Genomic DNA, 72,089 nt, shown 5'->3' with positions numbered 1-72,089 from the left:
TCCAACTCCTTCGCCTACCCGCTCGCCGTAGCTAATGTCGCGTGTGAGTAGGTTTTTTCAGTGGAAATGCGTGCGCATGTGTTGTACGTAGTCGACTGGCCTATTAGCTACGTACTGTCTTCGATGTTTCAGACATTCAGTTGATCGAGCTTATTTATCTATGGGTGACATGCTTCGACTTTATCTGCGCAAGTGCCTGGTGTGCATTATGTGGAGGACTATATAATAGGTTGCTATCTTTAATTATCAGGTTTTCATTATTCCATTGTTTGGGCAAGCATGATACCGTGTTTGCCAGAACATGCTTGTCACACGGCCTCATCTGTAAAGGGCCTTGGCCCACGACCTCATGCGTAGCAGTCCCAGTTCAACTCATCAGACCATCCGCAACGAGACACACTTTAGCCTGTAATCACACGTGGCATGCAGTGATCCATTGGATCGCTATGTTCTTCTACATTAAAGTAGACAAGTACAAATAAAAAAAATATAGTACTAAAGTCTTCATTTCTCGCTGGTACATTCTCTTGTATTTACATGCCATCCATAAAATATCAAAAATTTAAAAACTTGTAATAAGATAAATTAATATGTAATGTATTATTATAAAATTTAACTTATATAAGTAAAAATAAAAACAGTAGATTTGACTCTGAATAGATCGTGTCATTGACAGTCAAATTTACATTTTTCCAGTCGATTTTAAATTTTATATATTTGTAGTGTCAGTTTTTAATTAACTAGCACCTACAATAAATTAATTAAAGGTGTCGATTGTTTTAAAAACCGGACAAGTATTGGTGCTGGTTTTTTTTTTAAATCAACACCTATTCTTTATAAAAGTGCCGATTCTAGCTGATGGTGCTCTGCTGGTGCATGTTTTTGTGGAAAGAACACTGTGTGTTGATTTTAGGCCATGTTTAGATCCTACCCAAATATTTTTCACCCTGTCACATCAAACATTTGAACACATGTATGAAGTATTAAATATAGTAAAAAAAATAACTAATTGCACAGATTGTGACTAATTTGCGAGACGAATCTTTTAAGCCTAATTGCTCTATGATTGACAATGTAGTGCTACAGTAAGCATTTGCTAATGATGGATTAATTAGATTTAATAAATTCGTCTCGCGCGATTTACTGACGGATTCTATAATTAATTCTTTTATTAATGCCCGAACACTCCATACGATACATTATATAATATCCAATGTGACACACTAAAACTTTACACCTCTCAGTTTAAACGCTCCGTTAGTATTTCTGACATCTGGAGCATTTGTGTAGTAGTGGACGTCGCGCCGTCCAAGGTCTTGCCGACCAACCAGCAGTGGGACGGCGCGCCATCCGAGGGTTCGAAACTTGGAATGCATGGCAACGGCGCGTGTGTGCAGTGATGAACCAAATAGTAACTGCATGTGGGAATTTCCAACGCAAGGTCGTCTATCATCAATTCATCATCAAGTCAGTCTGTCATGCTACCCCTCGTCGTTTCCCGAGTGTGCTGGTAAGAAATGATTTTACTCCCGAGAGTACTTGTTAAACCAGCTCTAAAACCGTTAGCAGGAATATTTCGTTTTGTGTAGCCGAATTGAACACTAGAAATACTCCATCCATCCCATTTCAAGTGCAGCCATAATTTTCTGTGCACAATTTTGACCGTCCGTTTTATTTATTTTCTTAAAAAAAACTTGAAAAACATAAGTCATATATAAAGTACTATTTATATTTTATCATCTCAACAATAAAAATACTACATTCTCTATCCCATAATATAAGGTGTGTATATATTTCAGGATTCAACTTTAAAAATATTTGACCAACAATTATTATAATATAAATTAAATTTTATTTGCTATAATTAATATCATTGGATTGACATTTAAATTTACTTTAAGATAGTTATAATTTTGTTGCAACAAACCTTATAGAAGTATGAGAAGATATAAGTCAAAAGATTAGTTTTAAAAATTGTACCAAGTTTGACATGCCTTATATTATAGGATGGAGAGAGTAATTATAAAAAAACTTCAAATAAGACGGATGCTTAAAGTTGGACACGAAAAGTTATTATTGCACTTAAAATGGGATGGAGGGAGTACAAAAGCTTAACCATAATTTGCACTTTAAAACAAGACAACAAACAAAATACTAATACTTATGTATTTTTATTCAACCATATGAATATGATCAAACGGCATATAAAGAGTCAACATAATACACTAAATAAGAAACGGATGTACTCCCTCCATTACATAATATAAGGCATAACCAATTTTCTTCGATGTTTCATAATATAAGGCATGCATGCAAGCATGCAATCAACTATGACATATTCTTCATTAAATTATTATTATTTTAAATCCTCCACTCACATGTTATCGATGAGCAGGTACAATAGCAGGCTATAAGCCAGCTGCAAACATATTTTAAGCAGATAAATAAGGAGAGAGAAGCAGCGGACTACAGATTTGTAGCCAGCTGTAGCACGGACTCCAAGATGCAGTGTGCGTATGACAGGTGGGACCAGGTATTAATAGTGTAGTATGCAACTATTGTATGAATGGGCTATTAGATTGGCTATAGATGAATTGGAGCTGGTAGTTAGCTATACTATTAAACTTGCTCTAATCCTATTAGATGTATGCACACTGGTGGAGAAACCATCTTTGGTCGGTCAGCTAAAATCTATACTAGTCCCGGTTGCAATAAAAACCGGGACTAAAGATTATCTTTAGTCCCGGTTCAAAAGGTTAGAGCTACTTTTTTATCTTTAGTCCCGGTTGGTGTTGTCAACCGGGACTAAAGATCTATTTTTAGTCCCGGTTGGTGACACCAACCGGGACTAAAGATCTATTTCTAGTCCCGGTTGGTAGCCTAAACCGGAACAAAAGATCGGCATGCACGCATGTGGCGGAGAGGATGAGGCGTGCACGAGATCGAGGAGTTAATAAATTCTATTCTTATCTCTTCCCTAACCTTATCTCTTACTCCTCCCGTCTCTTCTCCGTTCTATTCCTCCCCTCTCTTCCTCCTCCCATCTCTTCCTCCTCCTCCTCTCCCCGTTCTATTCCTCCCCTCTCTTCCGTCAGCGGCCGGGCGGAGGCGGAGGCGGCCTCGCGCCGCGGCGGCGGCGGGCCCCTTGCGCGGTGGGGTGGAGGCGGCCTCACGCCGCGGCAGCCGGGCGGCGGCGGATCCGGAGGGGAAGCGGCCGGCTGCCGCCGGATCTGAAGGGGGAGGCAGCCGGGCGGTGGCCTCGTCCGGAGGGCTGCGCCCGGCGCGGAGGCCGGTGCGGCGGCAGGTGGTGGAGGCGGCGCTACCGTGGAATTTCTTTTTCTTTTTTTTCTTTTTTTCCTTAATGTGCGATTCGCTCTGTGTTGATTGATACGATCTATGTTGAATGTGTGATTTGATCTATGTTGTTGTTGTTGTGAATGTTTTGGGATGAACTATTGTGTGAATGATTTGAGATGAACTATTGCTGTGAATGATTTGGATGAACTATATTGTTGTTGTGAATGTTTGATCTGAGATAATGTTGTGAATGATTTGCTGTGAATGTTTGATGTGAGATTGTTTGGGCAAAAGAACAGTGAAAAGAAAGAGAGAAAAGAAAAAAAAAGAAAAAAACCATCCAACCAGGACCACATCTTTAGTCCCGGTTGGTAACATCAACCGGGACTAAAGATCGATCTTTAGTCCCGGGTATTTGAACCGGGACTAAAGATAGCGATCTTTAGTCCCGGATTGTTACTCCCGGTTGGAAAACCGGGACTATAGGGGGGTTTCCAACCGGGAGTACAAATCGTTTCTCCACCAGTGGCATTATATTTTTTAGGATGATCCAAACTACAAGATATAATAATAATTATTTCTTGGTCTTTGGGTTAAGGGTGGTTGTGTCTTATATTTTGGGGTCTGGATCCCCTGGAGTTGGGTATAACTCTACAAGTAGAGTTGGCCAAATCTATACCATCCATTGTTTCCTACGGCTGAGATCATGCCTCATCAAATTTACCTAATAAATTAACTCCTCAACATTAATGGTTATAGCTTGAGAGGAAAATTAGTTTTTTCAACGCTTCCTCTATTTTGATTATGTTCTCAACAAAAAATTAAGTGAAAAACTTTTTGTTCTTAATAAACACATACAGTCGATCAACTCTAAGCAGCAGTATATATCAACATAGTGTTTTCATATATATGCAACAGCGAACCATATCAATATTAATATGTATAATTTTTTAATAAAATAGATGAAGTATGAAATTCTTATAATATGTATAATTTTTAAATAAAATAGATGAAGTATGAAATTCTTGTATTAATTCTATAATTCTACAGTAAAAATATCTTGTGATATGTTGTTGATGTAAGTTTATCTGTTGCACGGTTAATTACTTGTTTTAAGTATATATTAACATTAACGTGGCTTAATCCTAGCCGTTGGGGTATACGGAATGACACATATCATGGCAACTCCACCTGATAGAGTTGTAGCCAACTCTAGGAGATCTGGACCCATATCCCGTCCTTGTCGCCACCGGAGTAGACGTTGGAAACTTCGAATTTGGCGATCCACGAGGAAGGCGGTGACAAGCTGGCAGTACCTTTCCTCAGCGGTTAGAGAGCCTCGTCATCTGTTGGATCGTATGTGTGTGTATAATAAATATGAGTATTTTTAATCCTATGTTGAATATGTTGGTCATTTTCCAAATTCAAGTACAACTTGCTAATTATAAATTTTAATTTGGGAAATAAATTAATACAATATTAAAGTGAGAATCTAAAATAGACATAATTCTGTATTTTATAATTATTACTATTTTAAAAATTAAAATAAAGCATGTGATATTCCAATTGCAGGTTTTATTTAACACGATACATGTAATTCACAGTCCGTATTTTCTATAGCGTGGAAGCACTCTTGAAGTGCCGAGTCAATAAGAAAAAAAAAGGCAAAATAGATAAATAGATTACTTTTGTAAACTATAAAATAGCATTACTTGAATATTATATATATATATATAGTGAATCTATTCTACACCCCTCCCCTAGAATAACTATTCTACACCCCCCCTCCCATGGGCCAATCCCACCTCCCCCACCCTTCCTAGGGCCCAAATCCCCCCTCCCACCTCAGTCAAAGTCTGGTCAAAGCCCCATCCCGCCGGTCAGATCTCGGTCAAAACCGTCCATTGACTCTCTCCCCCGCCCACCACTTTGATGTTCACGTCTCGCAGGAATTCCGTAGTAACATAACGGTCATCGTGCAGTAACAGGACAACTTTCTCGTAGTAACAACATCGAAAAATAGTCATGATGGATCTAGTTTTGTTAAGCATTTTTTTACGAACATCATGGTGCGGATAGATTAGAAAAATACTATATAACGTGAGAGATATTGCTCTCTAAAGATTGGGATTTACTTTTTTTAGTTCTCGTGTCGCTGGAACGGCGTAGTAACGCAACGATCAATGTGCAGTAACATGACTAATTTCTGCAAAATAACGTTATAAAAGCATTTTTGTGTCGATCATCGTGTAGTAACATGACTATTGTCTCGTTGTAACGTCGTTTTACAATGTTATGGTGAAAACGGTTCTAAAAAATAATATGCGATGTGAGAGATATTATTGTTTAAAGATTAGAATTCTAAAAGTTTACTTGTACTAAGCTTGCTACTACGTATCTTTGTATGGACAAAGAAAAGTACTTTTAGCACTTGTGTTAACTTGTGACCATGCACATGCACTTTTTTAGCACTTGTATTTTGCACAAGATGGATATTTTAAATTTTAGCTATGCACAACCAGTGGTACTGCAGTAGTACCGTTACTACCATATGTTCTCTGTTACTATAATTTCATCATGATGTTACTGCTAAAAGTGCAGTAACGACCTATACATTGCGCAGTAACGGCCTATAAATTTTGCAGTAACATATTGTGTCAATGCAGTTCTGCGATAATGTTACTACCGAATCATAGTAACAAGATATGACTTCCTATAGTAACATAACGGGTTTGTGTTCATAAATTTTGAACAGATATATATAGAAAGAAAATAATGATCTCAAATCAAATCGTGTCATAAGGCGGATTGGTTAGGGGAGTTTGTTATGAACCATAAGATCATGGGTTCTAAAAACGAAAATAGAAATGAAAATAAGAGATTGGAGAGAAAAAACGAAGAAAAGAAAAAAAGAAAGAGAGAGAGAGAGATCGGGATGGGGAGGAGGAGGAGAAAAGGCGAAGGAAAAAAAGGAGAGAGAGAAATCGGGATGGGGAGGAGGAGAAAAAGCGAAGAAAAAAAGAGAGAGATCTGCTGGGGAGGAGGAGGCGGGGCCGGGCGCACGGGCGCGCGATCGCTCGCGCTGGTAGGAGGAGGAGGGGAGCGGGCGCTGGGGAGGCGGGGCAGGGCGTGGATCAGGAGGGAGGTGGAGCCGCGCGTGATGGGGGGAGGGAGGGATGGGCTTGGTAGTTGGGCTGATGGGGGGAGGGGGGTGTAGAATAGTTATTCTAAGGGAGGGGTGTATAATATAGCTACTATATATGTGTGTGTGTGTCAGGGTTATAGATACCATATACCTAATAGTAGTTGATTAAATCTCAGCAGGACCCACCACATATCATGTTTTATACGGAAACAACCTTCGGATATAGGAGGAGTTCCGCATAAGGAAAGATGAATAGAGTTCTACATGGAAACGATAAGGACTACTCGGATTGTATCCATATTGGTTTTCCAAGTACTACTTGGACAAGGGAACACCTATGGATATAAATACAAGACCCCCTAGGAGGAGAGGGGACACGGAACAATAGATCAAGACACAAGATCAACATACAAGCTAACATACGCCAAGACAAGACGCCGGATATCGACTTCAGAGATAAGCATGGCTAGTCCCCTATGGTGTTTACGGATACTGATAGGAGAGACATAGCACTGTCTTTGATCTTGCCGGATGCGGATTCGAGGAGTAAGGCTACCCTGTTGTCGACTACGAGTCAGCACTTCAGACCACCAAGTTGACAACAGTTAGATAGGCTTCCCCAAATATTATACTGGTGTGATTATGGTGAATAAGAGCAACGACCGGCTTCGGCCAATAGGAGTAGGGTTATTACTTGACAATTTAAGGGCCCGAACCTGTATAAAAATCCTCGTCCCCATCTGTTTTACCTCAATCTCGCATATATCCAAGTACCAACGATCCCCATACTATGCAAAAACCGTAGTCGTGACATCAAACGTCGACAATATATATATATATATATATATATATATATATATATATATATATATATATATATATATATATATTGATTTTTCCGGTCGTCACAATCCGATTTCGTCCATCGTAGTACGTGCCATGGCGCTCGTGCATGTGAAACGGATATCCCACATCATCCCAATCCAATCCAAAAACAAAATCTAATCTCAATCCAAACCCAAATCGAAATCATCACAAAATCATCAAAGATATGATGAGAGGAAATGGAGGGGCGAGCGGGAGCAACAACACCATCATCACATAAAAACCCCAAAATCAATCGTAACAACGACATCATCATCACATATACAAACAACAAATACACAACCAACAACAACGGCGGATCGGGCCGAGGGGACGTCGGCGGCGTCAGGCAGATTCCCTTGGCCGGATCGCCGGTGGGTGCCACCAACGTCGTCGCCGCCACCGGATCCAAGGGAGAAGCCGCCGCCGCCGCCGGCGGATCCGCGGGAGAAGCTTGGGGCAGAGGGGGAGTGTGTGGAGGACCGCTTGATCTACCCATCAGAAACGCCGCCGCCACCACTTCTGCCAGATCTGCCCGTGGGAGCGCTGATGCCACCGCCGCAGGACAAGCTTGGGCGCGGAGGGTGAGGACGAGGGGGTAGAGAACCGCTGGATCCACCCGCCGGAAAAGCCTCCACCGAATCCGCCTGCCAGAAACAACACCGCCGCCGCCTCCGCCGGATTCGCCAGCGGGAGCCGCCGATGCCACAGCCACCGTCGGATCCAGCCCACGGGAGCAGTTAACGCCATCGCTGCCGCCTCCTCTGCTACCGACAAGGGAGAGACGAGAAGGGTGGGGGCGGGGATGAGAGGGAGTGATCGAGAGGGAGAGAGAGGGACGGGTGAGAGGAGGAGGCGAGTGGATAAGGATGCGTTTATCCACTCGCGGTGCTCTCTCTCGGCTGATGCGTGGTGGGTGGGAGAAGAAATGGGAAGGGCGGCGCTCACTCTCGTTGTTGAGAAGAGACATGATGGGGGAGAGGGAGGTGGAGTGCCGGAGAGGGAGAGTGTCGTTGGTTGAGAGTAGCGCGAGGAGAAGGATAGAAGGAAACCGAGAAGGCGAGCGAGGGGAGGAGAGAAACCGGGAGGAAAGTGGGAAAGGATAAGGTCGAGGTGCGGAATTAAGGCGCGTGTGCGCGCCGTTGTCTCGGCTTCGACGCATGTAGCAGAAAGGGTCGACGCGTGCAGCAGAAAAGCAAAGTAGGAGTAGTATACTCTCAGTTCAATGTATGCCCATGGGACCCATATAAAAGTTTTCAAAAATGAGCATTATCTGCCGTTCTCAATGCAAAGGAATAGGCAATCAAACGAAATCTTCTGTTGTTTGGTCCCTGTTCTCTTTTTTTTTCCTACCTTCTTTCCGTTAAATTCATTTTTTTTCTCTAATAGGACATGACTAAATACAACGCTGCTGTAAATTAGAATTAAAAAAAATGTGTTCTGTTTTTCTATTTTTTAGTAAATATAAAGATTTTGCCTTTTACCTTACGTGAGAAATCTATACAGTTTTATGTGCATGGATACTGGAAATGACTAGAAATATATAGCGAAAGGTTTCAATGAAAGAAAAAAAAAAAAGGAGAGTAGGAAAAGGTGTGGAAGGACGTGGACTCCTGGTTGTAGAATGGGTCTTTGTAGAATGGGTCTTTGTGAATAAACTTGGACTCCTGGCCTGCTCCGGACTGACCTAGACTTTGTAGAATGCGTTCTCGCACGCACTTTGTCCCTACCATCGGTGATCGCTTTCCCCGCGGAAAAGAAAAACACATCTGCACGGTGCGGGATTGGATTCTTGATTGACTCGGATCGGGATTGAATGGATCGTGTTAGCTCCCTGCCGCCACTGGCATGCCTCCTGTCGTTCTGCGCAGCGGCGACCGCACCTTATAGGCGTCCTCCCTGGTGGCCAGCTTGTTTACCGGGAGCACCTCCACGACACCGCCCACCACGTCCTTGAGTGTTGTGGCCTTATTAATCTTCTCCCGTCATTATTGGATGGTGCCTCATATTCGCCTCAACGGCCTGAGCACCGCAGCAACCACACAGCGGGGGCTGACCCTGGACAGGAAGAATAGCCCCGTGGCGCTCATCTCGGCACCCTGCATCGCCGCCACATTGGCGGGGTCAACAGGCTTGAATCCCGGGGAAGGTCGCCGATGGTTGTAGTAGTGACATATCAACACTAACATATATAGCAAATGCAAATTCATTGGGCTACACCCTCCAAATTTATCACCATAGATGGCTCATCAGTAATGCTCTAGATCAATACGACAATACGGAATTCACACGATTTGCACAACTCGTATGTATAAAATTTGGAGATATTTGCAAGATATGTACAAATTCAATATTTTTGTGCACATGTGTTATAAGTACACAAACAATCTTACCCATCAATATTTGTTTGATATTTACCCGGTGCAACGCACGGGCATATTTGCTAGTGTGTGTCTATATATATATATATTATACGCTACTACCGGGAGTAGCTACTCTCTTCCTATCCACCGTCAATATAATCGCTGGCATGGGGTATGTTAACAACTGTTAACGGGTTTAATGTACTCGTATAATCCCACCCGATTCATTTAACCAGATATATTTTTCTTGGTAATCAATAAAAATCGTTCCTCCTCTGCAGCATATTTGAAAATCAAACAAATCTTTCCGAGTCTAGTGCAGATATGAAATTCGAACGGCAATGAGCTAACAAGAGAGATATTCGGATGGTTTATTCGCAATTCATATTGTTTATCCAGAGCGAGAAGGCAGGATAATTGACCCATTGTTGACGACGAGCAGAACATCATCATTCCGAAATCGTTCTCTGCATGAGGAGAGTTCAGAACCCTCCTGAACTAAGATTTGTACCCTCGCCGGTGACTGTGTTGCAGATCATATGGTGAAAGAACTGGCATGGAGAATTCCAGCAGCAAGGCGCATGGCTTCCGTATTCATTTGATATTTTCCATCTATTGGATCTACAAGAACCCAGAAGGTCACCTCTGGTATTCATCTGATCAATATGGCAGCCACATACACTCACATGCATCAGTTCCGATGTCTCCATTCCATTTTTACTAGACTATATTCTGCAAGAACTATATCGAGTTCTTCTGCACTTTCAATTAAGATGACAATAGGGAGTTTGCTTAACACAATCAGCTAAAAGTACTCATTTTTATTGCACTGACCAACATGCAGATGTTACATATAACTCAACTCAAATATTACTTGCATCTCGATAAGAAGAAAAAGGAACTTCATACATATATTGGGACACTTCCTACTACTAATCTATAGTCATGAAGAAAGCAAGCCATTACTCCCTCCATCTACTTTTGATAGTCATATTTCTAAACCTGAAAAATTTATTTTTGATAGGCATATTTCAATCCAACAACCTATCCTCTTAATGACTTTCTCGGATTTAACGCATGACTCTCCATTCTTCCACACATGATTGGTTACATGGGTATTGAGAAATGTAAATATTAATGAATTGATTGTTTACGAGGAATGACTAGTAGCATGTTTAAATGGATGATAAGTAGAATTACTTATCCTTGGTCCGTGTGCTAAGATAAAATATGACTATCAAAAGTAGATGGAGCGAGTATTTCAATACTTTCCATTCATTAGCCTACGGGCTACATGTTCTCCAAGGACACATGTTCCGAAGCATTCCTGTTGTGCCCGGGTTACTACATCATAGCTTCTAAAATACATGGTGAATGTTGTGCGACTATCATGAAGTGAACACCATGCGCATCTCTTCATAGCATTTGTTAATTATGGGAAGAGGATGACTTCCATCAGAATGGATGTTATATTTCCGAACAGAGCGATCATCGCTTCACTCTGATCACCAGCAGCCATGGAATGTGCAAAACCATTCCTGACATATGAACGCAAAACACCGTCACAACTAATCACACAAACAGGAGAAAAGAACTAGACAGAACATATACAAATTGGACTCTTCCACACGTACCCTGCCATAGCCAAATCAATCCAATAAGTAGATGAGTATTGTGTTCTGCAAAACCTTGCATTCCTTCGGTAAACTTATATATGCCCTCCTGCACCACCGGCTTCTGTTGCATGGCAGAACTTGCCGATGAGGTTCCGCCATCTGCGACCACACCAGCTTCTGCTACGTGATAGAACTACCTAATGAGATTCTGCCCCCTGCCACCATCGGCTTCTGCTGCACGACAGAACTCGCCGTCAACGTCCCGCCTCCTGCCACTACCAGCTTCTGCTCCGCGACAGAACTCGTCACCGTTGTTCGGCCTCCTGCCACCGGCCACCGCTGGCTTCTGCTGTGCGACAGAACTCGACGGCTAGTTTTTGCCTTCTGCCACCACCGGATTCTGCTCCATTAGATTTCTGCCGCTGAACCATTGATGCATCTGCTCACTCCTACCGCATCTTCTACCCTCGTCGGCGTCTTAAATAGAGCTCCCGGCGGCAAGATCAACACTAACGACTCCCCTGGTTAAACGGCCTTGCATGCGTGCAGAATATCCAGGCTTGCATGCAGAACATTCAAAAGGCCTTGCATGCAGAACATTCAGGCCATAATGATGGTGCGGTTGGTTGACCGATTTTTCGAAATACAATTTTATTATTTATTTTCTGCATCGGTGGGTTAGTGGATACTTTTCCTGAAGCAAGACCCGAAACCCAATTGGAGGTGGACAGGTGTCGGTTAGCTACTGTAGGAGTAGCTACTCCAGGATTCGGATTCAATCATCTCGGAATTTTCTTTTTTTTTTTTTGGCAAAATGCATAACACAACATTTATTCATCAATTTTCCCCACATGGACTACGCATCGTGAAGTTTTGTACAGCTTCATATTTTGGATTATTGTTTTGTTCTCCAGTTTTTGCTGATCCATTATTTTTAAGAAATCCTATAAAAAACTAAATATGTAGAAGGGATAACTTGCAATTATTCATCAAACATCATTTTGTTCTTTATATATATCATTCGTAAATTATTTATATATGTCATTCAACAATGTTAGGGCGATCTTCTGTTTCTAACATGTGTTGTATGGAAACATGGAAATAAACAACCAATATATTGCAGTTAATAATCTTGAATGACAAAAATAATACCTGAGCTGGAGAGATCCGTAAAATCGATGTCGATTGGGATGAAAGGGCAACTGGGGCCCCGCTTGATGGAAGTCCAAATTGTCGCCGATTGGAGGAGCTTTCTGTCGAAACTAGATTTCGGCAATAATAAAAGGGGGTGGCTATCAAGCTAGAAAAGTGTATGGGTTTGGAGACAAAGGATTTATACAGGTTCAGGCCTTCTTATAAAAGAAGTAATACCCTACTCCTGTCCGGGGATGAATCCGCCGAGTGTATTATTGATTGTATGATTCGGGAAAAATCAGCATATGCCCCTAGAGGCGCCCGGACCCCCCCTTATATATGGGAAGGAGTCCGGATTACAAAAGACAATCTATATCCCTAACGGAATATGAAGATACAGGTAAAATACAGTCGTAACCGACTAAGTCTCAGGGTGTTTCCTTGATACACAAGTTAAGAAACAAACCCAAGATACAGATAAGATATTCTATCTACATTAGGTATCCTGTACCCAGTTCGAATACCATCGCCGTGTAGATATGGGATACCCATAATCTCCACAGTAGCCCCCGAGTCCTTTGCAGTCGACCATCGTAGCCCTCTCAAAGATGATAATCCGAGTACTTCAAACTCTTCAAGCCAAAACCTGCCGAGTGGACTGTAAAGGGCGAAAAGATAAAGAATATGGTGCATCGAATAGATGCACCTAATTAGGTGTAGCCCCCAACTATGTGATTAGTTAACAAACTAAACATATAGTTGAAAGACAATATAGTAACACAATTGTGCATTATATGACAAAAGCGTACGCGGCGCCTAAATAGGCATGCTAGCCGACTGCTTTTTAGCCATAATAAAAGAAATCCGAGTGGTTTACACTCTAAAAGGTTCACGAATGAACACACTTGACAGGCATCCGAATAAAAACTCTAAAGATTACCCATCAAGTATTATGAAGATTATGGTAATAAATAAGTCGAATAGCCTAGGCCATGACTATGTACCATAATGAAAATAGGTATATAACATACCAAGGAAATGACTATAATAAAAACAAGCCATTCCTAGTTAACCCAAACAGCTTTTGTAGCCTAAAAAAGCTTGCAAAAACAGCATAACGCCTTTCTGTCGGGCACCTTTTTAATTTGCATTGCAATAATTCCAAAGAATTATATTACCGCATAAAAAGGATTTGATCAGCATTGGGCAACACTGTCGTGCGCATAATATTGCCAAAGCAAAATATGCCTAAGTCCCTAAGGAACACAATGGGCCACGCTGTTAAAAGTATTGGGCTGAAGTACTGTTCAGGCCTAGGCCCATTAGCACCTCCGATACCCTTAACTGAAAAATCCTATATCCAAGCGACGCTTCGTCTTCCCCGCCGGAACTCTCGCCATTTTCCCCACTCCTTGCTACAGTGAAAAGCTGCGCCGGTGAACTAGGGTTCACAACTCCGGCCAAATCCACCTCCGAAAAGTGCATCAAAATCCTTCCCGTGATCCACCGCCTCAATTCCTCACCTCTCCCAAGCCATCCCTCGAATCAAATCAGCACATTTGAGAAAAATCGATGGCGGAAGAGAGAGAAAGCTTCGAAAGCCAATGGGCGCCGTCCGACGTGACGGAGGAGAACCTGAAGGAGATGGTGGCGCACGGCGTTCTCCCAGCCAAGGAGATCATCGGGTGGCGGCCAGCGTGCGGTGAGGCTTTCCCGACCCCTGATACACATGAGATCGTAGTCTTCTCGCATTTCTTCTACGGCGGCTTTGCTCTTCCGACCTCAAAATTTTTCCGGGGGATCTTGAATTTCTATGGAATCAGCTTGCATCACCTAAACCCGAATTCCATAGTGCATATCGCCAATTTCGTCCATGTTTGCGAAGCCTTTTTGGGGATCAAACCTCACTTTGCCCTATTCCGCCGGATCTTCTTCCTCAAGCCCCAACCAAACAAGAACAAACCGTGCGTAGTCGGGGGGGCAGGATTCCAACTGAGGGGAACTCTGAGCCAAAAATATTTCTCGATGCCCTTCAAGACCTCGAACAAAGGATGGCATGCAAACTGGTTCTATGTTCAGAATCCCGAGCCTGCTCTTCCCGGGTACACTTGTCTTCCTCCAGTGTACCAAGATATTTGGAACTCTCTTCCAATCGGAGATGAAGCAGCACAAGCCTTGGAGTTGCTGGATCGCATGTTAAATCTTAAAGAACAAGGCTTACAGGGAGAGCAAATCACTCGGCACTTCATCAAATGCCGACTGGCGCCACTCAAGGAAAGATCCCGCACAGCATTCGAATTCGACGGCAAGCATGATCCAAACCGTGAAGACCCAGACTCTCTAGACTTTAAAATCATGAAGGAGAGGATGTACAAGATATTCTCGAATGCTATCGTCGTTAGCTACTCACACCAGCTGCCAGTCGTGCCATACAACGCATTCAATCCGCCTCCGCAGGTATGTATCTGAATCCTTCAACTTATGACCGAAATAATATCTTGTCTTCATGTTGAATTAATTAACCGTGGTAGCATCTTGTGCAGGAATATGCATTGATGAAGTCAGATCCACCAGTCTCTCAGCGCCGGTCTCCTCGCCAACACACCGCTCAGGGAGGTGGAGGGCCAACGATCAGACCAGACCCGCAACCTCAGACCTCTAAATTGGCTGGTCAAACAGGTCCTCGCAAGAGAAAACTGGTACTTGATGATGATGAAGGCGACGATGATAAATCTGGGGATAAGGGCTCGCCTAGTAAACCCCCAAAGCGTACCATGCCCAGGAAAAAACTGGCTGGCCGTGCAATGCCAAAGATCAGAACATCTTCCAGGTATTAGACCTCTCGGTATGATTCCGCTTCGGCATGTTTTGCTCATGAAAATGATGCTGAATACTGAAAGAACACTCTGCAGGAAACCATCTGATATAGATCCATCTGGAAAAGACCCTGATCCGGCTATGACAGAGCAGAACATATCCAAGGACCCCGAGCCGACCACTGAAAACCAGCCGACGGCTGAAAGCCAGCCGACTGGCGCCCATGCTTCGGGAGATAGGGCGAATCCGAGTGACCTGCCGCCGACTGGAAACCAGTCGGCAACAACTGAAACGGCAACAACTCAAGAGCCCCCGACTGGAAACCAGTCGGACGCAGGCCCTAATCAAGAGATCCCCGAAGTAGAAGCGCAGACGACGACTTCGCAAGGACCAGAGGCTGGTAACGACTCGATAGCTGGGTCTTCGGGTAAAGAACAAAGATCACCTCACGCCCAGCTAGGTACATCTTCAGGTTAGTTGTCTTCTCAAACAATGGCGATTTAAATAACCTCAGTTTATCCGTCTAATGTCTTGGAAACACATCAGGACTATCAGGTGATGACGGAGAAGAAATCCCTCGTATAAAGGCGACCGACAGCTCTCGTCCTCCTATCTTGATCAAATGGTGGGACGAGAATTCACAAGCCGCCGGCATAGTCATAAACCGTCAAAAAGAAGATGAAGAAGTGTGCCAGCTGAAGAAAGCGCTCGGAGAAGCCACTCGTATTGTAAATGTAAGTCTTCCGAGTGACGGCCTTCGGTAACTTTGTTTTCTTTTTAGCAGAACTGAACCATGATCCATCATGCAGAGAATCCATCTTCGCAATGAGGCCAAGACTACAACTTTGGAAAAGCTGGTTCCTCATTTGGGAACTCTAGAAGCAGTCAGGGACCAGCTGCATGAGGCCAAGGAGTGCGCCAAAAAGACAGAGAAAGAGCTAAGGGACCGAATCGCCCAGCTCCAGGATGCAAACTTCGAACTAAGTGGTTCATCAAAAGGTAATCATCCAGATCTGTTCCATTGATTTATGCTGTCATAATTGTATCCTCAAACACTTGGATTTCAAACAGCGCAAGCCACTAGAATGGCTCAGATGGAAAAACAGATTGAAGCCTTGAAAAAAGACAAGGTAGAACTTGCTGCAGAAAGGGACTCAGCCTTGAAGGAGGTTGAAGGTACTGCCAGCTGACAATTTGAACTGTCCTCTCTTTAATGCAGCAGATTCTTATTATAAATGTGTTTTGTAGATCGCAAGATCAAATCTCAAGCTCAGTTTGACGTCCTGGTTGGTAAGATCAAGAGGCTTGAAGGAGCAAGAGATAACGTCGCCAATGCCGCTGCACCACTTATCCAAGCCATGTTCCTCAATAATGGTGGTCCGAGTGCACTCGACGCAACCGAAATATTTGACAAGCTGAGTGTTGCTCCGGAAGTATATTTCAAGAATATCAAGAAAGCTGGAAGTATGGGAGCTGGCATGGCCTTGGCGATGACAAAATCCTTGTACCCGAGAATTGAAATCGACACCATTGATGGATTTGCAGACGGGACAAGCGAAGAAGCTGCCCTTGATCTTATCAGTAGTGCGCAAACTGCGGCTGACAAAATTGCGAGTGATGTTGTGGAGCAATTTCGCAACAACGACCTCCAGCCGAGTAATGATGAATCTGATGATGAAAGAACTGATTCCGACTGAGTTTGAATGTAATACATGGAGGCTCAATTTGTACAATACTGGTGTATTTATGCTGTGCTTGATGATTCTTGCAAAGTTTGTGATTTCTTAAAAGTTTTTGCTAAGCTTTGTTGAGCCTAAAACCCAAAGAAGCCATTAAAAACTTTCAGTCCTCGCAAACTAAGTAGAAAAACCAAACAAGGCAATGATAAACCAAGTAAGCAAACTGAATTGATAAAAAATCACACTCCATTATTATGATGATAGCCCCCGACTGACAACGGCAAGAAGAAAACTTGATGTTGACAGTCAAAATAGGGAAATACAATGATAAAGTTAAGCGTAGAAACGACGAAGATGTTCAATGTGCCAAGAGTTGTCAACGAGAGTGCCGTCTTCGCGCTTGAGTCGATATGAACCTGGCCGGGTAACTTCAGAGATAATAAATGGCCCTTCCCATAGAGGAGATAACTTGTGCCGATCTCGTGTGGTTTGAATTCTCCGTAAAACCAGGTCGCCGACTAGAAAGGCACGAGATCGAACATTGCGATTATGATAACGTCGCAACCCTTGTAAGTACCGAGCTGACTGAATCAAAGCTGCTTCGCGGACCTCTTCCAGTCGGTGCAAGTCGTCCACTCGGTCTTCTCCATAGCGTTCTTCACGGAAATTACGGAAGCGCAAAGATTCGAACTCGACTTCACTCGGCAACATTGCTTCTGCCCCGTAGACAAGGAAAAAAGGTGACTGGCCTGTGGCCCGACTGGGTGTAGTTCGCAAAGACCAAAGTACTGATGGCAACTGTTGCACCCATTTGCCGGCATAGGATTTTAGCCGGTCAAAAACACGTGCTTTAATCCCTTGAAGTATCATGCCATTGGCTCGCTCCACCTGTCCATTGCTCATGGGGTGTGCCACGGAGGCATAGCAAATCTTGATTCCAAAGTCCTCACAAAAGTCTTTAAAAACTCCGCCGGTGAATTGTGTGCCATTATCGGTGATGATCCGATTGGGTACTCCGAATCTGTGCACAATGTTGATGAAGAAATCGCGAGCATTATCTGCTGTAATCGTGACAACAGGCTTAGCTTCGATCCACTTGGAAAATTTGTCAATGGCCACGAAGAGGTGCGTGTAACCGCCGACTGCCTTTTTAAACGGGCCAACCATGTCGAGCCCCCAAACCGCAAACGGCCAAGACAGTGGGATAGTCTGCAGCTCTTGAGCTGGCAGATGAATTTGTCTGGCAAAAAATTGGCAACCTTCACATGTGCGCACAATTTTGTCGGCGTCGGACACTGCAGTAGGCCAGAAAAAACCCTGCCGGTAAGCTTTGCCGACAATGGTGCGCGCAGCAGCATGGTTTCCGCATATCCCAGAATGTATGTCCTTCAGCAATTGTCTCCCTTCCTCTAAAGATACGCAGCGTTGCAGAATTCCTGAAGGGCTTTTCTTGTATAACTCAGATTCGTGCAAAACATAAAGTTTGCTCCGCCTTGAAATCCGCTCGGCTTCATCTTTGTCTTGAGGGAGCTCTTGAGAAGTTAAAAATCGTATAAAGGGCTCTCGCCAGTCGGCTTCAACCATAGCTATGTCACGGGTGTCTGCATCTTGAGTGGTATCTTTATGAGGTACGGTCGGTGTATAAAGGTGTTCGACGAAAACATCTGAGGGCGCCGTCTCGCGCTTGGATCCAAAATTGGCAAGTCTGTCGGCAGCTTCATTGTTGTGTCGAAGAACGTGACTGAGCTCGAGTCCATCGAACTTGTCTTCCAATTTGCGCACCTCTTGTCGATATGCCATCATATTGTCGTCAATGCAGGACCACTCTTTCATAACTTGGTTGACAACCAGCTGTGAATCACCACGAACAATTAGACGCTTTATCCCTAGGGAAATTGCAATCCGTAGCCCATGAAGGAGCGCCTCATACTCGGCGACGTTGTGAGATGCCGAAAAATGTATCCAAAGCACATAACTTAGTCTTTCTCCAGTCGGGGAAATTAAAACCACTCCAGCTCCAGTGCCCGAAAGTCTTTTTGACCCGTCAAAATGCATGGTCCAGTGCTCTATTTTCTCCACAGGGGTATCCTCTTGGCACTCGGTCCACTCGGCGACAAAATCAGCTAACGCTTGAGACTTGATTGAAGTGCGGGGCTTGAATGATATGTCCAAAGACATCAACTCCAAAGCCCACTTAGCAATCCGCCCATTTGCTTCGCGGTTGTGGAGTACATCGCCGAGTGGGAATGATGTGACCACCGTTACCGAGTGACCTTGAAAGTAATGAGACAGCTTCCTGGTAGTAATTAAAATACCATATAACAGCTTCTGAACCTGAGGGTACCTCGTTTTGGAGTCGGCCAGGACCTCGCTGACGAAGTAAATTGGTCGCTGAACTTTCTGGACATGGCCTTCTTCCTCACGTTCAACAACCAAGACTGTGCTCACGACCTGGGAGGTGGCTGATACATACAGCAACAACGGCTCCTGCGGGTGTGGTGAAGCTAAGACCGGCGGCTTGGTGAGGAGTTGTTTGAGATCTTCGAAGGCCTTCTGTGCTTCGGGTCCCCATTGGAAATTATCTGTTTTCTTCAGTAGCTTGAAGAAGGGCATCCCCCGCTCGCCAAGTCTTGAAACGAATCGGCTGAGCGCCGCCATGCATCCAGTCAGCTTCTGAACATCTTTCTGGGTGCTTGGCGGTTTCATGTTGAGGATAGCAGTAACTTTCTCCGGGTTGGCTTGGATGCCCCTATGAGACACCATAAAACCAAGCAGCTTCCCTGACGGTACTCCGAAGGTGCACTTTTCAGGGTTTAATTTCATCCTGAAGGCGCGGATGCTCGCGAAGGTTTCTTCTAGATCCAAGATCAGATCATCCTTTTGCTTGGTCTTGACGACTACGTCATCCACATAGGCTTCAACGTTGCGGCCGATCTGTGTTGAAAAGCATCTCTGGATCATGCGCTGATAAGTTGCTCCTGCGTTTTTTAATCCAAACGGCATGGTGACGTAGCAGTATGCCCCAAAAGGCGTAATGAATGAAGTCTTCAAGCAGTCGGATTCCTTCAGTCGGATCTGATGATACCCCGAGTAGCAATCCAGAAAACTGAGAAGCTCGCAGCCGGCGGTTGAGTCAACTACCTGGTCAATGCGAGGCAACCCAAAAGGATCTTTAGGGCAGGACTTGTTGAGGTCAGTGTAGTCAACACACATACGCCATTGCCCTGTTTTCTTCCGAACTAGAACCGGGTTTGCCAGCCAGTCGGGATGAAGGACTTCTTTGATGAAGCCTGCTGCTAACAGCTTGGTCAATTCCTCCTTGATCGCGTCCTTCCTGTCTTGTGCAAATCGGCGGAGTCGTTGTTTAATAGGCTTGGCGTCTTCTTTGACATGTAAGGAGTGCTCAATCACCTCTCTGGGAATACCGGGCATATCCGAAGGTTTCCACGCAAAAATATCTTTATTATTTTGAAGAAAGGTGATGAGCGCGCTTTCCTATTTACAATCTAACTCGGCGCCTATTACAGCAGTTTTGGTAGGATCAGAAGGATCTAAGGGAATCTTTTTAGTCTCGGCTTCGGTTTCCCCACTTTTTGAAATCTTGGCAGCGGGCACTTCTCCTTCGCTCACCGTGGTTGCAGCCAGTCGGATTTCCTCTCGGGCAGACGCTATCTCGCGGGTTTGGGCCATGTCGCAACTCTCTTTGTCGCATGTGACAGCTTGCTTGATGTCGCTCCGTAGGGTTAGGACTCCTCGGGGACCAGGCATCTTCATCATCATGTACGTGTAGTGCGGGACGGCCATGAACTTGGCTAACGCCGGGCGTCCGAGTATGGCATGGTATGCTGTCTCGAAATCGGCAACTTCAAAGCTGATATTCTCTGTGCGGAAGTTTTCCCGAGTGCCAAAGGTGACCGGAAGAGTGATCTGACCGAGTGGAGTTGCGGATAATCCTGGAATTACTCCATGAAAAGGCGCATTGCTTGATTTTAACTCGGAGCGAGGAATCTGCATATCGTCCAAAGTCTTGGCGAAGAGGATATTGAGTGCACTGCCGCCATCAATGAGGGTTCTGCGAAGCTTGACGTTACGGACCACTGGGTCTAGTACCAGGGGGTACCGCCCCGGGTGGACCACTCGGTCAGGATGATCCGAGCGGTCAAACCTGATTGCGATCTCTGACCATCGAAGATATTGGGGCGTGTCGGGCTGAACAGCATTGATCTCCCGTTCGGTCAGCTTTTGCTTCCTTTTAGACTCATAAGCCATGGGGCCGCCGAAAATATGGTTGAGCTCCTTGCGGTGGTCTTGAAATCCAGCCGGGGTGTCGCCGTCGTCCTTTTTCCTTGACGTGCTTTGTTCCTCGTCGGAGTTCTTCCGAGTAGACTTGGTGTACTGCTCCGCGAACTGCTTGTAGATGAAGCACTCTTTGGCCACGTGGTTGGAGTTTGGATGATGCGGGCATTGGGAGTTCATGATCTTGTCGAAGGTGTTGACGCGCGAACGCTGTCGAGAAGAGTGAGCGGCGGTTGCAACAAGTTCCTCAGGCTTACGCTTGCGGTCCTTATGGTTGTTACTTCCACCTCCTCCCGTAGCCGGCGTATTTTTAGGCTTCCAACTGGGACCCGACTGCTTCGATGCGGTGACGGCGTCTTCGGCTTTGGCGTACTCGTTGGCTTTTTCAAACATGAGCTTGACTGTTCTGGGAGGTTTGCGCCCAAATTTGCCGACCAATTCTTCGTGGCGAATCCCTTTGGTGAATGCGGCGATGATGACGTCGTCGGTGATGTCGGAGATCTTGTTACGTTGTTCAGAAAATCGTCGGATATACTCTCGAAGGGATTCTCCGGATTTCTGGATAACGTTGTAAAGATCATATTGTGTGCCAGGACGCTCGAAGGTGCCTTGGAAGTTGGCGATGAAGTGGTCGCGTAATTCGGCCCAAGATCCGATCGTACCACGGGGCAGTCCATGGAGCCAAGATCGGGCGGAATCCGCTAAAGCCACTGGTAAATAGTTCGCCATGGCCTTGTTGTCACCTCCTGCTGCGCGGATTGCGAGACCGTAGACGGTAAGCCACGATTCAGGGTTAGTGGTGCCGTCATACTTCTCTATTCCAGTCGGTTTGAAGCCGGCTGGCCAATCCACTCGACGCAGGTCGTCGGTGAAGGCTGCTACTCCGTCAAGGTCGTCGTCGTGGCGGTCTGGCGAGTGATGGTAGCCTCGAGCTGCTCGGCGCTGTATGATTGTGTCGCGAAGATCGATGGGGCGGCGACGAGGTGGTGAGCGAGGCCGTTCCACTCGGCGCTCCCTATGAAGGTCGGGAGGTGAGTGAACAGACCGCTCGTCGTGGCCCCTGCTCCTGCGGTTGGATCCTGCGCCGGTGATGCTGAGGCTTGGATGACGGTAGTCATGAGATCGGAAGTGGGGGACTCGGCTGCCAGTCGGCGTGTGGACGCTTTCGGAGTTAACTGGGACCGAAGCCGCGATCATGGTCTTCGTCTGGTTCAAGATGTTGACGACGTGGTCGGATCGATTGAGCTCGTTTTGGTTGAGGAGGGTGTCGAGGAGGGTGATCGCGGCAACCGCATTCTGTTGAGGGGTGCGGAAAACCGGTGTCCCTTCGACATCTTGCTGGCCGATGAGATCACGCGCTCGGCGCCCCGCTTCCAAAGCTCGCTGACGTCGATCCTCAGCCTCCTTCGCGATCCGCTCACGGTCCTGCTGCTCACGCCGTAGCCGTTCTTGTTCTTGTGCTTGGTGCTCCTCCTCCAGTCGGCGACGCTCTTCGGTCTCCCGGGCTTGGCGTTGCTCCTCCGTCTCGTTATTGGCCATGAAAACGCCAAAGTAGAGAGGGGTGTAGTCGTCATCTAGGCTTCCGTCGAAGTCGTCGAAGTCGTGGAAGTCGTTGTAGCGAGAACTAAATTCGTCGTACTCCACGATGTCGGTGGGGCGCGAGTCGACGGTGGGAGAGCTGTAGTGGTCATCTAGCTGATCCGTCGAGACCGTGCCGAGTGGTTGGAGGATGACGCCGACTTCCCTGAAGCTAGGCGAAATCGGTGTTGAAGCCGACTTCCGCCTAGGCCTACGGGATGAGGACGCTGTCGTGGTGGAGACGGCCGCTAAATCGTCGGGGAGCTTCATCAGGACCGGTGGGTAAGCCCCATCACCTTGATCTGGTGTCATTGGAGAAAATGCGATCTCAGCCGAGTGGTTTGAAGCCGACTCGATTGAGATGGTCTTGAAGTAGGTTTCAGCCGCGTTTGGGAATCCAAACGGGACTGAGATCCGGTTCTCTCCCGACTGGTCCGATTCCGAGTCAAAGAGAGAAATCTTGCCGAAGTTGTCGGTGATGAAGTCGAGGCTGCCGAACCGAAACGTCTGCCCGGGTGGGAAGACGAGGTCGTCGATGCCGGAGAAAGGACCCATTGCACTGGTCGGCGAAAAGCTTGACGCTCCCCCTACCTGGCGCGCCAACTGTCGAAACTAGATTTCGGCAATAATAAAAGGGGGTGGCTATCAAGCTAGAAAAGTGTATGGGTTTGGAGACAAAGGATTTATACAGGTTCAGGCCTTCTTATAAAAGAAGTAATACCCTACTCCTGTCCGGGGATGAATCCGCCGAGTGTATTATTGATTGTATGATTCGGGAAAAATCAGCATATGCCCCTAGAGGCGCCCGGACCCCCCCTTATATATGGGAAGGAGTCCGGATTACAAAAGACAATCTATATCCCTAACGGAATATGAAGATACAGGTAAAATACAGTCGTAACCGACTAAGTCTCAGGGTGTTTCCTTGATACACAAGTTAAGAAACAAACCCAAGATACAGATAAGATATTCTATCTACATTAGGTATCCTGTACCCAGTTCGAATACCATCGCCGTGTAGATATGGGATACCCATAATCTCCACACTTTCGTCGCTGCCGAAGTCTCACATGCCATACGTTCCTCGATTTGCTCACAATGCTGGTTGGATGGCGGCATGGCGCCCAAATCGCTGCTGATCATTCGATCAGGGTGTGATCCTAATCTGTTAGAGCAATTTGAGTGGTTGTCACCTCTAATTTCATCTCTATCACCTTTCTATAAATTAAGAGGTAATCTATACAATAAGTTACCTCTAGCACACAAACCTCAATAAATTTAATGCTCTCACATTTTTATTGAAGTGTGTATAAAGGTCACCCCTTGCACGAGAGGTGGCTCGTTCACTCTCTCCTTCCCTCTCTCTTCCACATCAGCAAATGAGTCTACATGGCATCTAGGGGCAAGTGCTTAAGGGTTTAGGCCAGTCCCAACCCAAGACACTAGATATAGTTTCATAAACTCCACATTATCAAGAAACTAATACTAGACACTAATCTTTCAATGCAAAAACCACTATTCTATACTTAAATTTAATGCTACTTATCTCACATGATGTCTTAAATATGGTGTATGCAAGACCTGGTTTTTTCTTTTTTTCTTATTTATTCACTTGTCACATCATATTTCATTCTAGGTGGCAGCTTATTTAATGCTATGGATATCATTTTAGTCGTTAGGTTAGGAATGGTCTTTCTGCATATTCCCTGTCCTGTCCATTAGGTTCAATGTGTAGAGCATGAGATGAGCTATTAACGTACTGGACTACTGGGCCTTGAATAGCTTTTGAAGACCTTTAGAGTAGAAGGGCTTTAAATGGCCTTAGATCAGCAATTATCAACTGCAATGATTAAATAATTTATGTGATAAACGGTCAGATGTTTCTACTTAACGTTAGAGCTTCTAGAAAATACAAAATATCCAATTAGTATAGATCTAATCGCCAACCCTATATTATACTGTCTAATATAATATGTTAAATAATAAAATTTTCATCTTAAGTTTAATATACTCATTAGTCTGTTAATATTGTGGTTTTGGTTAAAAGATGTACACATGCTAATTAATACTTTTGAATTTCAGAATTAAGTTAATATTGATATTGTAAAGATCTGCAAAGACAAAAAGAAAAATATGAAAGATCCACAGTGAAGCCTATTGGTTGCTTACGAAGGACGTGGGAGAAATTAACTTAAAAGCAAATGAATATACCTTATAAACTCCCTCAAAATTATGGCTATGAAGATCATGATACCTGAGATTAATTTATACGTAATTTCAGATGAGAAACATGTAAAAAAGAACTAAACAAAACCCAAAAAAGTTGAATCGAATATATCTTGCTTGCTTGAGAAATTAAAACGAAGATATAGTAGCTGCAGATATTAACTTGAATCAAATCTTGCTTAACAAAGGTGGTGTTTGAATCTCCTGAAGATGAAGATGAAGAAGATTAAGTGTTTTACCTAAAACGAGGTAGTAATAACGTGTAATTAATTGAGTTTTAATTATTACATACTTGAAAAATGGATTAATATGATATCTTAAAGCAACTTTTATATAGAAAATTTTCACACGAAACATATCGTTAGCAGTTTGAAAAACATATCACGAGTATACAAAATTTTATTCAACTCTTCTAGGAGAAACGAAGGCTGCCAAGGCGACCGCACTGCGTTTGGTCGACGGAGATCCTCGAGTGCAGGGTCTGTAGCATGCGTGTCCTGATCTTGTCACCAGCGGAGTCTAACACGGCAGCAGAGATCGATACGACGATACACACAAATTATGGAAGCATATGTAACGGACATTGAATGGAGACCCAAATACGTTGTTGGGCTTCAAAAATCCACGGTTATAATATTTATCACTACTTAAAAAAGGTCAAAGGTGCCGGTTCATAAAGGACCATAGGTGCCACATAAATCCAGCACCAATTGGTCGGCACCAATGCTAACAACCGACACCTATAAGAAAAATAGAACTCACACCTTTAGCATTGCTCAAGCCAAAAAAAAACAGAGAGCCAGCTCGAATTCGAGCCGAACTCACTAAGCGCCGTCACCGCGCATGCGCCCATCTCCAAATCAAATTAGTATCCCAAACCCAAAAATCATCCACAAATCATTACCAAAATAAATTGACATCACAGAATGAACAAATTCACAAAAACATCACCAACGAATTCTACAATATACTGGGATGAGAGGTAGGAAAGGGAGGGCGCTGTCGCCGCCCGCAGCCTCCCCTCTTGCGCCACCACCTCCCGCCACCCCTCCTGCCGGATCCGGCGAAGGAGAGGGCACCGCTGCCACTCGTCGCCCACCGCCTCCCCTCCAGCTGGATCTGGCGGAGGGGAGGGCGCGCACTACTAGAAAAAATATCTTTCCAGGCGGCAAAAAGTGATTTTTGCAGGCGGAGGTCAACGACTGCGAAAATCATCCATTTTCGCAGTTGGGGCAACAATCCGCTTGCGAAAATACATTCAAAAAAACAAAAAAAAAATCACGGGCGGCGGTCGCCGCCGCCATCCTCCTCCGGCGTCGCCACGCCAGGCAAGAGGGGAGGGGAGGGGAGCCGCGCCGGGCATCGTTGTCGCCGCCGCCCCGCGCCGTCGTCGTCGTCGTCGCCGCCGCCGCCGCCTCGCGCCATAGTCGCCGCCGCCGGCCTCCCCCCTCCCTCTGGCCAGATCTGGGAGGGAGGGGGGAGGGGAGCCGTCGCCGCGGCCCCGCGCACGCGTCGTCGTCGTCACCGCAGCCCCACGCTGTCGTGGACGCCGCCGCCCCGCACCGTAGCCGCCGCCGCCGGCCTCCCCCCTCCCTCCTCCGGCCAGATCTGGGAGGGAGGGGGGAGGAGAGCCGCCGCCGCGGCCCCCGCGCGTGCGTCATCGCCGCCGCCGCCGCCCCGCGCCGTAGCCGCCGCCGCCGGCCTCCCCCCTCCCTCCTCCGGCCAGATCTAGGAGGGAGGGGGAGGGGAGCCGCCGCAGCGGCCCCCGCGCTTCGTCGTCGCCGCTGCCGCCGCCGGCCTCCCCCCTCCCTTCTCCCAGATCTGGGAGGGAGGGGGGAGGAGAGCCGCCGCCGCCGCCCGCGCCGTCGTCTCCGCCGCCGGCCCACGCCGCCGGACGCGCTGTAGCCGCCGTGGGAGAGGCCGGCCGTGGGGAGGAGAGGGGAGGGGAGGAGAGATGAGAGGGAGGGGTGCGTTTTGAGACTTAGAAAAAATCTAAGTCTATCAAAAGTCTATTTATAGTCAAGTCTATTTTCGCAGGCGGACCTCTTAAGCGGCGCCTGCGAAAATGATTTTCACAAGCGTCGCTTAAGAGGTCCGCCTGCGAAAATAGATTTTCGTAGGCGGACCGGCATATTCATTCCGATTTATATTTTTGTAGGCGGTCATTTGGCTCTAAGGGCTATGTCCGCCTGCGAAAATGAGACCCCTACGTTGGGAAAAATGCCTTTTCTAGTAGTGCGGCGGAGGGGAGGGCGCGACTGCCGTCGCTGCCGCCTCCGCCGGGCCGCTATCTGGCCACCGCCATGCGCGCGAGAGAGAAGTGAGAGAGCCGAGAGAGAGATATAGACAAGAGAGGCGAGAGAGATAGAGACGAGAGATGGAGAGAGGTAGGATAAGGTACGCTCATATAGGATAAGGCCGATGTGTCGGCCTGGATCGGCTCGATAGCTCGACGCGGTTTGGATAGGTGTCGGTTTTTTAAAAAACCCGACACCTATAATTTATTATGTGTGCCGGTTTTTAATTAACCGTCACCTATAACATATTAAAGGTGTCGGGTTTTTTTAAAAAACCTCCCGCCACCCCTCCCGCTGGATCTGGCAGAAGGGAGGGCGCCGCCGCAACCTGTCGCCCGCCGCCTCCCCTCCCGCCAGATCCGGCGGAGCGGAGGGCACCGCTGCCACCCGTCGCCCACCGCCTCCCCTCCAGCCGGATCTGGCACTGGGTTTTTAATTAACAGTCACCTATAACATATTAAAGGTGTCGGGTTTTTTTAAAAACCGGCACCTATACTATAGTTGTCAGTTTTTCTTTAGAACCGACATCTATAGTTACTTAAAAGTACCAGCTTTATGTGTTTTCAACTCGTGGAGGAGGAAAAGGCACTACAGGTGTCGGTTTTAGTTATTCCGACACCTATAGTGCCAAGCTCATGGGCTTTTTTTAGTAGTAATTAATCTATGAACATGATTTTATGATCTAGTTAATCAACGGCTAGATTAGTCTGATTAATGTGAGAGCTTCTAGAAAGTGCCCAATTAATATAGATATAGATAGATAGATACCCTAAAAGTTAATAGCATTAATATATAATTAAAAATAGTAGTACCAAACATAGTGTAAATTATTAAAAAATTAATCTAAATATGCTAAAGCATAATATTTAAAATTTCTTTAGTAACCAAACATGTAACAAAACAAATAACATTTATATAAAATTTTTAAGTAGGATCGATGGTCAAACGTCCTTGTTAAATGCTAACGGGTCCAGTACTACCGAACATCTCATGGACAGGTGAATTTGAAATTAACGTGAACAGACCAAAATTAGCATAACCAACACCGATCAGAAAACCTACTTGGAGCGCCACTGTTAAAACTGTATTCGATGTATATATGGAAAACAGTGCTGGAATTGGAGGGCACCAGCGAAAATTCATTCCTTTTCTAGGTTAGTGTATTGGTTGGAAATAAGCAAATTTAAGCAGCAGATCAATCACTTGGGTTACACTGATGTAAAAAGAACACTCAGTCACACTCACACCTCTCAAATGAAAATTACTCATGCACTCCAACTAAATAATGTTTGTTGAAGCTTAGGAAGAACTGAAGAAGCACAATAGATTATATACACCCGGGTGTATATAATCATTATATATATATATATATATATATATATATATATATATATATATATATATATATATATATATATATATATATCCAACAGTACAAATATAGAAGCAAAGGGTAATCAACAGGCATGCAGATGCAGCTGACGCTATTGTTGTGTTATTCTTAATGCGGAAGCGAAAACCCATTCTACTGTGAGGAGACAAGGGCAATAGATCACTGCTGGGCAGTGCTCCCCATTAATACCATCCAGTTGACATAGTCCTTCCTGATCGTCTTCAGTGTCACAACCACATCACGCATCGCCATCCTTTGCTCTGGGTAGTCAGCTGAGCAGTGCAAACCCAGCTCGAAAACGTGCACAAGGAAGCCATGCAGATGCAGGTTAGTAGTAGAAGATGAGCCATCGTGCAAAAGCTGGCTGTCCACAACATGGACGAGCTCTGCAGGAAATGCCTGGCTAACCCACAGCCTGTTGTTCAGTTCTCCCACAAACATTGCATCTGTTGGTCTCTTTCCAGTGAACACTTCAAGCAGCATGATTCCATAGCTGAAAACATCGCTCTTCCGTGATGCTTTTCCAAGAGCTCCATACTCTACTCAATAAAAAAAGTTAGTAATAAACCACTCAATGGCAGTAAAAAAGATAAACTTGAAAGAGTAAAAAAGCTACGAGTATGGTATAGTACCTGGTGCAATGTACCCAACTGTACCTGGCATGCTTGCCGAGATCATGGAGCTGTCATCACCTAACAGCAACCTTGCAATGCCAAAGTCTGATACATGAGCCGTCATGTCATCGTCAAATAGTACATTGCTAGGCTTCAAGTCACAATGTAGGATCACCTCACAGTGCTCATGGTGCAGGTATTCAATTGCCATTGATACGTCTAGCATAATATCCAACCTTTGGAGAAAACCTAATTGCATTCTTCCTTCAGAGTGCAGGAGTGCCTCTAAGCTTCCATTGGGCATGTAGGGAAGAACTAGTGCTCTAAAGTCCAGATTGGAACAAGTGTTCACTATCTTTATTAAGTTGCGATGTCGAGCCATTCGAAGCACACGACACTCAGTATTGAAACTTCTCACGGCATGTTCCAGATGCTGATGTATAACTTTTATAGCAACCACCAAACCACTGCTCAGCTGGCCCTTAAAAACTTTTCCAAAGCTTCCAGACCCCAGCATGTTATCATTACTGAAATTATCAGTAGCTCGAACTAGTTCATGGTAGGAGAGTAATTGATGGCTGACCGTGTCAACCATACCAGTGGAAATCTTTTGATGCTTAACTTTCTTTCTAATCATTACATATAGGCAACAAGCTACAGCCCCAACTACTATGATTATAGTAGGGAGTAAAAATTTTAGCATGTGACCATTTCTTTTGGGATAGGTTGTTTTGCACGGTGCAAATCCTAGACGGACAACACCACATAACCCTGAGTTCCCCACTAAAGATTGCAAAGTGATGTTTGAGAAGACACCTCCTCCTGGTATTTGACCATGTAAATTATTGAAAGATAGGTTCAAGCTAGCGAGCATGGTAAAACTTGACAGGTACTTCGGGATGGTACCAGAAATATTGTTATGCGATAGATCCAAAGTTTGCAAGCTAGTCAGGTTACCAAAAGAATTTGGAATCGAATCATTGAATGAATTAATGGATAGGTTCAAGTAGGTTATCATCTGAATTTGCCCAATTGAATCTGGCAGGCTCCCAAGAAAGTGGTTGCTAGAGAGGTCCATCTTGTAAATTTGCTTCAGATGACCTATATCAACTGGCAATGCACCACTGAACAAGTTTCGAGACAGATCTAACTCAATGAGGCTATCAAGGTGAAATAAACTCGGTGGTACCGTTGATGATAATTGATTATTAGATAATCTTAAGTGCTCTAATTTGGTGAGGTTGCCAATGTCTTCTATTATGGAGCCAGAGAATTCGTTATTTTGAAGGAACAACATTACGACATTCTTTAGCATTGCCGTGTTTGATGGGATGGAGCCCGCCAAGTTATTTCCACTGAGATCAAGCATATGGAGATTCTCCATCTCCATGATTGATTCTGGTAGTGCACTAAACAGTTGGTTTTCCGAAAGATCTAGCAGCTTGAGGCCAGTTAAATTAGAAATGGTTGCCGAAGTTTACCACTTAACTTGATTCTGGATGCAAGGAATGATTCCAGCGTACTTGATAGGTTCCCCAGGTAGTCTGGGAGAATTCCCGTGAAACGATTGGAGTTGATACATAGAACAGAAAGCTTTCTACAGTTTGAAACAGCAGAAAGGAAATTGAGATCCCCCTGTAGGCCGTTTTCAGAAATAATAAGTTCTGTTAATGAGTTCATGTTGCCAATTGTTGTTGGTAGTAAACCATCCAAGTGGTTGTCATCCAATAGCAGGACAGATAATGCAGACAGGTTACCAAGAGAAGCAGGAATAGGTCCTGTTAGTTGATTTGTTGAAAGACGCAAGACTGAAAGATGGCCTATCTGTCCAAGATCCGCTGGGATGGCTCCTGTTAGGTTGCACATTGCGAGGTCTAGGAAATTCAGCATGGTGAGGTTGCTTAGTGCATCTCGAATTGGACCAACAACAAGGAGATTCTCACCCAAGGAGATGACATTGAGTTTGGTTAACTTGCCCAGCCATGAGGGCAAAGGACCCTCAATCAAATTATCAAGCAGGGAAAAAACTTTAAGGTGCCGACACGCTGCAAGCCCTAGTGGAATCTGACCAGTGAAATAATTGTAGTCGAGGGAGAAAAATTGCAGAATCGGGAGGATGAAACTTTTGTTGCCTGGGATAGGGCCAGTTAAGCCATTTGAGGCAAGAGCAATAACATGTAGTCTAGACATGTTAAAGATTGAAGGTGGCACTGGCCCGGTGAGATTATTGCACTGAAGGACAAGGCGCTCGAGCAATGGCAAGGAGCCAATGCAACTTGGTATCGGTCCAGACAGGCTGTTGTTGCCGATGATTAGATGTTTTAATGAAGGTGTATTGTTGAATAGGCCATTTGGTATCAAGCCGGTGAGGTAATTCATCTGGATATTTATGCTGCGAAGGTTGTGCGAGAGACGCAACTCTACTGGGATTGGACCAGATAGGCTGTTAAACTCGAGATCAAGAACATCAAGCCTCGTCAGGTTCCCTATGGTGGCTGGGACACCTCCTAACATGTCATTGTGACCAAGATCAAGGATCTTGAGGCGATGCAGCCTTCCTATATCATCCGGGACTGAACCCATGAGGCCGGTGTTGCTGAGGTTGAGTACAGATAGGAAAGAGAGGTTACCGATGTGAGGGCTGAGCTCTCCTTGCAGGGGAACATCTGGCAGCTCCACAGCAGTAACACGCTGCCGGTGGCGGCGGCAGGAGACCCCAACCCAATGGCAAAACGGGGTGCCAACAGTCCAGTTTCTTCCAAGGATGCCGAGAGGGTCGGAGAGCTGCGCTTTGAAAGCCATCAGTGCAGTGAGGTCAGTGTTGCTGCTGTTGCTCATACTCAGACCCGAAGAAGCAGCAATCATAGTGGACAAAGAGATCAACACAACAGCGGATATGCATTCTGGAAATCCAAGCGCCATATCTCAGTGTGTATGATGCATTGGCAACAAGACAGTGTTACTTCTCGGGGCTGCATATATAGGCCTTAATGTTTTATCTACCCATTCCATCGTGCATGCAAGCAAATGGTGCGTTCTACACCCAAGACCTTGACAATTGGTCAACCCGATTACCCGAGTGAGATTGTGCAGGAAACTATAGTAGGATCCTTTCCTACTGTTCCCATTCAAAATGAAAAGAAAAGCAAGTGCACAAAGCACTAATCGTAAACGTAATGTTAGGACCAGAAGCTTGTAGGCGCTGGTAGATTGGAAAATAAAGACATCAAGTTGTTTCAAAAGAAATCAAAGCCATCACAAAAAGTCTATTCAACAGATTATTCCGGAGTGTATGACATGCCATGCAAATGCAAGTAGGAAAGTGGTGAAAGATATCTTGGGAGATTCATGCCCCATTTTGTGGCAGGCAGACATGCAAGCGCTTACTGAAAAGAATTTTTCTGACACGCTCCACTTAGGCACTTATCTCTGAAGAGGTAAATACATACCTTGGTTCTTTTTTTTTTTCGTAATACATACCTTGGTTCTAGCATTGCATCGTTTAGAGGTAGTTTCACAACAAAACTATTTGCATGCTTAGTATGTTGGTCATGAGTGAGCAATGTCAAGAGCTAACATGGCAACACTAATGTTTGCATGGCATGGATGCAAGCAACATAACAGAACACATCCAAGGTCCAGTATATGATTTGCGGAATTTAAGTGTACCTAAATAAATTTGGTTTCTAATATATTGTATGATTATAAGGTTTTAAGTTTGGTTAGTCAGAATTTTAAATTATACTAAGGACTTCAAAAATTAAGTTCGCATTTATCAAATATTCTGAAATATCAAAACAGGTCAATTTAAGCCCAGGCTGATAACAGTATCTTTTTACTGCCAACTAACACACACATTAACACTCCGTGATTAAGTTTCCTCTCCCATCTAGCCCACTCAAAAGTGTAAAAGTTGGACTGGAAAGTGATGTAAATACTAGTGCAGAATCAACCTTTTCCACAAACCAAGTATGCTTGTGTTTTTCACGTTGCCCCTCTAAACATGATTAACCAATTAACCTAAATGCTGTACGGTACAAATTTGTATCTAGATTTGAACCTGATTGTTGGAAACCACAAATTGGTACTTAGATTCGAAAAGCTATACTAATACTGGTATGAAACCTATTCATTATCTGAAAAAAATGACATGAAACCTATCAGCAACAACCGAAACAGATGCCTTTGACTCCGTCAACCTAGATGGTCATTGATTGATACTGTTTGAGTTTTGCTTTCAGTGTTGTGTTATATTTGTATGTAATTGCAGATTGACATATAGATTACCTGTGTCTGGCTGCAGAGAAACGCGAAGATCTTCAGAGGGGAAGAACCGAACGTCCAAAGAGCTGCTCAGCAAATCAACGATGATATCCAAGAAAACCAGATCACTTTCCAACCTCCTTGAACGATTCGGTTGTTATAAGCTGCGATATGCTGATATTTTCAGCTTTTACCTCTGTGAGTTGCTTACATTCATACTGTAATAGTCCACTTGTAACAACTATGCAACCCGCACTTCTCCTTCTAATATATTCGGCAATACTCTTGCCGCTTTCACGTAAAAAAAAACATGTAGATTACCTGGATGCAGGGAGAATAATTGTTGCTCGCAGTGATTTATGTTCAATTTGACATATAAGAGGGCACTGGCATTTTTACACCTTCGTGTTAGTAGTAACGTTTGAGGACCCTATGTTTTCGATGGAACATCAACCTGCGTAAATATATCAAGTTCATGAAAATTTAAACAATAATTTAATTATCTGCCCAGTGGCATCTGTCAAATGGTAAGAATAATTGTCAAACATCGTTTGATATTTAATTCATGAATGCACACCAACTTTTACTAATGGAATAAATAACACTACAAAAATTGGTGTAGATTATTCCAGGTTATTAAAGACATACTTAAGGATTTAAATCACAAGACCATCAACATCTCTTACAATTTTTTTTGTCAAATTCATTAGTTACAGGAAATGTTTTGAGTAATTCTGCTAAACCCTTGAAGTGCAACTGTACACAAAAGGAGATGCTATCATTAGGATGTAATTCTAATTAAAGTTTATAAATTAAGTGAAGAAAAAAACATAATTAGACAGCTGCTAATACAGAAATCAGAATTACATTAGGTAACAACTGGAATGATGCTTCATTTTTTTTCACATAGTTGGCAAAGTTAATTGTACGTCATGTTCCTAGTATCACTAAAATAGAATCTGGTCTAACATGATGGATGATACACTATTTAAAGATGGAAAATGACACATACCAAAAAGAATCTTACTGACTCTTTAGAACTTATATGGCATGATGTACTTGTATCTTGATTTTTCATAACTACCAACTGAGTAAATAAATTAATGGTTAAGATATTTGTTTGTAAGAGTTTTATAAGAAACTTTTAGTACGTATAGCACTGATCTTAAAGTATATTTAGAGAACTCCATCCTGAAATATAATCTGCATCATTTGCTTGGAGGGTTCTTGCAGTCAACTGAAACACAGAAATCACATGCATGGCCTCATTTATTTGTTATGTGGGGAATTCCCTTCCGCCGGCGCAAGCAGCAAGCTGGGCTTGGTGCCGGACGAGCTACAGGGCCGGGCGGCATGGCTGTTTAGTGCTGCTGCTTATCCCTTTATCTTAGCAACATTAGTTGAAGTTTGTTAAGTTGTTTTATCCCTTCCTTTTAGCGTCATTAGTTGGATTGTAAGGCTATTAAGAGCCGGAGTGTTTAAGGTTAATGGCAAGCAAGAATTAATCCAATCTATCTCTATCTGATCCTCTGTTCCTCTCTGGTTGTTCTCTGTTCCAGTGTTGCTTCTCCATCTCTATCCCTTGTGTGTGTGTGTGTTTTGGAGCCACGAATCGTAGCTCCTAACATCTTGGTATCAGTCTCCACCGATCCTCCGCTTCCATTTCTGCCATGGCCGGCGCTAACGACGACGTTTGGCGCCAACGCTTCGACGACATGATGCGCCGGCTGGAGGAGCTCAGCGGCCTGATCACCGACATCGACCAGCAGCAACGTACCCAGACCTTGGCCATCAACCGCTTGGAGAATGGCGCCCGCGCTCCCTCTTCTCGCTTCGACGACCTGAGCGACGTCGGCGATCGCAATGGGGGCCGCTTTGCCCATCACAACGTCGGCCGCGGCGACCGCTACGGTCGCGGCGGCGATGGCTTTCATGGGCATGGACGTCCGGGCGGCCACCGCTTCGACGGCGATGGCGATCGTCCTCCACGCTACCACAAGTTGGACTTTCCCAAGTTCGACGGCCGCGGCGATCCGCTCCCCTTCCTCAACCGCTGTGAACAATTCTTCCGGGGCCAACGCACGCCGGAGGACAACAAAGTCTGGCTCGCCTCCTACCATCTGCTCGACGGCGCGCAACAGTGGTACACTCGCCTTGAACGTGACCATGAACCGCCTTCGTGGCATCGCTTCTCGGAGTTGCTCAACATGCGCTACGGTCCACCTCTGCACTCGACGCCTCTGGGCGAGCTGGCAGCCTGCCGGCGAACGACCACGGTGGATGACTACGCCGAGCGTTTCCTTGACCTGCTCACGCGCACCGGCTACCTCTCCGAGGATCAACAGGTACAACTGTTTACGGTTGGCTTGCAGGAACCGATGAGTTTAGATGTGCAGATGCAGCATCCGACGACGCTAGAAGAGGCCATGAGTCTTGCTCGTTCGTTCGAACGCCGCGAACTCGCAGCCCGGCCACCCCGCCCGCCACGACACGCCGGCCGCGGCATACTACCACTTCCTCCGGCGGCCAACCCCCAGGCGCCGGCTCCAGAGCCGGCCACCGCCGCCTAACCGGCAGGCACGCCACCGCGATCAACCGCACCGTCCGCCGCCTGTCACCGGAGGAGATGGATGAGCGCCGACGACAAGGTCTCTGCTTCAACTGTGACGAGCCCTATTCGCGCGGCCACAACCGATTGTGCCGCCGATTGTTCTTCCTGGAGTTGGGGGAGGACGACACCGACAACGACTCCGCCACCGACCAAGCAGACGCGGCCGCCACACTCCGGATTTCTCTGCATGCGGCCACCGGAGTTCGCGCGTCCGACGCCATGCACATCACGGCCCACCTCGGCGACACCGACCTCTACACCCTCATCGACTCCGGCTTGATGCACACGTTCCTGTCTCAGGATACAGCGGCACGTGTCGGTCGGGCTCCTCAGCCCCGCATGGGCCTCAACGTCACGGTGGCGAACGGCGACAAGGTGGCGTGCCCCGGCGTCTTCCCCGACATGCCTTTACAGATCGCCGGCGAGGAATTCGCCACGGACGTTTACGTCCTGACTCTGGGTGGCTATGACCTCGTGCTGGGAACACAGTGGCTCGCGACATTGGGGCCGATCCTCTAGGATTTCACGGTGCTGACAATGTCCTTCTGGCACCGCGTCACGCTCCACGGGTTGCCGGGACACCAGCGACCCCGTGCTCTGGCGTGCGCTCCAGCGGCACTACTGGACTCCCTCCTGGAGGAATTCGCGGACGTCTTCACCGAGCCTACAGGATTGCCGCCGGCCCGAGACCGCTCACATCGCATCCAGTTGCTGCCCGGGACAGCCCCGGTGGCGGTACGCCCGTACCGCTACCCCGTCCGCCACAAAGACGAACTGGAACGCCAGTGCAGGGTGATGGAGGAAAATGGATTGATTCACCGGAGCACGTCGGCGTTCTCATCGCCGGTGCTGCTGGTGAAGAAGGCAGATGGGTCATGGCGCTTTTGCGTCAATTACCGGGCTCTCAACGAGCGCACAGTCAAAGACAAATACCCCATCCCCGTCGTCGACGAGCTCCTCGATGAACTGCACGGCGCCGCCATCTTCTCCAAGCTCGATCTGCGGTCCGGCTACCATCAAGTCCGGATGCACCCTGACGACATCGACAAGACGGCGTTCCGTACACACGATGGGCTCTACGAGTTTCTCGTCATACCGTTCGGCCTCACAAACGCACTGGCCACGTTCCAATCACTCATGAACGACGTGCTCCGGCCGTTTCTCCGCCGCTTCGTCTTGGTCTTCTTCGACGACATCCTCGTCTACAGCCCAACGTGGACGTCGCACCTGCAGCACCTGCGCACCGTCTTCACCGCGCTCTGGGCAGCCCAGCTCTTCGTCAAGCACACCAAGTGTTCGTTCGGCGACCCAAGCGTAGCGTACCTCGGCCACATCATTTCGCAGCACGGCTTCGCCATGGACGCCGCCAAGATTCAAGCGGTAGCTGAGTGGCCGCGCCCCCGTTCGCCCAAGGAACTCCGTGGCTTCCTCGGTCTGGCCAGCTACTACCGCAAGTTCATTCAAGACTTCGGTTCCGTGGCGGCTCCACTCACGCAGCTCCTCCGCAAGGACAGTTTCGCATGGGCGCCGGCGACCGATGATGCGTTCCAGCGCCTCAAGCTCGCCCTCACAACCACGCCGGTCCTCAGCCTTCCCGACTTCAACCGCCCATTCGTGGTCGAATGCGACGCATCCGGTACCGGCTTCGGAGCAGTTCTTCACCAAGGCGAAGACCCCATCGCCTACTTCAGTCGGCCCATCGCCACACGCCATCACGCGCTCGCCGCGTACGAGCGTGAGCTCATCAGCTTGGTGCAAGCAGTGCGACACTGGCGGCCGTACCTGTGGGGGCGGCAATTCATCGTCAAGACGGATCACTACAGCCTCAAATTCCTTCTTGACCAACGCTTATCCACGATCCCGCAACATCATTGGGTAAGCAAATTGTTGGGGTTTGATTTTGTGGTTGAATATAAGCCAGGCAAACAGAACGCGGCGGCGGATGCTCTGTCTTGCCGCGCCGCACCAGACAGCCAGGCCTTCGTACTCTCCACGCCGACGTTCGATCTCCTCAAAGACATCCGCACGGCGGGGGACACCGATCCGGCACTACAAGCCCTCCGCGACGAGATCAACTCCGGCACGCGCACAACACCATGGGCGGTGATCGACGGCCTCGTCACCTACAAGCGCCGCATCTACATTCCGCCGGGCTCACCATGGGTGTCAGTCGTCGTCGCCGCGGCGCATGATGACGGACACGAGGGCATCCAAAAAACACTTCATCGACTCCGCCGCGACTTCCACACGCCCGACGACCGGCGTGTCGTCCACGATCACATCCAAGGCTGCCTCACCTGCCAGCGCAACAAGACGGACCACCTCCATCCCGCGGGCCTCCTGCTTCCACTCCCGGTACCATCTGCCATTTGGTCCGATGTCGCGATGGACTTCGTCGAGGGCCTTCCACGCGTTGGCGGCAAGTCGGTCATCCTCACCGTCGTCGATCGATTCTCCAAGTACGCCCACCTCATCGCCCTCGCACATTCGTACACGGCGGAGACGGTGGCGCGTGCGTTCTTCGTCGACATCGTGCGCTTACACGGGGTGCCGGAGTCCATCGTTTCAGACCGGGACCCCGTCTTCACGTCGGCGTTCTGGACAGCCCTCTTCACCGCCACCTGCACCAAGCTCCACCGCAGTACGGCGTTCCATCCACAGTCGGACGGCCAGTCGAAGGCCGTGAACAAGGCCATTGCCATGTGTCTCCGCTGCATGACCGGAGATCGCTCCCGCCAGTGGCTGCGCTGGCTGCCGTGGGCAGAGTACATCTACAACACCTCCTTCCACGCCGCCCTTCGTGACACGCCGTTCAAGTTGGTCTATGGCCGCGATCCTCCCTCAATCCGGGCATACGACGCAAGCGAGCTACGGGTGGCAGCGGTGGCACAGTCCATTGAGGAGCGCGACGCATTCCTCGCTGATGTTCGTCTCCGCCTGGAACAAGCACAACAGTATGCCAAGCGCTACTATGATCAGAAGCACCGGGAGGTGTCGTTCGAGGTGGGGGCGTGGGTGTGGCTCCGCGTTCGCCACCGCGTTCCTGCGTCCCTCCCGGAGGCTGTCAAGGGCAAGCTTCGTCCTCGCTTCTACGGGCCATACCGCGTCGTCGCCGTCATCAACGAGGTGGCGTATCGCCTCGCATTGCCGCCGGGGACACGGCTTCATGATGTGTTCCATGTCGGACTGCTCAAGCCGTTCGTGGGTGTGTCGCCATCGGCACCACTGGCTTTGCCACCCATTCAGCATGGAGCGGCCCAACCTGTTCCTCGCCAAGTGTTGCGCGCCCGTTTGGCTCGAGGGGTGCGCCAGCTTCTGGTTCAATGGGAAGGACTGCCGGCATCGGCCACATCTTGGGAGGACTTGGACGACTTTCGCAACCGATATCCCTCGTTCCAGCTCGCGGACGAGCTACTGATCGAGGGGGGGAGAGATGTTATGTGGGGAATTCCCTTCCGCCGGCGCAAGCAGCAAGCTGGGCTTGGTGCCGGACGAGCTATAGGGCCGGGCGGCACGGCTGTTTAGTGCTGCTGCTTATCCCTTTATCTTAGCAACATTAGTTGAAGTTTGTTAAGTTGTTTTATCCCTTCCTTTTAGCGCCATTAGTTGGATTGTAAGGCTATTAAGAGCCGGAGTGTTTAAGGTTAATGGCAAGCAAGAATTAATCCAATCTATCTCTATCTGCTCCTCTGTTCCTCTCTGGTTGTTCTCTGTTCCAGTGTTGCTTCTCCATCTCTATCCCTTGTGTGTGTGTGTGTTTTGGAGCCACGAATCGTAGCTCCTAACATATTGATGTAACCTAACTACGTCATCAGGAAAATGTGTAATAGGAGTCTACACTAGCAAAACCACTGTCATCGCAAATAAAACCACCAAAAATAGACTCCTTGTCCGGTTTTGAAAGTTGATTGCGGAAAAAAAGAAATAGTGTTTTAGTTCATGGTGCAAAATGGACTTCAAGAAGAGTTCAAGGGCCAAAAATGTACTTGTTCCAATCACAAACCATGGAGACATCAAGGATATCTTTTACCAGATAGCAGACAATAGATAAAGGATAGCCTGATGGAATACTCTACGATATTTATTTGCAGGCTTGCAGCACATCAACATGCCAAGAACCACTTTGGTACCCAGCTAAAGAACTATATTTTTGGTGACTATGAAGATAATGCATTCTAAAATACTGCCATAAATATTAGCAGGACTGATCAGTGCTCAGAATTTAAAATGGAAGATACATGTTATCAGTTCCTATCACCAATTTTCTTAATGCAACGTTGCACCTCCATGCAGCCATAACATATATAAAGGAGCTTAGTTTAAGTATTTTTGTCCTTTACTTGAATACGAAATAGACCATCACGGATTATGAGGATGGAGGATGGAGGTAAGGTTTCCAGGGATGAACAATTGAACAACAGTTATTTTAAGAACTTGTTACATAGATAATAGATTTGGATCTAGTAAGATAAATTATTCTATCTCATATTAGCACACACCTTGGGTTGCCAAACACAATACAACTTTAACATCATAAAGTTGTAGCTGGCTGTACAACTTAAATGCTCAACATTGTTCCCAGCAAACGACCTAAGGGTCTTTTCATAGTGACACTTTATCAGGCATCTACTCCCTCCGTCCCATAATGTAGCAACCTAGGATGAGATGAGACCCATCCTAGTCCTTGGATGGGATGACCCATCCTAGGTTGCTACATTATGGGACGGAGGGAGTAGATGATAAAAATGTCTTAAAAAAAGAAGCATGTAGCTATGAACATTAATTTTACCTTTTGATCATCAAACATACCCGTTGGCAAAACTACTCATAGCAGCCTTTTGCCCTTTTGTAATTGAGTGGATAGTATAAGTTATAGTGGATTGTCATGTGCTTGTACTTTAATTAAGACCTAAAATATAAATATGGCAGTAAGGATAAGGAGAATGAAGTAACTGGAGTAAATTTCACACAAAGGAGATTGTGGCAATGAGCACTAATTAAGTGCCAACTGTCAAAGTATCAGTGGTTTTCTCCTACTTGTACCACGGAACGAGTGGTTTTGATAAATTTACTCAGAGAAAACAACACAATACGATCGTTCCACCAATCATCAAAATCCGATGGATTTGTTATCTAAAACAGAATGAAAAAGGAAAAAAAAAGTAGAGATACTATACCTCAATGGAATCATTAGAAACCAGACACGTCTCTTGTCAATCGAGCGCACTTGCTTATCATTCCTCTGCAAGTGCCCTTCCAATCGAAGCTCGCCCATGCCCAGTGCTCTGTCGTCGCTCAAGTTTGTGAACGAGCGCAATTGGGAAAGAGGAGCCAAAGAAAGGGACTTGGGGGAGGCGGAAGTGGCAGCATCAGATGGAGGGGACCGTGGGCGAAGGCCAAGGTAGTGGATGGTGGCGGGAAGGGCCGAAGGGGGAGGGGGCGTCGGTGTTGGATTGAACGAGCAGGGGGTGGAGACGTCGGAAGATCGAGGTGGTGGAGCCAGGGAGAGGGAGGGAAGGCACATGTGTTGGGTTGAGGAGGAGGAGCGTCAGGGATGAGATCAGGCGAAAGAGGCGGTGGCGATCTGCGGAGGGTTGAGCACTTGAGCCGAACCGATGGATTGGATGGTCGGAGAAGGGGAGACGATTTGTGAACTTGTCGAGGGAGCGACTGAGTGAGTCGCAGCCGAAAAACCTATTGGGCGATCGATCGCGCTAGGCGATCAGTTCCCTCCCCACGCAGTTTCCTTTTTTTAACACCGCTTTACTTTATTATTTTAGTAACTTTATATATCTAAAGTTTGTACACCTAAAATTTATATATCTAAAGTTTATACATCTAAAGTTTTTACAGCTAAAGTTTATAAACCCAAAGTTTATAAGTCAGAAGTTTATATACCCGATTCAAATTTGAATTTGAATTCAAATATTTTTAATATATAGTATTTCTGTACATAAAGTTTATACGTGCGATGTTTACGGTATAAAGTCTGTACGTAAGTATATAGTCTATGCATATAAATAAGAGTATTAGATTTTTTTTCTATTTTTTAACTTTTCTCTAACTTGTGTTTTTTTATTTTTTTAAATGTATGGTGTAGTAGGAAGAGAATAAGGGAGAAGGAAGAGGAGAGGAGTGTGTTAGGGGACGGATGTGGCTTTCCCGATCGCGCGCCCTCGGCGCGGGAGATCGATCGCGCATTAGGAAAACTCCATCGCTGCTACTTCGCAAGGCCGCTTTGATGAAACTCTGTACTGAGGGCGCACGATCGATCGCGCATTAGGAAAACTCCGATGCTGCCACTTCGCAGGGCTGCTTTGATGAAACTCTGTACTTCCTCTGCCCTAAAATGTTACTCCTTCCATCCCAATTTAGACTGTATTTAGGAACCCTCACCTCCCACACGGAAAACGGAACGATAGTGCACGATTAATTAAGTATTAGCTAAAAAAAACTTAAAAAATGGGTAGTATGATTTTAAAGCAACATTTCTATAAAAAAATTGTAGAATGTCGTTCGGGTTGTGCAATACACTTGCGTCATTCCAAAGGTCTATGATATCTATCTTCCCCAACAGGATCAAGGAAATCATGAAAGTTTTCATGAACGATTTCTCAGTCTATGAAAAAAAATTTGTTATTGTCTCATAAATTTAGATATGGTCTTGCAACGGTGTTAAGAAAATGATTTGGTACTTAATTAGGAAAAATGCAACTTCATGGTCCATGAAGGTATAGTCCTAGAACACCAGTCCTCGAAAGGGGGTAGAGGTGGATAGAACAAAAATAGAAGTCATTCAACAGCTTCCACATCCTACCAATGTTAAAGGAGTAAATAGCTTCCTAGCTCGTGCAAGGTTCTATCGGCGCTTGATTAAACATTTCACTTTAGTTGCTAGACCCTTAACTTGCCTGCTAACTAAGGATGCTCCTTGATGAGCATATCCCAGCTACACTTGACGTAAACAAGGGTGATGGTTTACGTCATACATCACATGAAGAAAATGAAGATGACGTAAATCAAGTTGATGGATTACATTTCACCAAGAACGATCAAGCATATCATGGTCCAATTATGCGCAGCCATGCTAGGAAAATACAACAAGAGGTGAACTCGCTCTTTGCTCAACTTAACCCAAATTTTAGTGAGAATTTTATACTACCTAAATGCTCTACCTTTGTATTGCTAAGGTTTACGCCCGAGGATATCATCACTACGCCAAGAAGGATAGGTTATGTTGAGGACGACAAGGGTTACGTCGAGGAGGAATCAGTTCATGCCCAACCAGTAGCTGTCTACGCCAACAAGAAGATGGTTTACGCTGCAAAGGCTCAACTTCCAAGGCTTGTGCGACCCAGCCAGTCAAAAGACGGGTTGCATGCATACATGGTTGGAAAGAGGGACAAATCTAATTTCCAATGCATCAAACCCCACCTCAATATCATTTTCCAAGAAAAAGTTATGGCATTTTTACTGAAGCCTGTGCAGGAGCTAAAGGGATGTGCGCGAACCCGAGAAAACGCTTTGCATTCTCATTTATGTTAGCCTTGACCATCAGAACGTGGCTTCTTATATTCACAACCTCAGCTAGGAGGGATGTTCCTAGTATAAATACCTCTCTACTCCATCCATTAGATAACTTTTGTTCAATTGAAATCCTCATATATGAGAGATTGCTGAAGACTACATAAGTGTCTTACCCCTTTGTTCTTGTGAGTTCTTTTGGATTTGTGAGAAGGCTCCTCTGGTGCCCCCTAATTCGTGCTTTTGGCTCTCGGGTCTCTTGTGTGGATTAGTCCCAGATTGTGGTTCTGTGATTGTTCGGTTTGACAGGTCAGAGTCCAGGAGGCTTCGGATTATTCTCACCCTCACCACTTGGCCGCATCCAACCTTGACAGGTATAAAGCTAGTTATTTCGGATCGTAGTTCTGTGATTGCTCGGTGTGGCTTCGGATCGTGGTTATGTGATGGCTATACCACTCAATTATTTTTAAGTTCTTAGATGATTAATCTATGAACTAAATTATCTTCCTTCTTTTCTTCTCTTATAAAGCCATATCACCTTAATTTTACATTTAAATCATCATTCTATATACTTTTTAAATTATCATAAATCATATCAACTTATGTAAGCTATGTCGTCTAGCTATTTTACTAAACTCTCGCAGCAACATGCGGAGTTTCAAAAACTTGTCCGTCAATAATAATTCACAGAACCGATCACTTGTCGTTGGCATCTGGTAAAATTTCCATTAATGTTTTAAAAATCAAATGCCAATGCTCCGTATATCTCACGGTGTGCAAACATCTTATGCTACGTGACTTTATATCCAAACTTGTTACAAAATAGCCAGCCGAACATACTGAACTATACATGGGCAAATACAACATACACGACAGGGGAGAATCTATTAGAATAGTAGTAACATGTGTGATTATCTATGTACATGACAGTTGAATATTTTCTTTTGTTCAAACAACCTCCATTCCCACCAAACCTGCAAAACCTTACAAAGTATCCATGGTGTCTTCCTATAGTATTGTTCAACAAAGTCCAACCACCTCATGAGAATGCATGCGTTGAGCTGCATAGAAAGTCCATGGTCCTCGTGCAGTCCCTATCCTGAAAATTTAGTATAGCGATTTATTGCAAACTTGTAAAATCAATATAGAAAACGAATGACACTGCAGTAGGTATAAAACGAATTTAAGTTTTTATTTTCGTATTTGAGATGAAACTACATTTGTAGGCATATAGCACAAAGTTTTGGTATTTTTCTTGCTTCGTCTGTCACGGCCTCACGGGGATACATTACTACATTCTAGCTACCTCTTTTATTTGCCAAGTGCACGTTGACACAAATCACTTCTTATAATCAGCAACTTTTCTTCCTTGGTGTTGAGCTCTAAAGCTGGGGTATGATGCTTGCTGTTACTCGTATTGGTCCTCATCATGATAGCATCTATTCTCATTCGAGTTGATAGATGCTAGAGCAAAGTGGTTTCTGTTTTAGCCATGGGGGAAGGGCATGGCGAGGGCACGAGACTAGTGGCTGCACGTCTTATTGATGTTCCTTATCACAGGGTGGTGTTGATCCTGTCAATGTGAATTTATTCCTGACCATGAATTGCCAGATTGTGATGTTCCCTATGGAATGTTAGCTTTTAGGGTGTGTGCCTGTGCAGACTGGGAGAAAGCTGGTGTAGTGGTGTCCTGTGAACTGTTTGGTGGTGATTCTGGTTGTAGCAATCATTACTGAAGACTTATAACTATTGTTTGTCATTGTAATAAAGGTTTGTAATCAAATACTCAGGTTAGAAAAGATAATGCTTTGACTGATTGTACCTTAAGAATCCTGCAAGCATTCGGAGGCTCATGTAGACTGTCAAAGCTATCCAAATTCCGACAAAACCATTGTAACTTGCTAGTGTGACTATGAAGATGATGCTGACAATTGCCACAAGAATCTGAGGACAATGAATTCAACAAAAATATGTGAAAAAAAAAGGATTGAAAATACAGATAGAAGGACATAGGTGTTGACTAGTTGACTTGCCATTGAATAAGCAGCATATCCAAAATCTGATGCTCCATAATTGATACCATCAAAAACAAAAGCTAACGCATTGATTGGTTGAGTCAGAGAGACAAACTGAACAGGAAAAATAACTCTTTAGTTAAAAAAATTCCAGGTAACTCTGACAGTAGGCAGGCATCCCAATGCACAGTAGGAAAGATATCATAAAGGAACATCAGGCTCCCGCACACAACTGAGGAATCCTAACTACAATATGACTTAAAATTGTAATTATTTTGGCATCAGTATAAAGAAAGTTTACCGGTATGCCTAGGTAAATATGATGTAGAACATCCTGGTCATCAGTAAATAACCTTGATCCTAAACGGAGGCCAATGCCAAGAAAAATGCTTAGGAGAAGTCCTAAAACCAATCCCAGCTGCAATATACGAGAAGCTGTGGCTGCGGCCTTAGAATGGTCTTGACGAGCAAATGCACTTGCAAGTATAGCCTGTCAAAATATGATCCAGATGCATAAGAACAAAATGCAAATTCATTTCAGTTCATGCTGATACATCTCATTATCTGTTTCCAACGTTAGATAATTTAGAAAACTCAATTATATACCCTTTGGTGCAGTTACTGAGGTAGAATTTTTCATTAAAATGAAGGTTCAATAGAAACCTTCAGTATTGTCAGCATTGGAGTGAGTGGAGACAACTGTTCCCTTACCTGTCCTGCAAAAGCCAATCCATCAGCAAGAAGAGACGAAGCCAGCCAGATCTGCAAGCAAATCTGAAATGCAGCCATTGGAACTGAACCTAGCCGTGCAGCCATTGATGCAGATAGTGTCACGCAGCATGTTGCAGCAATAACTCTGGCAAGTAATAGGAAACCTGAAGTGTGAAAAGTGAGAACGAGTTTTATATAACCAGAAATGTTTCAAGTAAAATAATTGAAACAAGCAAGGGCAACTTGCGTTTAGAATGAAATTATGTGCTAAAACAATGTGAAAGTCAAGCAGGCATAACCCAAATGTAAAAAAGGAAATAAATAGTTAATTTGCTGTTTTGAATTAAGTATGCACTTTCAATGAAAAAAATCAAATCTAAGAATGCATACGAGAAAATGGATATTAATAATTATCATCCTATGAAGACCAGGTATTGTAAAATGGTTTGTGGCAAAAAAAAAGGGCCATGTCTTAGTTGGAACCCAAAAATATTAGAAAAGAATTACCGTTTTTAAGGAATCGACTGAACTGCATATGTTTAAAGCTGGGTGGAAGTAGGTCAACATGTAGCCTTAACCTCCATAAGAGAATGGATGCAATGAAATATCTGCAGAATTTTCCACCATACACTATCACAAGAGGTAGAAGAAAGGTATTATATACTTTTGGACATAGTTTGTCATCCAACTTCACGGGTAAAAAACAATGATATTATAAGAGAGAATTGTGCTACATACTGTGATATAACATGAGCAATTGCTGCACCACTGACACCATACTGGAAGACAAACATAAATATTGGATCCAAAACTATGTTGGTTGCATCTCCAGCCACTGGTATAAAAAGAGTTAACACCATTAGGTATATGTATTATCCTGAGGCAAATTATTCACTAATCGTAACATCTCATGCATTTAAATATACCATCTACAAGAGACACATGTTCTACAGTCATGCATTTTATTACATGAATAATGTACGGTAGGTCATAAGTGTTTGATCCCACCAGTTCATATCATGTCATCTTGCCTTAACTTTGCGAACTTAAAAGAAAGTATTAAAGTATTCCACCACAAGTAGAATGACTTTGAAGGGACAGTTTAAATAATCATTATTTTAGACACTTGGTTTGATTATATACAGCATACACCATTCTGCAGTCAAGGAAATACTGTACCAGTTGCATAAAGAGGTGTCTTTGTATCTTTAAGTCCACGAAATACCCCTTGCATTGCCAGAGATAAAAGCACAGCAGGAGCACCAAGAGATCTGACTACCAAGTACTTTAGTGCTGGCATCAACATTGCAGAGCCCTATCAGAAAATTTCAGTAGAAAAAGGACTCCGATGTGAAAAATAATAAATAAACAGTGTATTCTAGAATTAAAAAACCAAAATCATAGAAGTCCTTAATGATGAAACTCACCAATACACTAGTTTGTTGCTACAATTTCATTCAGATCATAATATACATGAAAAATTAAGTTCCATTAGTGATACTTCGTACTTACAATATATATGTGCACATCCAACTATCCAGAGCTAAACTTAATAATAGATGAGTTCTCAGTTATTAAATTTTGATAAAGAACATCCATTGATAGATTTTTCAAAAACAGGAAAAAATGATGACTCAATCCTTGATGTTTACATCTTTACGATTAGACAAAATAATTGATTTTACCACAAAGGAAATGGTATGAAGGAACATATACCTGTTTCACACCCATGTAGCCTAAGAGAGGTTTTGCGCAAATAACAAGAAGCAGTGCTTGTAAAAGGCCGAGCACCCCACCAAGTAGTAATGCTGTAGACACCGATGGAATGTTTTTCCGCTTATGTTCAATTTTGACATCACTTGAGTCAGTTTCGAAAGACGACTTACTGGGAGCAGCACTAGCCTCTGGTGGCAAGATTGAGTGTCAAAGAAATAAGCATTGTTTAATTTCTAATGTTTCTTAAAAGAAGATTAGAACTGTTTTACCTTCATGAGAAACCAGCTCTTCCATTTCACTGTCTGAAACATTGAATTCATTCTCGCCATTTATTTCATATTTTTCTCTGTCACTGGATGTAGCATCTTCCTCCGCAACAAATGATGTCGTGACACTGACAAGGGGAAATATTGCAATCCTTGATACTTGATTAAACACGGCAATAGATACACCAACAGCTGCAAGTTCAACTGGGCCTGTTTTGAACAAAAGGAATCAAATTAACTTGAGACAAAATAAGTCAAAGACTTGAAAATCAGAATGTGTCCCTTTTTTTCTATTACAATACAGTAAGAAGTAAAGTTCATACAAAATTCAAAGCAGGCTGAAATGTATAAATAAAAATAAATGAAAGAGCAATATTAAGTTCATTAATAATCTTATTTGGGATAACGGTGAACATGTAGTCTAGTGCCAACATCTAGTAGGCAGTTTGACATTACAAACTAAAAAATGTATGGGTTGACTAACACAAAAGCCATGGGTGGCTGCTGCAGGGGGTGCTGTTTTTCTTCTTGGCAAATTACTACTTGATAACGTAGAAGCACTTTCTTAGCTAACTGGTGAAGTCAAATGTAAGCACATCAAGAAAGCAAATTAGCCGTAGAAGATCTAAACTCAATTTCAAGACATAAAGTAGCTAAACTAAATATAAATCAAAGCCAATTGGAATTCTCTACGAATTAGTAATGGTCTAAACTTCAGTAATTAATTCTACATCTATTTTACATGACATTGATTCATTAGTATTACCATACATACTTGCTGAATATAAAATATGGCCAGTTTGCGTTGACCTTAAACAATGGTCATTATCCAACTTTATGCTTTTTGATTGCTTTCTTACAGAATTCATCAATAAAAAACCTATCTGACAATCAACTTTGATGTTAAGACATTTAAGGGCACCGTACTACATAACTACACACTAACCCTTGAATTGAAAGCATTAAAATTTTGTTTTAATACTTAGCAATGAAATATTAGGGTTAGTATCAATATTCTAAACAATGGCAACCATCAGCCACGATGTCGGCAAAAGACTCTACTACTTTACAAACTACTGCTTCATTTTTTTAGGTTCGACATTATGGAAGCGAGATCTATTACCAGCACAGCCAGATAAATTTCGTAATAGTCAGGACCAAACACCACACCTTAATTCCTACCACTAACGGAATGAACTGGGTTAGGTTTGCTCCAAGCTGAAAAGAAATCTAGTAGTATTAAAATTACATCGTGCGACCAAGGCCGAAGGGTAGAACAGAGTACGTTCCAATCCCACCTGGAGCAGGTCAGAACTGGTGGTGGAAACTTCACAACGAAGTCAGCAGTAAGGGGAAAAAATTAAAAAAAATAAGGAAAATAAGGAGAGAAGAGAAGCAAACCTATGTGGCCAATGAAGGCGGTGTCGACGAGCGAGGCGACCGGGTCAGCCATGAGGGCGAGCGCGCCGGGCACCGCGATCCCCATGATCTCCCTCCCGAGCTCGTCCCACCTGAACGCCAACCTGCAACAGGACCCCCAAGAAAATAAAAACTCAGAGATAAATAGATGGAAAGGGAAAAAAATCGATAGACCGATGACTCGGTTAACAACCTGGCGTCCCGGAGGAAGACGCTAAGCGGGTGGTGGTGGCGGTGGCCGGGCACGGCGTCGTTCATGGCGGCGTCGGCGGAGGAGCTGCGGTCGAGGAGGCTCTCCCCATTCATCAGACCAAGAGGAGGAGGAGGAGGGGGAAGGGGCGTGCGGCGCCCGCGAGAAAGGGAGGAGAAGGACGTGCCGGGAATCGAATCCGGCGGGGGGCCCTCCTGCCGGCGCTGGTGCTTTGGAGGACACGGTGGAAGGCATGTACGCGGTGCGCTTTTATTCGTTGGGGGACGGAACGGAACGGAAAGGAGAGAGGGTGGACTGGTGGAGGAAGGGAGACGGACGGGAAGCGCCGGGCTCAGTTGGCGCCTGCCGTGGGTAGGGGAGGTGAGACCGGTCGCATCGGCAAAGCAGAGACTTCGTTGGGGGCTTTTTTTTTATTATTAAGAGTAAATTTCACTTAATTATAGGTACTGCGTTCTAAATTGCATAAAACTATAGGATTTTGTTATCTTATAAAAAGAATTCTATGCAAATTAATCACTAGAGAGATAAGCCATGTGGCACGTCCCTATTCACGGAATCGGTTTCCACGCAAAATAACAGGCGAACATACTTGCAACGGGAGAGATCGAGAAAAGAAAAAAAAGAACGCTATGTTGCGCTCATACGAGGGCCTGGCATTCAGCTGGGCCTTGCATACATGCATGGGCCTGATGAGGGCTCGGATATAACCATGACTACCTTATGTATTAATCAAATAAATGTGCATATGTTCTACATTAGATTTACTTGTTATATATTTGGACAAACGTTGCTACATAATGAGTTTTGTGTGTTTTCGTTTGCAGAGGTACTTGCTTGGGCGAAAGAAAAGAGACCGAACGTAACTAATGCATAGATGATTAAAGAAGTTGATTGGGGACCAAACCAAGACCTTCTCCAAGTCTACTTCTACCTCACCACGTCACTTTTGGTCCATAGAAGACAAGAGATCAAGTTGTACACGTTTTGGATTCGGATTCGGGCCTCCTAACAGCATCAACTTCAAACGGACCTAGCCGCTGATCTAGAAGGAATTTCGGGGCCCATGAGTACTTGTCGGAAAGCTTATGGAGTCTATTTTCATATGGTTTTGGTCCCACGTCAAAATTCCTACCGAGCTGCCGGGAATCTGCAAAACAAGCCACGTATCTCATCCAGTCCGAATCTGACTCGGATTTTGGGCCTTGTAATTGTGTCGTGGGCTTAGCTAAGGGGGTGTGCGCCCTAGGGCAACCCTAGGATGTCCTAATCGTACTTAATCCGTAGCCGTCATCGTTTAGAGTTGGGTTTTGCTTAGATTAATCTGTCGAGAACAGTTACGCCGCTAGATCGGTTTGTAAGACCCCAACTCGTAAGTTTAATCATTCATCTGCAATTTTGGTTGTTTTCTATCTCGTTCTTGTTTGTGTTCTTCGATTGGCAAATAGGGATTAGCCTTCTCGGCGAGGTCATCCGCGTTTCGGCACGGGAGATAACCAGAGGAGACGTGGTGCTGCGATTGCAGGGCTTAAGAGCGAGCGCGTTCAAGAAGCCAGATCGATTTGTGTCGCGACTCCGCCCAAATCGTTGTTTATCAGAACCTTTCGGAAGATCGGGAACCCTAGTGCATCAAGTGGTATCAGAGCGCGGTTGCCCATTAGGTAATTTATCTTCCCATAACCAGAAAATTGCCACACAAAAAATATTTACTCTTTACCTAGACAATTTGAGCCGTTGCATTGTTCTATTAGATTTTGCTTTGTTGAATTCTAGATTGCATCGTCGTGTCGAGTGCTAGTTTAGTTTTAGATTTAATTTTTAGTTTTGAGTATTGCATCTGTTCATCACTTTGTGTCTAGGGTTTATCACGTGTGAGTTGTACGTCAATTTTGGGTCCAGTTTTGCATCTTGTTGGTTGTTGCCGGGACCTTGAAAAATTGAATCGTCTCTCATCGGGTTTCCATTTTTGTGATTTGGAGAAATTTTTATCAAACGGTTTTGGAGTTGCCGTACTGTGCATGTGTACTGTGCGCGCGAGGGGGAATACTGTACGGTTGAAGAGAAACTCCGGATCAGATCAGATGTATCTGTGACTGTCCGTATTATCCTCTTTATACAATTGTTAAGCAGCGGATTTGAGATATTTTTATAAAAACGGAACCTACATGATATGAGCAATCCATTTTTGAGATGATCCAAATTTAGTTTTGCACTTTGCGTTTGAGTCCCTGTAATATTCATATTTACATTTGAATCCATGTTCAAGGTCAGTGGTCAGTTTTTGTTGAAAAAAAAAGTAAAAAAAAGAATAAATAAAGAAAGAAAAGGCAGAAAGGTGCAAAAAAAAAGTCCGCACCTAAAAAAAAGAAAAAAAAGGGCAGAAAGGTGCTTAAAAAAAGCCGCACCAAGAAAGAAAAAAAATCATTCATCCTTTGAGTATGTTATCAGAGTGCAAAGTTGTGCATTGATTCATATCTAGTCTTTAGTGGTGTCGGGTGCTTGCTTGAGCTAGAGTTGAGTCTAGGCTAGGCCAGCACATTGACTAGTACTTTGAACTATTATTCAACTTTGCATTTTCTTATTAGCATAATTGCATTCCTTTGCTACTATATATTGTGCCTCCCAAGCTCCACATATATACTTCTGGTCAGCACCGCTTTGATCCTTGCAATTGCCACATCACGTCCTTCAAGGTGTCACAAACCAGCCACTGGTTGTACCGTTCTTAGCATTGCTGGTAAGACACTTGTAAGAGCTTGGTAAGGTGCTCCATTTGGCTGAGTTGTTGCGGGGCACCACTACACCGCGTAGCAGATTATTAGGGATAACCTTCATTGTTTGTTGTTGTTTTTGTGTTTGCAATGACAGGTATGAGTGGCGCTCAAAATCAGCGATACTAACAAGGTGCACGTGATGACAGTACTTTGGTGCAACAAGTGCTAAGTTCTCAAATGGAGAAAGCGGAGCAATGGTAGTACCACGAATTATTTGAAACAAAGTTTGTGGTTAAGGATAGAGCATGTCGTACCATAATCGATAGTGAGAGTTGCAATAACTTGGTGAGTTCAGATTTGGTTGAGAAACTTGAGTTGCCTACACAACCGCATCCTCATCCATATTACATCAAATGGTTCAACTCTTGTGGTAAGTTCAAGGTAAATAGAATTATGAGAATAAACTTTTCGATTAGAAATTATCATGATACTACTAATTTTGATCTTGTCCCTATGCAAGCATGTTCTTTGTTGTTTGGTCAACCATGGGTATATGATAATAATGGTTCGCATAATTTCGTTGCTAACACATACACATTTAGATATAATGGTCAGAAAATGAAATTGGTACCCATGAGTTTTACTGAAATTTTTGAAGATAATCTTCAAAAGATGAAGAATGGAATCGATGAGATTTTCAGAGATACCAGGAAAGATGCTATTGTGATGTATTCAACCAAGTCTGAATTACAAAACGAACATATTGTTGTGCCTATTGCTTTGGATACTAATATCTTGCAGGCATCTGAGAACAACCAAGGTAATGAGGTGGAAGAGAAGAAAGACGAAGAGCAAAAAGATCTATCCATAGCTCCATGCATGCTTGAGGAATGTTTAATTGACCAAGCGCCTACAATTTCTGAAGATGACCAAAAAGGTAAAGATAATGGTGCTACAACTGCTCAAGGTATGCATAGTTATGATGTGCCAACTATGTTCACTACTTATGCTACACTAGAGCAACCTATAGTGGAAGCAATTGCTGAAATACCTTTGTCACAAAATAATTTGTTTGATGTTTCTTGTGATAAAGAAGAGTTGTGCGATGCTTCACTTATATCTATGTCACAACTAGTGAATGAACATGTTAGTTCTATAGTAGAGACACCATGTGTTGAGTTTAAACATGTTATTCACATTGCTAGCGAGAATGAAGAGGTTACATAGCTATCTTCTTTAAATACTTGGGGTTATATTCAATTTGATGATCTTTGTTCACTCAACTGTTTAGAGAAGAAATTATTTGCTAGATTTGAATTGCCATGCCCTTCAGATGTGATCTTTCATATTATTGGCAATTATGATAGTAAAGGAGAATATAATGTGCATCGAGTATATATTTGTTTGAATTTGACTATACCTCCTTTTCATGATGAAATGTATTGTCAAGAGGACCGCATGCATATAAGTAATTCTCTATCTAGTTCCTCTAGTTGTTTAAAAGTTACAGGTTGGTTTGCAAGAAGGGGAGTGTTGTGGCTTTTCGACTACAAAGATTTTAGGATCCAATCATATGGCCATCAAGAAATGTTCCGCACAGGATGTTGTGATAGACAAAGATAAGTACAATACGCTCCATGACAAGGTGAAACCGAGGACGATTTCCAACCAAGAAGGGGAGGATGAGGAGGACATAACTAGCTCGGATATAACCATGACTATCTTATGTATTAATCAAATAAAGGTGCATATGTTCTACATTAGATTTACTTGTTATATATTTGAACAAACGTTGCTACACAATAAGTTTTGTGTGTTTTCGTTTGCAGAGGTACTTGCTTGGGCGAAGGAAAAGAGACCGAACGTAACTAATGCATAGATGATTAAAGAAGTTGATTGAGGACCAAACCAAGACCTTCTCCAAGTCTACTTCTACCTCACCACGTCACTTTTGGTCCACAGAAGACAAGAGATCAAGTTGTACACGTTTTGGATTCGGATTCGGGCCTCCTGACAGCATCAACTTCAAACGGACTTAGCCGCTGATCTAGAAGGAATTTCGGGGCCCATGAGTACTTGTTGGAAAGCTTATGGAGTCTATTTTCATATGGTTTTGGTCCCACATCAAAATTCCTACCGAGCTGCCGGGAATCTGCAAAACAAGCCACGTATCTCATCCAGTCCGAATCTGACTCGGGTTTTGGGCCTTGTAATTGTGTCGTGGGCTTAGCCAAGGGGGTGTGCGCCCTAGGGCAACCCTAGGACGTCCTAATCGTACTTAATCCGTAGCCGTCATCATTTAGAGTTGGGTTTTGCTTAGATTAATCTGTCGAGAACAGTTTCGCCGCTAGATCGGTTTGTAAGACCCTAACTAGTGAGCTTAATCATTCATCTGCAATTTTGGTTGTTTTCTATCTCGTTCTTGTTTGTGTTCTTCGATTGGCAAACAGGGATTAGCCTTCTCGGCGAGGTCATCCGCGTTTCGGCACGGGAGATAACTAGAGGAGACGTGGTGCTGCGATTGCGGGGCTCAAGAGCATGCGCGTTCAAGAAGCCGGATCGATTTGTGTCGCGACTCTGCCCAAATCGTTGTTTATTAGAATCTTTCGGAAGATCGGGAACCCTAGTGCACATCAGGGCCTGACGCCCATATACCCTTATAGCATGAAAAAGAATAAAAAACACACTAGATGTTTTCTCACATATCAAACTCTCATCAAGAAAGTCTCTTTTCATGTGTTAGGCGTGTGCATGCCTAGCAAACACAATACTAAAGAAAAAATAGAAAAGAAAAATAAGTACTCCAACGATAGAAAAATATTTTACATTTAAACTAAGATTTTTCAGTCAATTTTATGAACTTTAATCATCAGTTTGAGTTCATAAGATTATGACAGTAATTTTATAATATTTTTTTATATGTTATTTTCCCATGTTTGATAAACTAAGCTATATAAGCTATGAGAAGTTATCAGTGGACAAGTTACAGATGTTTGGTCAAATATTTCTGACCGGATGGAGCAATACAAAACGGAATAAATATAAAAGGAATGGAGCGATATTAGAATTTCTAGCACACGGTAAGTTTTTTCGGAAATGCAATTACTTCATGTTATATCAAAATCGAGGCATGTAACACAATGACAGTAACATCCTGGATGTCTAGAAAATAAAACAGTAAATAGCGAAATTAAAAGCACCAAAAAGTTGTAGCAAGATTCTCATTATTAAAAAAATCTTCAAATAGATGTAATCTACTATAGGTTTAATTGAAAATTAAGATAAAATAAGCGAATTTACATGTACATAAGCAAGTAACACCAACAATTTTCATACGGTGTTGAAAAATCTATAGACAAATACAGTTAAGACAAGTACCATGACCATGTTGATATTTTTAATAAACTGAAAGCAATTGCTTGGTAGAAATCATAACTTATGTAGTACACATGATAATACACACAGGGCTATAAATTTACCAGCGTGCCAATCGGCACGCTAATTTTCTAGTGTGGTACTTAATCCCAAGTATTAGGGCTAAAAAAGTTTTACAGAACCACAATATTAATCATTTTAACTTTGATCTACTACAGCTTTATTAAGTTATACAATCACTTTTTAAATTTATAAGTTTTTATCTATCGTATAAATGTTACATGCATGTAAGTAAAAAAATTAAAATTTTCATATAGGAGTATATAAAATTGGATAATAGTGTGGTTTTGTGAAACTTTAGCACCATAATACTTGGGAGTATGTGTAGAACTATGTGGTTTTGTGCGTTTTGGACTATAGTAGTAGTTGATGGGGTTTTATGAAATTTAATCTTTTTTAAACTAGTTTTGACGAGAATTGGCTAAGAGCAGTCCCAATCCTATAGTTTACATATCATTTAATAGTATTGTCACATTAAAAAAAGACAGAGATGACAAGAGAGTTAATAAGGAGAGATGAGAAAAGATGAAAAATCATTTCCATGTAAGAAGCTAGCTATACATAGGAACTAAGAAAAAAAGAGATTGGTGGATAAAAATTAAAAGTAGAAAGAAGAGAGGTGATTGGACGAGAATTTATTTTGAAGAAACCACTCACTAGTTATATAATTTCTATATATATTGCATACATAACATAGCAAGTATGAAAACTATTTGATACTACATCTGTTTTTTAATATATGACATCTTTGATTTTTCAACAAACTTTGACCATTTGTCTTATCAAATTTTTTGTGCAAATATTGAAAAAATTAAGTCATGCTTAAAGAACATTTGATAATAAATCAAATACAATAAAATAAATAATAATTATATATTTTTTAAAATAAGACAAATGGTCAAACTTATTTTAAAAGTCAACGACATCATATATGAAAAACAAATGTAGTAGTTTTTAGGTTGGGATTGCCCGTAGAACTATTGGATCGAAGGGATTAATTAATTATAAACATTTTAATTTCTAAAGTCATATTAATTTAATCAAATTTGATGTGAATATATATATATATATATATATATATATATATATATATATATATATATATATATATATATATATATATATATATATATATATATATATATATATATATTGCTTCTTTTCCTAAATTCGTGGTCAAATAATTCTATCCCTTTGGTTTTTTGTAAATGAATATTTTTAATATTGGGAATTGTGTTTAATATTAATGTAGCACTGGGAAGTATATTTATTTTGGAAAGGAAAAATCTAATGGTCATCAGAGGCAATAGGCATGGAAATTGATTCAAGACGGGTGACCGATGCAACGAAAAGATATCGAGCGCCCCTCCGAGCGTTGTTGCCCTATATATGTCATGCACCCTAATACTCTTTATATGGCCTTAGTGTTGCATCTTGCTGCCGTTATGCATTACATTATTTTTCTTCTCTCCATATAAAATCACCTCTTTTAACAAACTTTAAAATATTTTTTCTCATAAAATATTTATCCGATTTATGATATGATTATAGTTATACCATTGCATTTGTTATAATTAATTTTATATTAAGATCTCACACGATTATATTTCGATGAAAAAATATTTTTGCTAATTTTCCAATGTACTTTTAAATGTTGCACATTGCTTTATTTTGAAGTCTCGAAATATAGTCATGTGACAACTTATTGTGAAGATTTAATTATAATAAATATAGTGGTGCAATCGGATCACAAATAAAATGAGTAATTTAAGAGAAAAGGTAGTTTAAAAATTTAAAAATATATTTATGAGAAGTGATGAGAAGCTCTAGTAGGATATGCATGTGCATGTGCATGCAGACTACATGTAGCACACTGCCGTATGGTACCAGGGAGAGTAAGGTGGTGAGAGGGACTAAAATAAGTCCCTCCCATCTCAAACAGCCCCTAAGTGTAAGTTTGCTTCCTAGCATAGTATGGAAAGGTAGAGAGGGCGTCTGATTTTCTACTCTTTCAATCGGGGCGTCTGATTTTCTACTCTTTCAATCGGGCGTCCGATCAAAAGAATGAAAGCGCAAGAGTTTGTAAGAAACCTTCTCTTAATATAAAGACCAAATGTTCTTGGTTTCTCGTTTTAAAAAAAGAGTAACGAGGTCATCTGCCCAAATATTATGAAATTGAGAATTAACGGCGCCATTTTTCTAAGGTGATTTGACTGCGGGTGTATTACTTGCGAATGTTATGGACCAATTTTTAGATATGGGCCTCTTTCTATACAAAATGTGAACTAAAAAAAACATATTATATGGGATGTCTAGCCTCCCTCTTGCCCTGAATCGCATCCCTCAACCGTAAAACCGGATATAACACCTCTCCCATCTCCAAAAACCGGCAAAATTGGCTCCTCTGGTGGTTTTGTCCTAAGTGGTGCTTAGGTGGCATTCTAGATAGCCAAAAAAAATAACAGTGGGCCCCACATGTCAGTCTCACTTTCTCCACCTCTACCCTTTTCAATCTCCCTTTCTTCTCGGGGGGTCCAAGAACAGACTACGGCTAGCGATGCCTGCGAAGAGGAGGAGAGAGAGAGCTCGGCAGCGGTGGATCCAGTTGCCCGTCCCCCCACACCTCGCACTTCGCATCCTATCCGTGGCGGTGGAGATCGGCCTCCGCCTCCTATCCGGTTTTGCTCTGGGATTAGGCTCTGTTATGCTTCTCCTCAAGGCAGTCTTGCGCCGGCCATGCCTCTTCTCCAGCTATTAGGTGTCGTGACCGGCGGAAGTTTTTTATCTGCAGGGGGGATGTGTACCCCAGACAGGCACCACACGATGTGCCTAGTGATTCGTGCATAGAAATTCCTCTCAGTATGTATTCCCGCGCTCGAGTGACATTTATGCATTATCTACCGTACACATTAGAATACAAAGATACACACACCCACGCGATGTGGGCCCACAGCATATCACGGGGTTATCCACTTCATCCCCCATCGTCACCCTCAATGCGTTCCCCGTGGCCGCACATCGTCTTCTCCATCTAGCCACGCAGAGGCCGTCCAGCCGCACAGCGTCTTCTCACATGGCCGACGTTGGCGGTGGTTCCACCGGAGACCAAGGGGACGAGAGCGATCCGGCGCATGGACCAGGCCATCCAACAGAAGCCACTGCAGACTGTGCAGTAAGGGAAAAGTACATTTTGTTTACATTTTCTGCATCGAACACTTCTCACTCTTTCATGACCGACGTTGTTCCGGAGCGTCGGTGGTGTTGATTAGGACAGTCGGAGCCGGGATGCTCTGGTACGCTCTGGATGCACAAAGTGTGCCGCACCATGGCCGCCATGCTGCTCCGGTTCATCTATGATATGTCCCCGGCTGAGGCCAATGCCCCTGCAGTGTCGGCGAGCTGCTTGAGGCGGAGGCCGAGGTGGGGGGGCACGGGAAGGCGGATCCACCGCCGCTGACCTCTCTTTCTCCTCCTCTTCGCAGGCATCGCCGGCCATCAGTCTGTTCCTGGACCCCGGAGAAGAAAGGGAGACTAGAGAGATAGAAAAGGGTAGAAGCAGAGAGAAAGTGAGACCGATATGTGGGGCCCACTTTCACTTTTTTTATTTTATTCTATCTTGAATGCACAGTAAGCACCACATAGTATAAAACCGCTTCCAAAATCACCCGAGGGTTCGATTTGTACCGGTCTTTAGAGATGGGGAAGATGCTCTACTTTGTTTTGTGGTTGAGGGATGTCATTCGACCGAGCGCAAGGATGAGGGAGGCAAAATAGACTTATTTCTATTACATGTCATCGAAGGACTCATTTGTAGCCCAGCTGAAAAAAACTGCGGGCCGGTATTTTACACCGGTTTTGGGTTTAAAACCAGGCTTGCAGGCAGGTCCTTTCCTTTTTTTTTTTTGAACTTGGCAGGTCCTTTCCTGATGTTGGAAACTTGGTTACATGTGGAATATAGTCAAACAGATTGTGACGAATGGTGCCTGAAGCCCTGAACGTACTATATCTTTTTTCTATTTTCCAAAATGTTCCTAGTCAAATCATTCGTCATCATTATGAGAAATAACTCAAACTGACTCCTGAAATGTACTTAATTTGCAGCATTTTTTCCATTTACATGCTTGGTAATAAGACCTAATCAACACCTCCGCTCTCCTCTCCATATACAATTTCTCAAATTGGAGAAACCAGAAGACAGCTACTCCTATCTAACTAAGCAACTGATCGATCGGTCGATGAAATCTCTGGGTTTCGCCCAATGCACGATTTCCACCAGCCATTCTTAGGCTACTTATCCACTCTGTCCTCTACCTGCACGCACTCCCCGGACGGCGTGCCGCCGTGCTGCAGCCGTATCACCCCGGCCGTGTAGGCGCGGAAGCCATCAGCCGACGACGACAACGAGGACGATGGCCGGATGCGGTAGGAGGCGGCGGGACGGTGACGAAGGCCACATGCAGAGTCTGGAGGGAGCTGGAGCACCTTGACGACGCAGGCGTTCTCGAGGCTTGGTGTGGCGTGGAGCCGAGAAGGGAGGTGGAAGGTGAAGTTGCCGAACTCATCGGTTGCTGTAAATACAGAGTTCGCCTGTGTGTTGGGGCCTTCGGTTTCACAGGCTACTTCTACCTTGGCTCCTGAAGAAAATTTAGTTTGCAAGGTCAATTTGTCAATACTTGATTAAGCACAGAAAGTCGTGTCAGTAAGTTTGTCAATTGATCACTAGAGTTCAATTATTCATTTGGTATTTGTTTGCTAGATTTCAGTCATACGAAAATATTCAATTTCAATGGTGTCATGACGTTGTCTAATGGGCAGTTTGGTCTGAGGAATCAAACCATCTAGAATAATTGATCCATCATGGTATCATCCTCACAAATAAAAATTCTACATAATTTGAGAAATGACTCCATTATTTATCCAATAAGTGAGCATGGAAGTTGTTTTCGTCAGAGTATATGTCGAATATATGTATGTAGTCGATTACAGTTTAGAATTTAGAGTTGTAATAGGTGTATGATAGAGTTAAATTCGGACTATGTCCTAGACTCTCTCTTAAGTAGAGATGCATCACTGATTCTAACCACATGGTGATAGTATCAATGGCATGGGTACGCCTAGCCAGTGGCTTAGTCAGTCTGAGAGTCATGTATACCCGGATGTACTGTAATACGTTGGATCAGCTAGGAGTGTCTATAATCAGTGTCCCGGTGATATAAAGTTTTAGTTGAATCTCATTAAGAAATACCGTATATCTGCATGGTCATCACGTTTAATTTGGATGTTCTTCTTCGTTCTGTATATATTGGGGCTGATTTTATAACAGAGGTGTGACGTCCATTCCATTCCTCAAATCAAACGAACTCATTATAATCAAAGTGACGAATTCATCACACACTCAAACCAAGCTATAAAGGGCGTACCTTTTTTCTTTTCCCTTGTACACCAAATCCTTTCTGAACCTTCTATATATCGTGCGACGATAGGTAAACATCACAAAGGAATTTCTGGAGACCATCAAATTCATGCGCTCACGCTACTATGCAAACTACAAATATACTACTCCCTCCGTATTTTAATGTATGACGCCGTTGATTTTTAACCAACGTTTGACCACTCGTCTTATTTAAAATTTTTATACAAATATAAAAATACTTATGTCATACTTAAAGAACATTTGATGATAAATCAAGTCACAATAAAAAAAATTATAATTACATAAATTTTTTGAATAAGACGAAAGATCAAACGTTTGTTAAAAAGTCAACGGCGTCATACATTAAAATATGGAGGGAGTACATACATTTGACGCAGACGGAAAATGATTGTGACGATGAATGGGAATTTGCAAAATACAAATTACATTACATCCGTTGACACAGACGGAAAATGAATGGCAATTTGCAAGCGCCATTATTTGATGTAACGGGTGAATTCATCTCGCTCGCAGAACTACTTGTCAGGGTGATAAGTGATCACAATATCGTCGTGGCCCATACGGCTGGGTAGTGGGTAGTCCATGTCTGAATGTCTGGTTCGTTTGTTTCCGAGCATCTAAATCAGCTTTTTAACATGATAGGCGATACTAGCACTAGCCAGTAGTAGATAGGAAAGCAAATCTAGCCTACTGTATGTGGTTTGTGCTTGTTGACCAAACAAACACCTGACCATTTCTTTCATTGTAGGCGTGACGATTATGGCACTGTCTAATTGTGATGCCATACTGAAAGTAATCAATATCAAGATTTATTTGCCTTTTCTTTCTTTTGATTTTATCTTATTCTAGGATAGACTTGACCTTACAATGAATTACGCAAACTAACTCTGTCTCGATTGACTTGGATAAGACTAGTTAAAATATTTATTTTACTATATTCGTTTCTAAGGGCATGTTTAGTTTTCAAATAAAATTTTTCACGCTATCACATCGAATGTTTGGGCACATGCATAGAGTATTAAATGTAGAAAAAAACCAATTACACAGTTCGCTAGGAAATTACGAGACGAATCTTTTAAGCCTACTTTGTGCCATGAATTGACAATGTGGTGCTACAGTAAACATTGCTAATGACGTATTAATTAGGCTTAATAAATTCATCCCGCAGTTTCCTGGCGAAGACTACGTTTAATACTTTAAATGTGTGTCCGTATATTTGATATGATATGTAGGGGCAAAATTTTTTGCCAACTAAACATGCCCTAATTTGCTATCACTACTATGAAGCATTTCTAATGGCATTTTGGCTTAATACCACTTCGGGCACATGTTAAGAAAACTGAAGTTACAATTAATTACTGGATCCGCAATCCGCTCATACATATTTAATAATTTATGACAAAAAAATGGCCAAAATTCGAAACTTTGACCATTATTAACTTTGTGAATGCTTAGTTTAAAATTAAAAATATCGTAAGAGTATATTTGTAAAATAATACTGTCATGATATCATAAAATTATTAGATATTAGATTTTGCAAACTTGTTTTAATAGAAAATTGACAGTAGAAGTTTTAATTCTAAACGTTAATAGTTATGATTGGAAGGACATATATTTATTGGCTTCAGGCTGCTAAGGCGTACTCCGAGTAAAGCCCTAATTAAGGAACCCATCGTATGCATGTTTTCAAGGAGGCTCTGCTTTTACTGCTTCTACGACATTGGTGCTGATACGGGTGAAAATGGTTGAAATTTTTTTTTACACCACTCATTACCATATTTTTCTCTGGTAAACGAATATTTTAACCTATGCAATGTCCGGTAGCAAAATAACCACACTTTGAAATTGTTTTCCCTAAAGATCAACTTTTATCGTGTCCAGAAGCTAAAACCATGAAGTTGCTATGTTTCCCCAAAAGATATGAAGATTTCTAACCAATATGAATTGTCAAAACATTTGTATTGGGTGAGTTGGCATTACCAAAAAAAAATTGTTAATAGGAAACCAAACAGCAAGCACATGTTTCAGCACTGACAAAATTTTGGTGTGTTTGTTTGGGCATTAACCCAAACATGTCCAAATTTTTATAAGATATAAAGTATCATATATATGTGTCGAATTGAGAGTGGGTTTCACTTATATTTTTTATAAATACATTAACACAATGAAAATGTCACATGCGCGAGCCACCAGAGTATCTAAGAATATATAACTAAGTGAATATTTGTTTTGTGGGAAAAAGAAAAGGTAACCATGATAAAATTCTCTAAGGTGCCATTTGATTGGATAAGGGGAAAAAGTGGTAGGAGTGAAAATAAGAGGTTGGATATTGCATTTTATATCCCTTGTTTGGATTGTTGGATGATGGGGAAAAGAAAAAGGTTTTGAAATATTCAGCTCATTTCCCACCATAATTATCCTAAAGGAGCCTCGTTTGGTTTGGAGGAAAAAGGGGATTGAGCGGAAATAAATTTACGCCATAATAGATATAAAATAAATCCCTTCTAATCAATTTCTTTTTTTTAAAAAAAGAAAAGAACCGAACATAGTCTGAAGGAGGTGGGTTATTGGGGGTGGGTACTGAATGGGTGTGAAGGTACAAACCTGCCCTCAAAATAAAGGTTAAATATAACTTAAAAAGGTTAAATACTCGGTTCATTCCAGGTGGAAAGAGGGTATATTTCTTTGACAAAACCAAGCAAACAATCATAACCCAATCCTATCACATGCGAAATGAGGGAAATAATTTTTTCTCCCATCACAAACCCCGTTAACTTTTTCCCATTTCATTTCCCAAACGCTACCTATATATGCGTTTCCTCACTTGAAAAAACAAGAAAATCTTTTAAGCGTGGCACGTATCGTTTGTCAACAGCACACGCATCGCAGTGTTTGTACCGTTCCGTTCCATCGCTCGTACTATGCCCACCAGAACACAGCAAGTATACCAAAGTACGCATGTAGAAAAAAAGCTTCTTGCTTGGTAATCCTCCGTCCCAAAATAAGTGCTATTTTGCATTATTCTCATTCAACGTTTAACCGTTCGTCTTATTTGAAATTTTTTTATGATTAGTATTTTTATTGCTATTAGATGATAAAATATGAATAGTACTTTATGTGTGATTAAATATTTTTAATTTTTTTACAAAATTTTTAAATAAGACGGATGGTCAAACGTTGAGCACGGATATCCACGGCTGCACTTATTTTGGGGACTACTGGGCTATTTAGCGACGGGACACCGGATGGTAGGCTAACAGCACAGTACAGGACCTGTGATTCTGCTGCTTTTGGTGACCTGCTAGTACGTACTACTACGCGTGAGCCATGTGAGCCAGCGACCTCGGAAGGATCTCCAAAGACTCGGAGTCCGTTGTCTTTACGGTTACACATACAGTATACTTTTTTAGTTTTCTTCAAAAAGAAGAAGAAAAATAAATAATTCCAAGGAAAAACTTAGTAAATTTACACCTTTACCCTTAGGGAAATCTTGTAAAATTTAAATTTGCAAAAAGTTTAACTGAATTTAACAATATTTTGCAACATTCGGAACTTGTCCTTAATTATGAATGTAAAAAACATTTTATAAAAATATGTTTAAATTTCACTTATATTTGTTCCAGGTTTAATTTCTTTTGTTTGATTTTTTCTTTTGGTAATTCTCATTATGTGCAGTGCACCCGAAATCTTTTATTACCACAATTTGGGATGGCTTTTGCATTTTGCAAAATATGTATAAGTTCAACCATTTTTTTTCAAATTTAAATTTTGCATGGTGGTCCAAGAGTAAATTCATCTATTACAAAATTTTCTCTCTCCATCACAAAATGGTCGGAGTGTCTTTTATGAAATAACCACAGATAAAGTGTGGTGGAGGAAACACCACAAATCTAGAGTGTACTGTAGCAAAAAATTTCAAACTTTTAAAGTATAATTAAGTTTACTAAAAAAATATATTTAAGAAAATACTTATACTAAACAGCAGCACAATATGTTGAGAGCAAATTGAATGAGAGATGAAATTAACAATCGGCCATCTATTTTTTATTGTTTTATCCTTTTGCTTTCCTGTTTATCAGTTCATATCTCAAAAATAAACATGAGTTCTATCTCGAAATTTAGCATGATGTCTAATACCACACATGCTATATTGAGTGTCTTTTCTTGATTTACGAACATTTATTCTGTGATTTACATGGGGTAAATAATCAATATGGTCCTCGAACTTTTGCTCAAAATCAATTTAGTCATTGACACATATCATATTATCTAAACACGTCCTCAAAGTTTGTCATGGCTTGTCACCATGCATTTACCGCCCGGATAATCGCAGCGGAGAAAAGGATCATCTAGTGTGAATAGTTCAAAGTGATGTTGTTTCTAATGCAAAATGTTTTTCGTAGCATTTTATGACGGTTCATCAGACAACGAGGGACCTCACGTCATATATATGTTTTTGTTCTTATAAATCCAACTACATTCCTCTTTGAAAATATAAAAATTCTTTACTGAATAAGAATTAACACTACTATATCGGAAGATTAACCATAAAGATAATTTTCTACGGTCCCTACTATCAAAGCTAGAGGAATCTAGCTAATCAATCAATTAGAAACGTTTGTGCTGTGCACACAGGCGTTGCGAAAAGAACTTAAACACGGTGATTTGACAAGAACACTGACAGCTAATTAAATGTCAACTTCGAACACACAAGGCAGGTCCATGATCAAACATGCAATCAGGAAAGAAAGCACCGCTGGAACTATCAAATTAATGAATCAACAAGTAGAATATACCAAACTGTTCAGAACTTATTGCTAACCTGGGAGCTCGAAGGTGAGGAGGTCGGAGCCGGGACAGAGGCAGAGCTCGCAGGCGACCTGGCCGGACACGACCACGGTCGAAACCGGCTCCTCGCCGTACCCGGCAATACGCGCGAGCTCCCCCGGCGAGAAGTAGAGCTCCATGGGCATCGTCGATATCGCTGCAGCCGGCTCTGCCGCCACCAAGACGGCGGCGAGCAGCAGGAGGAGCAGCTGCATGCCACGCGTGCAGATAGCTTCTTGCTTTGTAATTCTCGTTGTTGGGTTTGGAGTAACAATGCAGAAAGGAAGGGAATAAGAGGAGCGAAATTAAAGCAGCAGAAGCAGCTGCCGCGGCGCGAAGGAGAGGGCGAGCGAGTGGGTTCGGTTGGTCCGTCAAAGCTGACCACGTAGTGGTTCAGATGTCTTGGCCTCTTGGGGTGGTTCGGGCGTACGCGTTCTTGGCGGGGCGGCATGGCCGATGTTGGATTTGTTCTACGGAGCCGGTCACCGGTTTTTGGCGACTTCGTTTCTGAATTCTCTGATTGCTCACTCCGTCACTTTTTCTGTACAACGTGTTTGTTTTGTTTGGATATTGTCGTATTTGCTCGGTTTGGAATAGGCGAGTGAACCATCCTCTCACGAGAAATTTCACGGCACGTCATCTGGTACTTTTAGTACCAAAAATACCCTCCAATACCATTCCCATAGCCTATAGCTAGGGTTGAAACTTGTATGGATAGTTTCCGTCAATCCGGACCATTTTTCGGATTCGGATAGATTCGGTCGTAACTATTCAGAAATTCTCGGATTCAAAAATGAAATCGAATACAGTAAAAATACTATCCGTCGGAATGGGAAACGGTCGGAAACTATCCGAAAATTTTATTCGGATATCTGCAGAGATGGATAAAATTTTATTCGGATATATGCATAATTTTTTCATACAGTCATATGAAGACATTTTATAGCAAAATTGCAAAGCTCGATAAGATCTACAACTTTCTTGTTGATTATTTTATTATTTGAGATCATTCAAGGTTCTAAATATTCATTATAAAATACCATATCTGTTTTTACAAAATCTTAGTTCTACAATTCAAACGACATCTGATGGAGATGTGTATGGTCGGACTCGATCAGGACTATACCGAAGAGTTTCTGCAATACCTGTATGTACTTGTCCACCTAAGATATTAGAGGGCCTTAAGGATGCATTCTAATGAGCATTCGGGCTGAGCTACTCAGCGACACATAAAACGAAATGAGTCATTAGCCATGATTAATTAAGTATAAATTATTTTAAACTTGAAAATGGATTTAATTTTTTTAAGAAATTTTTGTATGCAAAACTTTTACACAGAACACGTAGCTTAGTACTTGTCGACGAGTGATACTCGCAGACCGAAAGAATAGGGTATTGGGGTACGTTGGAACAGGGATCTACGTAGTACGACATCAAAACAGACAAAAGACAGGGATTATATTGGTTCAGGCCCCTTATCAGGTAATAGTCCTATTCCAGTTTATATGGGATTGATGATGATGAAAACAGATTACAAAGGGAGTAACTGAACAAATAATACCGACGAGATCATGGTCGAGGGATTCGACGAGATCTCCCGGCGAATTGACTCTATAGACTCCGGCTTAGTAAACTTTGGTGGGTGTGTTGGCTATGAGGTGCGATGCCCTTAGCCTTTCCCCACCTTGACCCCATGTAAGACTTGGAGATTATGTAAACCGATACGATACACTAGAGATTTTACCCCTTCCGAGTAGGACTTCGGCAATTCCTTAACTCATAGATATATTTTCCGTAATTTGAGGCAAACTCCTAACAGCGTATACGGAAACCAACCGTACACGTGAAGGTATACCTTATCGGTATATTCCATAAGTCGTAGCATAGAGAGTATGCCTTCTAAAATTTTTGACATTTTGTTTACACTGTTTGACCTCTCGTCTTATTTAAAAAATTTATGCAAATATAAAAAATAAAAAGTTGTGCTTAAAGTACTTTGGATAATAAAGTAAGTCACAAATAAAATAAATAATTTTTAATAAGATGAATGATCACACATTGAAAGCAAAATGTCAAAATCCCTTATATTAGGGGACGGAGGGAGTAGTTTAGAAACTTAACATGTGACCATAAGAGGAGGCCAAGAATAAGACAACAACAGATCAAATATCGAGCTAAGTAAAACCAGATCAAACCAGTTCTCGATGGCCCATCTTCCAACCACCTTCTGGTTGGAACTCCTGACGAGAATATAGTAATTTGGACTAGACACCAGATGCCCATTTATAGCCACACTGAGTACCAAGCAAATGTAGGGTTATTATTTCGTGAAGGAGCCGAACCTTTATAGAAAATCGCTAGTTTGATTGACATGCATCTCTCTCACGAGAGATACTACGCAAATATAATTGTTAGATTTCTATATCGATGACAATAGACCTCTTCGATTTTGACAACGGTATAGTTTGAAACTTTTATTGTTTTTGAATTTTACATGAAAAGGTCACTTAGGGTTTTTGCAAATAATACTGATAAAAAGTTTTAAAGGTTGAAAAATGTTATTGATTGTTACAGTATATGAATTTTTAGGATGTTATACGTAATCTGTTAAATCCTTTGTTTTCAAAAAAGGACTCGTGGCAGCGGCAGTTAGGCTGGCACTACTTAGGCTCAATCTCCAGGGCCTTGCCCCACACATGGCCCAAACCTAACAAGGAAAAAGCCCACTTAGACTCCCTTAATTGTTCACCGAATCTAATTCATGACTCTTAACTAGAAAACCAGGTAGGACGACTCTCCGAATTATTGAAACCAGTCCACTTTGACTCCTCCAGCGGTTTAGGATGGCGGTTTTGCTGACGTGGCGCTGATGTGGCGGTGCTAATCCAGTCTTTATCCTCGTGGCGCTTACGTGGCATTAGAATTAAAAAAAATATCTATGGGACCCATCTGTCATTCACACACAAAATATATTATGGGACCCACCGATATGTGGGGCCTACATGTCCTCTCTCTTCCCCTTCAGACGCACGCGAGGAGCGGGAGCCGGATCGGCAACGGCGGACCGTGCTCTCCCTCGCCAACGCCCCCTGCGACAACAATGGCAACGCCTACAACGGCGGCGGCGGCGCGTTCGCCGAGCTCCTCCACTGCTCGAACACCAACGGCAACAAGCCATTGCAACATCAGCAACAGCAAGCCATTGCAAATGCAACATCAGCAGGAGCAGCAAGCAGGCGACGCTTGCTTGCCCCACCTCAAGATGATGGCGATGCCACCCCACCTCGCGTTCTCGCAGGACCAGCAGCACGCCACGGTGGCCGCCTTCGATCAGCGCACACTTCAGTCCAATGTTGTCGCAGCTTCGCTGTGGCCGCCGCCGCCGTCGCAGCACCCCTGCCTGCTGCAGAGGTTCGCCGCCGCTCCGGCTGAGGTCGCCGGCCTCCCGTTCATCCTTGCAGGCGGCGGCGGCGCTGCTGCTACTGCTCCGGCGGCGACGACCAATGGGGGAGAGCAGAGGCTGCAGCTCTGGGACTTTAAGGAGGGGGAGCAACGGTGGGCCGGCTTGGAGACGGGGCAGGCGGTGGCTCGGCCGTCGCCTGCACTCCACCGTCGCCGCTCCAGCCCTCGCCCGCACGCCGCCGTCGCCCCTCCAGCCCCTGGCCGCCGCCGTCGCCGATCTGGCACCCGCTCCTCGCGTGCGTCCGAAGGGGAGAGAAGAGAGAGAGAAGGGAGAGAGAGAGGGAGGAGGAGGAAGGAAGGGAAAGGATGACATGTGGGCTCCATATGTAAGTGGGTCCCACAATATATTTTGTGTGTGAATGATAGATTGGCCCCACAGATATTTTTTTAATTCTAATGCTACGTCAGCGCCACGTTAGCAAAACCGCCCTCCAAAACCGCTAGAGGAGTCAAATTGCACTGGTTTCAATAATTCGGGAAGTCGTCTTACCCGGTTTTCTAGTTAAGGGTTACGAATTAGATTCGGTGAACAATTAAGGGAGTCTAAGTCGACTTTTTCCAACCTAACAATGGGGTGATACAGTGATACTACAGCCTGTTCGTCTCACTGTGGCCTGAGAAGGAATAAGTTCATTTTAGGTCCCTTAACTTGACAGTGAGTTTGATTTCTGTACTTGAACCAAAATACCAGATACAACGGATCCCTCAAATGTTAAAACCGGTGCAATATAAGTCCCACGGCAGCATAGCGGATGGTTTTATCCTACGTGGCAATTCGACCCAAGTCTAACATGGTCCCCACATGTCAAGGCCTCTTCACCTATCTCTCTTGTCGTCCCCCAGTTCCTATCTCGCTAGGTGGCGAGCAGTGAGAAGTCTAGTGGCAGGTGGTGAGGAGGACAACGGCTGGGAGAAGGGCAATGGTGGAGCCTGGTTTCTCTGTATTTATGGATGAAAATGAGGGAGACCATGGAGACCCAGTTGACTACGTCGTGGATGCCAAGCGCACCACCGGAGGCATCAATGAGGTTGCCGAAGAGCATTTAGTCAATCCATCATGAATGGCAGCATGACGTCATTCGCCACAACGCCCAACGTCCCCAACACCATTACCGTCGCGACTGTCTTGCCTGCGGATGCAAATAACATGTGGAACGACACGCAAGCCAACACTGCAAGCTCTTCCCTCGCCGTGGCGCCACTGCCACCACCCTTCCCATTTCCTAGGCTCGAGTCTGACGCGGCTACTAAGGCTGACGGCGTGGCATTCGCCTCCGTGTCTCTCCAAGACTCCGGCATGGCAGTCTCCTCACTACCTCCATTGACCAACCAAGATTCGCAGCTTCTCTTCCTCCTCGTGCTGCCGATATATTGGGAGCAACAGCAACAACAACTGCAGTGCCGATATATTCTTCAACATTAGCCGCATACCAACACCTCACTTGCCACAAAACCCAATAATTGCTCCCACATTAGCTGGACTCATCTATCTCGACACCTCAAACACAACAAGAGATGAGAAGGCTGCCAACAGGCGGTGAGAAGGCCGTCGGTGAGGAGGCGTGGGCGCAGTGGCAAGGAAGGCGGTGGTGGCTGTTGGGGGCATCATGGCGATGACCACATGGAGGGGAAAAGCCGCATGGAGATTGGACCAGCGCCGTCTTCTCTGCTTCTGCTTTGCCGTGAGGGTCATGCATGGGGCATGGACGACAAGCTTGGCCATCCCGCTCCACACCATCATCGTTGCATGGTGACTGAAGAAAGATAGTGAGGAAGAGAGAAGAGAAGCTCAAGAGAGATACGACGTGTCATTGTAATCACTCTTCGCCCCACCGGCAATTGCCCTTCTCCCTGCCGTCCTCCTCCTCACCATCCGCCGTGGGCCTTCTCCTCATTGTTTGCTCCCTGATGAGATGGGAACAAGGGGAGGAATACTGAGATAGGTGAAGAGAGAGAGAGAGAGGTGAAGAAGCCCTAACATGTGAGGTCTACGCTGACTCTCAGCATTGTTGACTTGGGTCGAATTGCAACGTCGGACAAAACCACTCGCTATACTACCATGGGACCTATATTGTATTGGTTTTGACACTTGATGGACCCATTGTAGCTGGTATTTTGGTTCAAGGATGAAAATTGAACTCGCTGTCAAGTTAAGTAACCTAAAA

At 43.8% G+C, this 72,089-nt stretch overlaps 4 protein-coding genes, 1 long non-coding RNA gene and 3 pseudogenes across 5 annotated transcripts in view; 3 read left to right on the top strand and 5 right to left on the bottom strand.

The window, feature by feature from the left end:
* Positions 1-307, top strand: part of LOC9270335 (TPD1 protein homolog 1B-like) — a 1,108-nt gene extending 801 nt beyond the window's left edge. The window contains exon 3 of the mRNA NM_001404894.1: positions 1-307. This exon is cut by the window's left edge and continues 308 nt beyond it. Coding sequence (NP_001391823.1) covers positions 1-51 — 51 coding nt within the window. The 3' untranslated portion in view covers positions 52-307.
* Positions 308-17,680: 17,373 nt separating this feature from the next.
* LOC136353655 (uncharacterized) lies at positions 17,681-18,718 on the bottom strand (the record flags this gene model as incomplete). Its single annotated transcript, XM_066304775.1, has 2 exons — positions 18,081-18,718; positions 17,681-17,894 (listed from the first exon to the last, which is right to left on the bottom strand). Coding segments are annotated over exons 1-2 (852 nt in total), but the record flags the coding sequence as incomplete, so codon positions are not given.
* A 10,037-nt stretch (positions 18,719-28,755) lies between these two features.
* LOC9266040 (probable LRR receptor-like serine/threonine-protein kinase At3g47570) lies at positions 28,756-32,308 on the bottom strand (annotated as a pseudogene).
* Positions 32,309-35,252: 2,944 nt separating this feature from the next.
* On the top strand, positions 35,253-36,712 carry LOC112936601 (uncharacterized; annotated as a pseudogene).
* A 3,863-nt stretch (positions 36,713-40,575) lies between these two features.
* LOC136351208 (uncharacterized) lies at positions 40,576-41,819 on the bottom strand. Its single transcript, XR_010737150.1, has 2 exons — positions 41,371-41,819; positions 40,576-41,102 (listed from the first exon to the last, which is right to left on the bottom strand). It is a non-coding gene; the product is annotated as an uncharacterized lncRNA (long non-coding RNA).
* Positions 41,820-44,423: 2,604 nt separating this feature from the next.
* On the bottom strand, positions 44,424-50,277 carry LOC4348274 (protein DETOXIFICATION 42). Its single transcript, XM_015759557.3, has 12 exons — positions 50,038-50,277; positions 49,827-49,948; positions 48,429-48,635; positions 48,160-48,347; positions 47,623-47,758; positions 47,182-47,278; positions 46,951-47,051; positions 46,444-46,607; positions 46,034-46,222; positions 45,751-45,846; positions 45,540-45,661; positions 44,424-44,816 (listed from the first exon to the last, which is right to left on the bottom strand). The coding sequence occupies exons 1-12, from the start codon at positions 50,148-50,150 to the stop codon at positions 44,738-44,740; spliced, it is 1,614 nt and encodes a 537-aa protein (XP_015615043.1). The 5' UTR covers positions 50,151-50,277; the 3' UTR covers positions 44,424-44,737.
* Positions 50,278-60,254: 9,977 nt separating this feature from the next.
* On the bottom strand, positions 60,255-67,027 carry LOC4348273 (uncharacterized). The gene is made up of 2 exons (XM_015757342.3): positions 66,458-67,027; positions 60,255-60,835 (listed from the first exon to the last, which is right to left on the bottom strand). The coding sequence occupies exons 1-2, from the start codon at positions 66,675-66,677 to the stop codon at positions 60,489-60,491; spliced, it is 567 nt and encodes a 188-aa protein (XP_015612828.1). The 5' UTR covers positions 66,678-67,027; the 3' UTR covers positions 60,255-60,488.
* Positions 67,028-68,033: 1,006 nt separating this feature from the next.
* On the top strand, positions 68,034-70,249 carry LOC112936569 (transcription factor PCF8-like; annotated as a pseudogene).
* Positions 70,250-72,089: the final 1,840 nt, after the last annotated feature.

This window comes from Oryza sativa, chromosome 10, assembly GCF_034140825.1.
Source record: "Oryza sativa Japonica Group chromosome 10, ASM3414082v1".
NCBI lineage: Eukaryota > Viridiplantae > Streptophyta > Magnoliopsida > Poales > Poaceae > Oryza > Oryza sativa.
The sequence above is the reverse complement of the archived record's forward strand: the minus strand, read 5'-3'. Positions and strand labels throughout refer to the sequence as shown.

Excerpts from the sequence above, each read along its gene's own strand:
- LOC4348274 (XM_015759557.3), bottom strand. The coding sequence starts at position 50,150 with ATGAATGGGGAGAGCCTCCTCGACCGCAGCTCCTCCGCCGACGCCGCC. Across the intron at positions 47,052-47,181 it reads ATTGCTCATGTTATATCACA|ATATTTCATTGCATCCATTC; the intron begins GTATGTAGCACA and ends AAAATTCTGCAG. Across the intron at positions 44,817-45,539 it reads ATGCTTGCAGGATTCTTAAG|GATAGGGACTGCACGAGGAC; the intron begins GTACAATCAGTC and ends CTAAATTTTCAG.
- LOC4348273 (XM_015757342.3), bottom strand. The coding sequence starts at position 66,677 with ATGCAGCTGCTCCTCCTGCTGCTCGCCGCCGTCTTGGTGGCGGCAGAG. Across the intron at positions 60,836-66,457 it reads CCTCACCTTCGAGCTCCCAG|GAGCCAAGGTAGAAGTAGCC; the intron begins GTTAGCAATAAG and ends AATTTTCTTCAG.